This window comes from Capsicum annuum, chromosome 4 (genome assembly GCF_002878395.1).
Source record: "Capsicum annuum cultivar UCD-10X-F1 chromosome 4, UCD10Xv1.1, whole genome shotgun sequence".
NCBI classification, from domain to species: Eukaryota; Viridiplantae; Streptophyta; class Magnoliopsida; order Solanales; family Solanaceae; genus Capsicum; species Capsicum annuum.
In genome coordinates, this window is record NC_061114.1 from 60,156,530 (window position 1) to 60,228,618 (window position 72,089).

Here is a 72,089-nt window from a genome sequence, read left to right on the forward strand (position 1 = left end):
AGTAATTGGCAATTGAAGTGAGAATTGTTGCCAAGAATGTAACTTAATGCATTTAAGAGCTAATGTCTGCCAAATTGTCATGCAAAATAATATTATTAAATAATAATATTAAAATATAACATTAATTTTTTCACTCATTTTAATATTAATATAAGAGAGTTTACTAGCTGAAGGAAGATTATAATGCCTAATGAAAGTGTGCTCTGCATTGAACGTCCACTTAGTAAAACAATATTTTTTACTTCAGAGTTCTAGTGGTCTCAGACTTGAACTATGACTGCTTGAGGGAAATAAAAAGTTACTGCTTACATATAATATTCAAGGTATTGACATGAGCTCTATAGTTAGCACATTACGGGCTTGTGCTATCCTGATTTTAATGAGTGTCTTTTGAGAATGAGCTTAATTCCCATAGAAAGCGGCCTACCTCTATACTTACATAGGTGAAATCCATCGAGAGTGCTCCTATAATTTAACACCCCACTCATACGAGCTATAGATTTTCATTAAGAGTTTTTTAAACTCAACCTCACCATCATTACAGATTAATGCACCCACACCATAGGGAGCAATAAAAAATAGTGCATTTTTCACAACAAGTCATTATGTGATTCGGTTTTTCCATTGAACTTGGTTATAAAATCTCTAGTTCCCAGGTTGGGTTTCCTCACATATGGCTCAAGATTCAATAGGCTTCAATATTATCTCCCTCGATGTGCTTCAAACTATAGCCTTAGTCAATGAATCTGCAAGAATATCACAAGATTTGACATAATCAACATTAATGGCACTGTTTGTCAAATACGATCTCACATTACTGTGTCTTTCTTTATAGGTTTGGATTTACTGTTGTAATGACGGCTTTGAACTCTACCAATTGCAGCAGTGCTATCACAAAGAATTAAAATATGAGGAATTAGCTTTTCAAAATAAGGTATTTGAAATAATAAATCTCTCAATCAATTCGCTTCCTCACTAGCTGAAGCTAAAGCAATTAGTTCGGACTCCATGGTAGAGTTAGCAATTATAGTTTTCTTTTTAAATTTTCAACAAATATCACCACCACCTAAAGTAAAAATATAACCAGTGGTAGATAAGAAATCACCTAATAAAGTATTCCAATCTGTATCACAAAAGCCTTCAAGTACAGTAGGACATTTTTATAGAACAAACCATAAATTTTCGTTCCAGTTAAATATCTCATTACTCTCATTATAGCATGTCAATGTCACTACCTGGCTTGCTAGTAAACCTGCTAAGTACTTCTACTGCATATGCAATATCAGGCCTAGTGTAATCAGTCACATATCTCAAATTTTCTATTATGCTAGCATATTCCTTTTGATTTATAACATTATTTTTACTTTCACTAGGAAACAAATAAACACTAGAATCAAATGGAGTTACAACATGCTTGCAATCAAGGAAATTATATTATTTCAAAATTTTCTCAACATAATGTGACTAGTCGAGAAAAATTCCATCACATGTTCTAGTAATTTTTATTCCTAGAATAAAATTTGCCTCACCAAGATCTTTTATATCAAAATGGTTTCTAAGAATATTTTTAGTTTCTCCAATAACATTCATGTTAGAGCTAAAGATTAACAAATCATCAACATATATAGGCAAATAATAACATGCAAATTATTCCAAGACATATGATATATGCACTTATCACTCTCATTTGTTTTAAATCCATTATCAATCATGCAGGAATCAAAATTTTCATGTCATTATTTTGGTGCCTGTTTCAAGCCATATAGGTATTTATTAAGTTTACACGCTTTGCTTTCTTAGCCAGCCTCAACAGAACACTCGGGTTGTTCCATGTAAATCTCCTTATTTAGGTCTTCATTTAAAAAAGCAGTTTTTACATTCATTTGATGAATTTGTAAATCAAAAATTACTGCAATAGCAACTAAAAGTCTAATGGAAGTAATTCTCATTACCGGAGAAAAAGTATCAAAAAATTCTAGGCCTTCTAGTTGTTTAAAACCTTTAGCCACTAGCCTAGCTTTGCATTGATCAACAGATCCATCCGGTTTTAATTTTTTACGTAAGACCCATTTACATTCAATTATTTTACAACCCGGTGGTAAATCAATTAGCCTCCAAGTTTTATTAGAAATTAGGGATTCCATTTCATCATTACAGCCTCTTTCCGAAAAAAATAGCATCATGTGAAGACAAAGCTTCTTTTAAAGTGAATGGATTATCCCCAACATTAAAAACATAATAATCTGGACCAAAATCTTTTTTTACTCTAACTCGTTTACTTCTTCTTAACTCAAAATCACCATTTTCTTTATTTTTTAAAGTAGAAGTAGAAGAACTAGGTAGTGACAAAATATTTTCTTTAGTCCTTAGACCCCCACTATTTTTTGAATCAAAAGAAAATTTGTTTTCATTGAAAATAACATCACCAGTAATTTTTTACCCAACTTAGAGAGTTTAGGATACATTAACCTTACATAGGCAAAGCAACCACTACAAAAAAAGACAGATTTCCGACCACAAAAAATCGACCACAATAATAATAATTTTTATATTAATTATTATTTTCTTTACAACTACAAAAAAAACCGACCACTTTTGGTCGATTTTATTTTAAAAATGTATATTTAAAAATACTTTTTAATTATATTTTAAAATAAAATCAACCACAAGTGGTCAGTTTTTAATTTTAAAAAAATATTTTTAATAAACTCACCACTTGTGGTCGGTTTTTAATTAAAAAACAATAATTTTAAAAATCGACCACTTGTGATCGATTTTTAATTAAGAAAAGAGGTAAATAATTTTTAGGAAATCGACTACTTATTGTCAGTTTTATTAAAAAGTATTATATATATAATCTAATATATTATTTTTTGAAATTACACTAATCACACATAGTCAATAACCGATATAATAATAATAATAATAAAAATCAATCAATCTTAGATTTTGTGAAAAAATTACACTAAAAAATATATCAAATAAAATAAATAAATTACGTTAAACATAATCTTTATCTTTTACTTATGTTTCAATATATAAAATAAATATTTTTCTTTGTATATACGTTAAATGACGTTAAACATGCATAATCTTTGTATAATGACTATGTGTGTGTGTGTGTGTGTGTGTGTGTGTGTGTGTGTGTATATATATATATATATATATATATATATATATACATAAAATCATACCGTTGGGATAATGATATTATACTACTATTGTAGTCATAATAAATTAATATATAATCGATAATTCATCAGAATATAATAAATGTGTTCTATTATAAGGTAATAACTTGTGGATGTGATGTATATAGTACACATTCAAGAGTTCATATATATAAATATCTTTATATATATATATATTTATATATATATATATATATATATATATATATATATATATATATATATATATATATAGATAGATAGATAGATAGATAGATAGATAGATAGATGTAGTCAAAACCTAGTAGAATCTATCAAAACATATTGAATACCTTGATTTGAAACGACAGAAGTAATAATATATAATGTACGTTGAAGTTATATTAATATAAGCTAATCAAATTAATCGATCACTCATCAGAATATGTATATGATATACATCACATTATATTACTAGTTAATATACTTGTGTACGTATATGATGTATATATACGTATTTAGAACTTGATATAGTCGATTGTGTGTATATGTGTGTATGTGTATAGGTATATATACAGTACGTATATATATATACATATATATATATATATATATATATATATAATATAGTAAAGGTATATTAATGACATAAGATACACTAATTGATAATTCATCTGAATATTATTATGGGGTAGTAAAATCGTGTATGTGATGCTTATAGTACGTATTTAAAAGTTGATAGACAATTGAATATATTTATATATACGTATATCTCGTGTAGTGACGTATGCAGTAATCAAAAGCTAGATAACTACTAAATCTATATATCAAAATATTTTGAATGATAAACGTTGATATATATCATACTATTGAGGAAATAGATATACTATTTTGTGTCAATGTAGACACACATATGTTGTTGAAGTTGTAATAACATAAAACAAGTATTATGAGGTATATATAAGGGGAGGGAAGGAAGAAAGTAGGGGAGGGAGACAAAATTTTGAATCCCAAAACTGGCATATACTTACCATTTACTTTGAATTTCGAATTTTGAATGACCGCCAAATTTTATCCATGAGTTTGAGTTTTTTTGCTTAAAATTTTGTATCTGAGTATATGTGAAATACGTTGTATATTATTATAGGGTAGTAAAATCATGTATGTGAAGTTTTTAGTACGTATTTGATAGCTGATAGACAATTGAATAAATGTATATATACGTACATCTCATGTAGTGACGTATCCAGTAATCGAAAGCTAGATAACTGAATCTATATATCAAAATATTCTGAATGATACGTTGATATATATCATGCTATTGAGAAAATAGATATACTATTTTGTATCTATGTTGACACGCGTATGTTGTTGAAGTTGTAATAACGTAAGACAAGTATTACAAGGGTGTGTGTGTGTGTGTGTATATATATATATATGTATATGTATATATATGTATATGTATATCGTATTTAAAAGGTAATAACCAAAAATTTATCGTAATTTACAAAATTCATTGATATTATTTACGATTGAGGAAATATACTACTCGTGTCAATGTGTTGATAAAATAACCAACTATCTGATTTGTACATATACTCATTGTGTTAATATGATGATAAAATAACTAATTATATGATTTAACTTTTTTATTAAAATTGACCACATGTGATTGCTTTCCAATAATAACTATTTTAAAATTAAATTGAACACTTATATTTTATTTTGTGAATAATTTTATAAAATTTTAATTAATTTCCAGAAAATTGAGTGGTTGGTTTTCTATAAATTAATTAAAAAATCATTTTATAAAATAAAGCCTATCTGACCCCACCCCCCACCCCCCACAAGACCCGACCTGACTGGATTTAACACATACACACATAAGAGACCCCAATCAAACACACACACACACACACACACATTCGACATACATACACAAAAAAAGTCGACAAACCCACACACAAAATCGAACCATTGTCGCCGTTTGCCGCCGACCACAGTGACATCGGCGATCACACTGCCGCATGGTTAGTGCAAAAAACATCAACTCTTTTGAATATATATTCAGGGCAAAATTCTTTGTTTTTCTTGTTAGAAACTAGCAAAAGGGTCAAGATTATTATGCACCTTTGTTTTACAACTTCAATTTGGTACTAAAGCATATGTTCTAGTTATTATGTTTCATTACATAATTTTAGTTAGTTCAAACTAAAAAAAAGTAATGGAAATTGCCTTTTAGATACCTCCACCGCCGCACAAGTATTTCTTTTTTATTCTTTTTAGCTTTTTTTAAGTTCAAAATTATTTTTTTTTGATAAATTTTTTGTGGGATTGTGTTATTTTTCATTAATCTTTTTTACATTGTCATAGTGTGTGTGTTTTGTCACTTGGGGTTTATCAAGATTCATTTTTTTGTCCTATTTTCTCAGTGTGTGTGTGTGCGTTTTGTCAACTAGGAGCTTATCTAGATTATATTTATTTCTTCATTTTGATATTTTGTGCATTTATGTGTGTTTTTGTTCACTTGGGATTTATCAAGATTCCATTTGTTTCTTCACTTTAACACTCTACGTGTGTATTTTGTCAAGTGAAGCTTATCAAAATCCCTCTCTTTGTGTGTCCTTGCAATAAAATTAGGGTTTATTTTTGTTGATACTCCATTATAGTTTTAGTATTTTGGTTGTTTGTTTATGGTAATTTTAAGCTAAGAATATGAGAAAATAAGGATGCCAAGATTTTTGTTATTTTTCCTAATGATCAAGATTTTTCCTACTTTCCTAATGGGTTTCTTGAAATTTGATGTTACTTTTTGACAATATCCGAATTAGAAAAAAGGATTGCTTTGTTATTTTTTCGATGACCGCTTGTCTCTTTCTCTTTAATTTAGGCCAAGCAAAGTTAAGTTGATTTCTCTCTATTTTCTTATAATGAAGTCTTTAAATGCAGTTTAGTTTGGGATTGTTCGCTGTAGAAGGCTTTGAAAGCCGTAGAAATTTTATGATGATTATATGGTGTGAAAGGGACATGCGACGCCTCTACTTATTTTCTTTTTACACTTGTTCAATTGTTTGACTTATTAGACTATAAATGAATATGTTACTTGAAAGCGAATAAGTGTAGTTACTTGAAGTCAACTTTTATTTTGAATTTTGTTGAAGCGTAGGTACTTAAAATGTGAACTTTTTATTGTGAATTTTGCTATACTTGGTAATTTGGGAGGTGACTTAGTGACTTGAAAATGTTGAAGTTTAGATACTTGAAATGAAAATTTTTGTTTTGAATGTAGTTTAGTTTGGTAACTTGTGAGGTGACTTAGTCACTTGAATTGGATTAAGTGTAGGTACTTGAAATGTGAATTTTTGTTTTGAATATGGTTTAGTTTGGTAATATTTGAGGTGACTTAGTCACTTGAAATTGATTAAGTATAGGTACTTGAAAGGTGGATTTTTCTTTTGAATGTGGTTTAGTTTGGTGACTTGGGTTGTGGCTTAGTGACTTAAAATTGATTAAGTGTAGGTAGTTGAAAGGTGAATTTTAGTTTCGAATGTGGTTTAGTTTGAAGACTTGGGTGGTGACTTAGTGAGTTGAAATTGATTAAGTTCTGTTTTTTGAATTACGCGGGCCAGGAACAACACAATTCAAAAATATATAGGGACTAGTCATCAACATTTTAGGAGGAAGATTATACGAGGTGATAAATATAGGCCAACATGAATATGGTGTAGCACCAACTGAAAAAGGAGAGAAGTCATCCGCACGTAATCCCAAACGAATATTTCATGGCTCAGCTACAAAATTTGGATAAGTTTCATCAAAATTCATTCAAGCCTCTCCATCAAATGAATGACAGATAACACCAGTGGACCTTCTATTTTACCTGTGCCATCTCATATTAGGAGATGAGCTATTTGAAGCATACAAGCTCTTCATCCTTGGTATTAGAGGTAAATAATACATCACCTTAATATCAATTTTATTTCCACTACAACCATGCTTATATCGAGGGTGCTGACAAAACTTACAGGACTCTAGGTTAGCATCTTCCTTAAAGTATAACATGTAACTATTTTCACAATAATTAATTCTAACCTAGGAGAGACCTAAATTTGACACCAATCTTTTGGCCTTATAGAAAGAATCAAGAACCTCTAAGCGGGGGTCAACTAACTCTTTAATAAGGTCTATCATTGAGTCCCTTCCTCCTTCAACAATATTCCAATCAGATTTTATACTTTAATCTAACAGCAACAGACAATGAGAATGCGAAGACCCGTCAAATAAAGGATGACTAGTAGCATGCAGTTATTCATAAAAATGGCTCGCTTCTCTATTGGGAACATCTTCAACATTTCCCTAAAGTCATCCCCGTGTTGCATCCCAAAAGCATCTTGCACCATTTTTGTCATCCTAGTTTCTTGATTTTCATTATGCACTGCAGACCTACTACTTTCACCAACAACAAAGTTATTCTGTCCAATATCACCATCAATAGTATGCAATCTTAAAAAGTCCTCGCGAAACCCCTTTCTATAAAGATGTTCCTTCACAACTTCTTCTTTTAAAATATTTGTACCATTACATCTAACACAAAGACAATGAATAGCTCAAAAACGTGACCAAGCATCAAGTGTCTTAGAATGTTCAACAAATCATCTGACACCTTCAACAAATTCCACGCTAAGACCCATTCTATTATCATTATTCTATTGATATATCCAACTATAATCAGGTTTCATCTACACAATCAATCAGATTCAAGTAATTATTTCAAGTTACAAAAGTTCACATTTCAAGTACCTAAATTCAAAATGAAAAAGTACCTAAATTCAAGTTACCAAACTAAACCACATTGAAAATAAAAATTCACATTTCAAGTACCTACACTTAATCAATTTCAAGTAACTTAGTTACCTCCCAAGTCACCAAACTAAACTAGCTTCAAAATGATAAATTCACCTTTCAAGTACCTATACTTAATCAATTTCAACTCACTAAGTCACCATCCAAGTCACCAAACTAAACCACATTCAAAACAAAAATTCACCTTTCAACTACCTACACTTAATCAAATTCAAGTCACTAAGTCACCACTCAACTCACCAAAATAAACCACATTCAAAACAAAAATTCACCTTTCAAGTACCTATACTTAATCAATTTCAGCTCACTAAGTCACCATCCAAGTCACTAAACTAAACAACATTCAAAACAAAAATTCACCTTTCAACTACCTACACTTAATCAAATTCAAGTCAATAAGTCACCACCCAGTTACCAAACTAAACCACATTCAAAATAAAATATCACCTTTCAACTATCTACACTTAATCAATTTCATGTGACTAAGTCACCTCTCATGTTACCAAGTTCCATCACATTCAAAACAAAAATTTTAAATTTAATTACCTTAACTTAATCAATTTCAAGTGACTAAGTCTCCTCCCAAGTCACCAAACTGAACTACTTTCAAAACAAAAATTCACCTTTTAACTATCTACACTTGATCAATTTTAAGTGACTAAGTCACCTTCTAAGTTACCAAACTAAACTGCATTCAAAACAAAAATTTACCTTTCAACTACTTACACTTAATCAATTACAAGTGACTAAATCATCACACATGTTAGTATAATAAACCACTTTCAAAATAAAAAATTATCTTTCAACTATCTACACTTATCAATTTCAAGTGACTAAGTCACCTCCCAAGTTACCAAACTAAACTACATTCAAAATAAAAATCCACCTTTTAACTACTTACACTTAATCTCACATGTTAGTAGAATAAACCACTTTCAAAATAAAAATTCACGAGTTACCAAACTAAACCACATTCAAAACAAAAAATTCACATTTCAACTACTTACACTTGATCAATTTCAAGTGACTAAATCATCTCACATATTAGTAGAATAAACCATATTCAAAACAAAAATTCACCTTTCAAGTGCCTAAATTTAATCAATTTCAAGTGAATGATTCACCTCCCAAGTTACCAAACTAAACCACATTTAAAACAAAAAATTTCCATTTGAAGTATCTAAACTTCAACATTTTTCAAGTCACTAAGTCCCCTCCTAAAACACGAACTAAACTACCTTCAAAATGATAAATTCACATTTGAATTAGCTACACTTAATCAATTTCAAGTGACTAAGTCACCACCCAAGTCACCAAACTAAACTACATTCAAAACAAAAAATTTTATTTCAAGTATCTAAACTTGAACATTTTCAAGTCACTAAGTCACCTCCTAAAACAACAAACTAAACTACCTTTAAAATGATAAATTCACATTTGAAGTACTTACATAGATGTCTACTTGGAACCTTTGATTGATGAACTTCAAATTTTATAGCATGAGGGGATTGAAACTTAGGACATCTCACTTAAATAGAATTTCAATCTGAGTTCATATCTAATATGGATTGTTAATAGAATTTCAATCTGTGTGCATATCTAATATGGATTGTTAATGATTTTTCTACTTATGGAATATTGTCTGGGTGGATGACGGCTGGAAAGTTGGGTCGTCCATATTGCATAGAAAAATAAAATCTTTTAAATTGAGACATGGCAGGAAAAATTGATGGTTTGATTGCCATCATTGGTTTTTGCCACCTGATCACGAATTTAGAAGTCTCAAGAATGCATTTAGAAAGAATAGAAGGGAACATGATAGTCCACCTCCAAGTCTATCTGATCATGACATCTGGGAGATAGTTTAGGATTTGCCTAAAGTTAGCGAGGACCCATTGTATAGGCTTGATGGATATGTCGTTTCGCATAACTAGACTAAGCAAAGTATGTTTTGAGAGTTATAATATTGGCCAGATAATTTACTTAGAAATAATATTGATGTCATGCATATTGAGAAAAACTATTTTGACAACTTGTTCAACAAAGTTATGGATATCACCGGCAAGACAAAGGATAATCCTAAGGCCAGACTTGACTTACCAAAATATTACAAGCACAGAGAATTACACTTATAGGAGTGGCCCAATAGCAATGTTCTTAATCCCAAGGCTAGTTTTACATTTAAGTTGGACCAAAAGCGTTAAATATGTGAGTGGGTCCAAAGTTTGAAGATGCCCAATAGATATGCCTTAAGTTTGGGAAAGAGTGTTTATATGGCTCAAGGAATTTTGCATAGAATGAAAACCCATGATTGTCATGTTTTCATGGAAAAATTACTACCGATTGATTTTATTGATTTACCTGAAAACATATGAAAACCAATAGCAGAGATTAGTTTGTTCTTCAAAGACTTATGTGCCACCACATTAAAAGAAGAAAATCTGGCGCGAATGGAAAGTAATATTGTTGTTATCACCAAGAAGTTGGAGAAGTTTTTTCCCCAAGCATTCTTCGATATGATAGAGTATCTTCCCATTCACCTTGTGCACGAAGCTCGACTAGGCGGTCACATTCAAACTAGGTAGATGTATCCATTCGAATGGTAAGAAATTGCAACATATTTAAATTCATACATATCTTTTTTAATATAGTAAGCATCTAATCTTAAGATTGTGCAGGATAATTGAAAAATTAAAATTTTTTCCCAAAAACAAACATAGGATGAAATACTCTATAGTTGAGGCATATCTTACAAGAGAAACGTCTCAATTCTGTTCATACTACTTTTGTTATGAAGTTCCTTGTTCAAGAAACAGACTGAATCGTCATCAAGACGATGAGAATGGGCCTTATTTGCAACCTATATCAATTTTCAATCAATCTGGTTGTAAGGGTAAAAAGACCATATTTCGCTGGCTCACTCCCACAGAGCACAAATCAGCAACTTTGTATGTCTTGCTAAATTGCCCGAAAGTTGAGCCCTTTCTGAAGTAAGGAGATTAAAAATTTAAAATATCTTATTTATTTACTCATCCCCTTAAGGAAACTAATTGTGTTTTTCATATTGGATCTTCAGTTAATTTAAGACTCAATTCTATGAAAATCAAGTGTATGTATCCTTTGCAACATGATTTACATATGAGGTTTGTAAGTGTATTAATATTTCTACAAATTTTAAACATTTACACATTTCTTAACTAAATTTATATATGTATGTATAATATTTTTAGGTACACCAGTCACCAAATGCAGCCACATACGATCAGTTCTTGAGAGATATTTCTTTGGGACCAATTGAAGCTCATGCAATGCCCCATTACACAGTAAATGAATTTAAATTTTCACCGAAGAACACTCCAAAATAAGGAAAACAAATAATAGTTGTGTTTGGGTTATGGGTAATGATGATGTTGATTACATTGGCATTATACACAAGATCTTAAAACTGGAGTATGTTGGTTTCTCAATAAAAAAAATTATTTTCTTTCTATGTAAGTGGTTTGATCCAACCACAAGAGGCACAAGAGTACATAAGGAACATAAGATTATTGAAGTGAAGCACAATAGGTCGTATCATGTTTACAATCCATTTGTTCTAGCGCAAAATTCTAAACAAGTGTATTATGCTACTTATTCGTTGTGCAGTGACGAGTCTGATTGGTGGGCTGTAATCAAAACAAAGCCTATAGGACAGGTGAAAGTTGAGAATATGTTGGATACTGCGTATTAAAATGAAATGCAGATTGATCACCAGCTAGTGGACATTGACTTAATGGATAGTTTAAATCACCCGTAAAATATATTTGAAGAAGTTAATATTACAGAAGAAGTTGTTGAGTGTGTAGGAGATGAGGGAACTTCCGAAGAGGGAAGATGGTTTAGTGAAGAATCTTCACGAGAGGAGGATTAATTTGTAAAGGTTGTATTTATTATGTATTGATGTCTTTATGCTTTGTACTATATATTTACCTTTATGTTTCTTGTTTAAGATTGCTATGTAATATACTGTGTAAGATTGTTGTTTTCACTTTTCCATAATTTATATAGTAATAAAAATATTCTTGTCTATCTTGTGTTGCTGGAGCAATTTGAAATGTGAATTAGTAATTTGAAATTAGTTACTAGGAATGTTTTCTTATATATTCATTTTGAAGGAACTACCTACTTGTTAACTTTACATAACTTAGATGTCAGGTAGAGGTGACAAAGGTAAGTAAAAAGTTGATCCTACAAAAACAAAAAAGAAAAAACATCCTCTGCCTTATAGACGACCGACATGTATTCATATATCTAAGGGTCGGTTTACTGACGCGCTAGAACAATCCTTATATTCTAGGTTGTCGCAATATTCAGTTCCTGCTCCTATGTATGTGGGGCCACTTCATGAGTCTACACCGACTCATTCTGCTCTTATCACCATGCCACCACTATCACAATACTATTGAACGACTACTGGCATATCTGGACATCTACCATCGTCAGTACCCTCTTGTGGTAGTCACCCACATTCTCACAGTGATTCTACTGGATCTATTGGGTTGTCGGATCTTCATCTTGGGGCACTCCATTCGGTGTTTCAGATCTGCCCATACTAGTGCATCCACCAGCACTTACTCCGTAGCCCGGAGACAGAGATGATTATCGAAGGTGTTATCTTATTCCATATGGAATAGGGTAAGATTTTTAAATATAATAACATTATTCATTTTTCATTTACTATATTATTATTCTCTATGAAATTACTGTTTGATCTTGTGTTGTAGGTTTAAGCCGGATGCTGGAGTTGAAAAAATTACGAGCAAATGCATTTATTGGAACTTCAACGGTACTAGATCAGTTGGCAAAAGGTTCCAAAAAATGACAGATAAAATGTTTAAAGAATTTCAGGTAAGGATTTAACTTATCGACTACTTAACACATTGTTAGAACAAAAGATTGAATACTAGATTTTTATTTTTGTTGTAGAAATATTACTGGTGGGATGAAGAGAATGAATGTGCTATAAGGAAATTTTTTTACAGAAGTGCTAGATCTAGATTTAACGGTTCTTGGATTATGCCAAACCTAACATGGTACAATCAGGGTTTATACTCAAACCCATATGGCAACAGTATATTCACTATTGAAATAGCGAAAAATACCAATTGTTGAAAGACAAAGGAAAGAAAGTCCGAGCATCATCCAAGGGTATCTCTCTACAAACTGTGGGTGCAGTTAGTATGATTGTCGTGGAGGAAAAAATGATATGTAACTTTTACAGTTTTAATTGTTTGTTTCTATTTGAATTTTTAATTATTTGAAGATTAATAATTTTTTCATATGCAGAAAAAACAAAAGGGTAGGAGGGTAACACACGATGATCTATTCAAGGAGATGCATGTGAAGAAGAAACATAACCCAACTGATGAAGCTGTCTGCCCATGTAAGAATCAAATTTTGAATTTATAAATCTTTTTCTCAAAGTTGATATTATTCAAGTACAAGTACTTTAATGTTTTTTAACTATTAATTTTAACTTTACTTTGAATATAGGACAAATTTATGCAGCTCGTTAATGAGTTTCATATTATTCAGCCTCCTGAAAGTAAGGGTGACCCAATACTTGAACATGTAGATGAGGAGTTATGGCAAGAAACTGTGGGTCCTACAGTTAGAGGCTATTACTACGGATACCACAAAAGTTATTTTGGCGAGAATATTAGGTCTTACATCCTATACCTCATCAATTGATAGAGAAATCATTGAATCACTAAAAAATACAATTTCTAAATTCACTGAACAGTTTGCTGCACAAAGAGAGAGGGCGTAGAAGAAGGAGGAAGAAACAACATCACAAATCAGGATGCTGCAGGAGCAATTCAGCTCTTTCATTCAATCTATATAGATTCTTTCTCCATGTCTTGGTGATGCAGTTCGGGCTGCAAAAGATCTAGGCCCACTAGATGATATTAGCATAGATGAGGAATTATATCCTACATGTGTGGCTGAGGATAAGGAAGACGAAGACGATGATAATGAGCGGTTTCTTTTTCACATTTGTATGTGTTGTAGTTTGAATTTGGAGATGAGTTGTAGTTTTTACACTTTTGTATGTTTTTTGACTTGTATTGTATGTTAGTTGTGTGGGAATACACTTGGTATGTTGTTGTTGTATTGTATGTCGGCTTTTCTGAAAATTTAAAAAAAAACGACCATAAGTGGTCGGTTTTTACAAATAAATTAATTAATTTATGATTAATTCATTTTAACATAAAATTGATCACTTGTGGTCAGTTTTATTAAAATTAATTAATTAATTTTAAAATAAAATCGACCACTTGTGGTTTGTTTTTTTTTTTAATTTTTTTACTTTTATAAAAAAATAATATGAATTTTAAAAATATATATATTTTTTCAAAAAAAACCGATCACACGTGGTCGGTTTTTAAAAAGCTACCAGGCTTTTACCGATCACACATTTTGGTCGATTTTGTGGTCGAAAATGCAGAAAAACCAACCACATGTGGTCAGTTTTTGTGGTTGGTTTTCCTATTTTTTTTTAGTAGTGAACCCCAAACTCTAAGATATCTCAAATTTGGATTATGACCTTTCTACAACTCAAAAGATGTTAGTTTGGTTTTTTTATGAGGCACAAAATTCAACAGATAACAAACAGTCAAAAGAGCTTTACCCCAAAAACTTAAAGGTGCGCAAGACTTAATTAACATGACATTAATCAACTAAACCAAAAGTCTACTTTTCCTTTCTGCTACACCGTTAGATGTAGGAGAATAAGGAGGAGTAATTTCATGAATTATACCAATTGATCTAACAAAATAATTGAACTCATATGACTCATATTCACGACCTCTATGACTTTTTATTCTTTTTATTTTTCTATTAAACTGATTTTCAACTTCATGGAGAAAAGTTTTAAAATTCTCAAATGCATCACTTTTATTTTTCTTAAGTAAACATATGTAAACTTAGAAAAATTATCAAAGAAAGTGATAAAATATCTATTTTCTCCACGAGTTAAAACTCCACAAGTTTACAAATATTAGTATGAACTAATTCTAATAAATTAATTTTTCTTTCAACTTAAAAATGAGGTCTTTTTGTGATTTTGGCTTTACTATAAGCCTAACATTTTTCAAAGTTCTTTTTGATCACTGGAATTAATCTTAAACTACTCATAATTTCCATGTAACGATCATTTATATGACACAAATGAGCATGCCAAAAGTTAGTAGAAGAAAGCATATCAACAGAAGTAGATGTTTTATTCATTTCAACATTCAACTTGAACATACCATCACATGAATACCCCTTTCCCACAAAAATATTATTTTTCATAATTATATACTGATCAGATTTAATAATCTGTTTGAATTCTGCTTTATTAAGAAGAAAGCTAGACATCAATTTTTTCTTATGGAAGGAGTATAAAGTACATCTTTTAAAATTAATATCCTTCTAGAAGTAAACCTCAACTCGACATCTCTCATTTCAAGTACTTGAGTTTTGTGTGAATCTCCAAGCACGATAGTTTTGGACTCCTCAAAATTAGCATATTTTTTAAACCAGTCTTTGTCATAACAGACATGATGGTTTGCACTAAAGTCAGCTCACCATCCATCAATATTATCCACCATGTTTATGTCTGTTATCACTGCCACAAATAGTTCTTCAATAACGTTTGCCTGAGGTTTTGGCCCACGTTTCTGAAATTTGCAAAATCTAGAAATATGCCCACTCTTGCCATAGACAAAGCACGGTTCTTTTTCTTGTATATGTTAATTTTTTTCTTTGTTGTTTCCGTTATTATTGTCCTTGGAATGTCTACCATCATTTTTCTTGAATTTTTTCTTCTTAGGCTTCAAAGTAGTATTTTTGTTAGTTTCAGGGGTAACTTTATTTGAAGTAGTTAAATTTACCTTGGTGTGATGTTGTTCTCTTCTGTTTACAAAAGTGGATCTTGGACCCTTGCTTCTTCTTTCATGCAGATTCTCATTTTTAAAGTCTCAAGAGAAGTTTTATTTGGCTTGTGGCGCATAATTTTTTGAAATTCCTTCCACGAAGGTGGAAGTTTATCAATTACCCCACAAACAATAAGGTTATCTCCAATTTTAACTTCCTCGGACTTAAGCTCTCCAACAATCATTATGAAGTCCTGAGCTTGGTCTAGCATTAATTTGTCGTCCACCATTTAAAAACAAAAAAACCTGCTAGCGACATACTTTTTCGCTCCAGCCTCCTCAGTGTCATACCTACTCTGTAATGATTTTCAAATTCTCTTTGCACTAGAGTAAGTTCTATCATAGTAATCATAAAAGTTATCAGATAGACAATCAAGTAAAAAGTACCGACACTTGTAGGAGTCACCATCGTATTTTTCAACTTTCTCTTGAAGAGAAATGAGTTCTTCATCAGTCATGAAGAGATATCTACTTTGTTTGGATTTTTCTCAGTTAACACATAAGAAACATTGAGAAGACATAAGTAGAAAAGCACTTTACCCTTCCACTCCTTGAAGTAAGCATTGTTGAACCAGAATGACTTGTTAAGATCTCCCATATTGACATCCGCAAATTTTTCAGTTATTGCCATTGAATAGGAAGATAAATGTGGTAGATGAATGGCATAGAAGTTACAAGAGTTATAAAGGTTACAAGACATAAAGAGTAGGATAATGGAGGAATAAAGAATGAAAGTTACAAGAGTTACATGAAACTTATGTCCACATTCTACCACCACTAACTAATGAGATTAATGACTCATAACACAAATGAAATGGGAGTTAGAAAGTCGCAAATTGCAGCCATGCAACGTCAGGGGCGGACCCACGTGTGATTTTGGGGTGCTCCGGCACCTACTAAACTCGACGTAGATTAGGTGTAATTATATAAGAAATACAAAATAAATGGTATAATTTATTAAAAAACACCCAGAGAACAAACATATGGTTGGGTGCATTGGCTTGATGATGTGACTCCCATGTCTAGCTTTTCAGGTTCGAAACAGTTACATACTATTTTTTATAAATTTTTTTGAGCACTCACAACCTTAAATTTTTGGGTCCGCCACTGTACAACGTGTGTGGCGGAATGTAACTTAACGCATTTGAGAGCTAATATCCCTAACTGCCAAACTGTCATGCAAAATAATAATATTAAAATGCACATCAGCTACCATTGTCCCAATATTATATAAAAGCATTTCCATTTGGAAATATCCAAAATATTTGACAATTTCATCTATAAAGTTAATAACGAATTTAAGAACTTGAAAGATTTCTCATATTGTTTTTTCTATTACTATGTGCTAACCAAAAGTTTGTCATATAAAATTGTGGATATGATCTAGTGAGCATGACAGTTTGTTTATATCAAATTTAATTTAAAGTTGCAGCGATCAAAAAATTAAATAAAGTTTCTTCAATGAGGTATTTACATTTCGGTTTTAAGAACTTTCAGTTTTCTGTTTGTGTGGATATTTTTCCTATATTGTGTTTCACATGTTTCTATTGTAGATTCGAACATTTTACAGTATTAATTAGTTTTCAAAATAAAGATACTAGTGTATGGTTATCTCTTTATACTGATCACATGATTTAATTTCTCGGTTTTTGGATAAGGTCATGTGCGGAAAGATCTTAAATTCTATTCAGATATTTTGTGAATTGGAAGTTTATTTTATATATTCATAACTCATTGAAATGATATGATAAAACATGTTAAGATATGAATAGAATTTAAAATGTTTTATAATATATTTCCTCCCCCTTCCACATCCCCCCCCCCCCCCCCAAAAAAAAAAAAAAACGGAAATGGTATGACAAAATTACCCATATTGACGACTTCATCCTCCAAAATGAAATACTTCTCCACCTAGAAAAAGAAAAAAAGGATAATACTCACAAAAATACCTAAAGTTTAACCAAATTTTCGGTGAAGCATATTAATTTTTGCGGGGGTCCTATTACCCCCTATACTTCTTTAGTTGAAATTAATTCCCCCTCCCCCCCCTCCGAATTTTTTTAAAGTGGAATTAATCCCCCAAAAAACGTTATACCCAATTTTTACGGTGGGAAGTGTGGTACACGCGCTGTTTCTTCTCCATTTTATCGCCTTCCAACATTTTTTTCACCATTACAACCATATTAAATATTCCAAATGTTTTCATTGAGTCAATTTCAAATTTCAAGTCCATTCTTATCACTTCAAAAGTTTTCAAATTCAATTTCCAGTTTCAAACTTTGAATTTCATTGAGTTTATGAAGAAATTTTTTTCAAATAATTGAATGAAATCTTCTATTAATTTTCCATTGAAACTCGAAAGATTCAATTAGCGAGTTCTATTAATGGAAGATTCAATGAAAATCGCTAATTGAATGGAACTCACTAATTGAAAACTCAATGGAAGATTCAATTTTCATTAATGGAACTCGAAAGATTCGAAAAATTTAATTTCATGTATGAAGACAAAAATACAAACTGTACATGTATGAAGCTATTCAATCTACCCTTAATGTAACTCGAAAGATTCAATTAGCGAGTTTCCGAGTTTGAATTTTTCGAATCTTCTATTGAGTTAATTAGCGAGTTTCATTAATCTTCCAGAATTAAAATTGAAACGAAATCTGCAAGAATTTAATTTCAATTCAACAATGGAGCAACCATTGTTGAAGAAAAGAAAGAAAGAAGAAAGAAGAAAGAAGAAAGAAGAAAGAAGAAAGAAGAAAGAAGAAAAAGAATGAATAAATAAATAAAAAAAATAAAACTTTAAATAATTATAAAATTAAGGGTCTGTTTGGCAAAAAAAAAAAGGTTTATAACATTTTTAACACTTTTCACGCGCTCAATACGCGTGACTAACATGCAATGGGCCAAGTGACAGATATATGCCATTAAAATACGAAAAAAAAGTATGGGGGGATAATAGGACCCCTGCAAAGTTTAGTATGCTCAACTGGTAATTCGGTCAAACTTCAAGTATTTTTGTGAGTATTCTCCAAAAAAGAAAATTATTTTGACATGATAAAGAGTTTAAAAAAAAATGAATGTTGTAGTCCTAAGTTAAAGTTATGTCAAATGTATCAAAATATTTTTTAATATTATGATATTAAATATGTCATATAAAAAGTTGAAATTAAATTATTGTCATAAAAAAAGTTATTTAAAAAAAAACTAAAATAAAAACATTTCTTTTTAAACGGAGAAATATCTTTTATTGAGGAAATTCATATAGTTGCAAAAATTAAACTGAATAAAAGAAAAGGAGACCAGAAAGATAGGCTAAGCAGAATATTTCTCCTTATTTTGGAAAAGCTGATGGCTTCCTGCCATGCTTAACAGGGTCACAGTTCAATATTTCGTTCAAGCCACAAACTTTGAAAGTTGTTGCCCCCGCTCCTAAATTCCCGATTCCACGAATTTCGCTAGGAATATTTTAGAGAAGCTAATTCTTGAAATTTATTTAGATCATATACATCAGACATAATCTTAGTTTTGTCAGACCTTTCAGGAAAAAATCTTAGTAACCAACCTAAAAACATCTGTGAAAGGGAACTGTACTTTTAGGTATTCTTGTGCCTAATTTATGTCATTCATCTATCATTTTGGATTTGGATACGTATATTTTCGGACCCTTTCTTTTAATTTTTTTGATTTTGGTGATGAGAGAAGCTAGAATATTCCGATAGAACTAAATGTCAGCGCATCATATGATAGATGCTACATGACAACTATAATTTTCTAGAGAAAAGACATCAAATCACCCCTGAACTGGTCACCAAATTTTACTTTAAATCCTAAATTATAGAGGTAATTATATACCCCCTAAATAACTTTTAAGTAAATTTTTATCACTCTAACTGCTGACGTGGCAAATTTTTAATAAGTTAGCGCATTGTAAAAAAAAGATGAAAAAGGTGGGGCCCACCTTTTTAATTCTACAAATTCTCTTTTCTTATATATATATATATATATATATATATATATATATAAAGTAACCATCTTCTTCATCTTCTTCCTAATCCCCTCGCACCCTCCCCAGTTCCCATCACCATCACCCCACCCCTCAATACTGTTTCTTTAATTTTTTTCGTAACCCCCCACCCCTACGCACCCCGTTTCTTCATCTGATGCAAAACCATGAAAACTTTCGTAAAAGGTGAAATTAAATATTTTGAGAAGTTTGTGAACTGGAGATTTTATGTTTTTAAGTTAAAAGTTTATGGAATTTATGGTACTTGATAGGAAATTTGTGTCAAAATTATCTAAAAGTTGACAACTTTGCTGTTTTAGTAATTTTGTTTTGCCTTTGGAACCCAAAATTTGATTATGAAAAATGAAGCAGAAGGGTGGTTGATGATGCTCTTCAAGTTGATCGTTTCTGGAATGATGAAATCGTTTGTCCAAAAGATGTTATGTGTGAGTAAATAAATTTTGGAATGTTGATATGTCCAAAAGATCATCGTTTCATGAATGATGATATGTGTGAATAAATTCTGGAATGCTATCTTGATTAAAAGATATAGAATTTATAAATTCTTGATTAAAAAAGTTATTTTGGAATGATGAAATCATTTCTGGAATGATGAAATCTTTTTCAAAAAAGTTATTTATTCACACATAACATCCTTGTTAATTTTGAATGTTAAAAACGTTAAGGAAGTTAGAATTGAAAGTTGAAATAATGTTTTAATGGAGGAACAACCTTAAATTGATGTCTTTATGGTTGTTCTCTTGGTGGTGTTAATGGAAAAAATGAAGAAAAAAAATTGAAGGAGAAGGCATTTCATAGAAGGGGTGGGGGTTGGAAGGGGAGAAAGAGAGGGGGTGGGTGGCATGGACTGAGAAGAAGAAAAAAAAATGGGTGGGGAAGGGCTGAAAGAGCGGGGCGGAGGGAATCTGAAGAAGAAGGAGGGGTGGGGGTGTGAAGAATAAAGGGATTTATTTTATTTCTATTATATATATGTGTGTGTGTGACAATATTTTTTAAATAAATATTTACGTAGTAGTGATGTGGCAGTGACGTGGGCGCGTGTGTAGTGCATCTCCCTTTGTGAGAGTGGTAATATATTTTTAGGGGGGTATTTAATTCACTTAAAAGTTAATAAGGAGGTATATAATTGCCCGGTTAGTTTAGGGTCTAAAATAAATTTTGGCAACAAGTTTAGGGGTGATTTGATGTCTTTTCTCTTTAATCTAAAATAAAAAGGATAAAGGGTCTTTATCTAACAAAAATGAAAATATGCATAGACTAATTAAAATACTACATATACATAAATGAAATATGTCTTCTACACCTCCTCTGTACTTCTTTGAATAGAATAAATTGATCTTTTAAAAATTTCATATATTCTGCTAGTGAGCAAATTGATGTTAAATATATATACATACTAGTTTAGGTGTACGCGCCTCGCGCGTGTACCTCACTTTATTGAAATCAAACGTTACACTAAATAGAATATTTGTTTAAATCATAAAGATGAATATAATAATTAATGTCAACATATTTTGGAGAATTTAATTAATTAAACCTAACTCTTACCAAAAAAATTTATAAAAGTTGATCGACATTCATCTACAACCAGTAAACTGCAACGAAATAATACGATGATAGAGACATCAAAACAATATAATTAAATCTAATCTTTACACAAAAAAATTCTCTAAGTCATCTGACACTCATTTATCATCTGTAAACTATAACCAAATAATACGATAATAGATATATTAAAATAATACAACTAAACTTTACATTTAAACAACAAAAAATCTCAAAACAGAGATACAAAAACAATACAATTAAACCTTATCTTTACCTAAAAAATTCTTTAAAGTCAACCAACTTTCATCTACCAGTACCACCTGTAAATTCATCTATGATCTGTAAACTACAATAAAATAATACAATAGTGATCACAAAACTTTAGTTTTGATGAAAAAAATTCTTGTCTAAGCAAACATTTTGACCCTAAAGAATGATTTGAATGAAAACAAAGAAGACATATACACACATGTTGAATTCTATTATGTTGACAAAAATAGTGAAAAAGTTGATGATTAGAAAATTAAGGATCCACCAATCTAGACATGCAATCGAATCAAGTTAGATTAGTATCAATCATATTTTCACAATAAGTAAATCGATTTCTTCTCTAGTTTAACGTGCATCTCAATATTTATAGAATTATTTCCTTAATAGAGTCCTATTTTAGGAGTATTTTTCTATCCTATTTTAGGAGTATTTTTCTAATTGATCAGTACAAAGAAAAATATTAATTAATTTTTCTTCTATATATTTTAGGAGTCTGGTTAATATAATATAAATAATTAAATAATAAATTGAATAAAAATAGTGAAAAGACAGTTTTGTCTAAAGAAAGGACTTTTAATGAAGGACAAAAATATACACAATGAAATAATATATATATATATATATATATATATATATATATATATATATATATAAATATTAAAAGTGTGAAGACCTTTAGAAAAGTGATTTGAACTTTTTGCCCTTCATTAAAAGACTCTTTAATATATATATATATATATACACACACATGTTGAATTCTATTATGCTGACAAAAACTGTGAAGAAGTTGAGGGTTAGAAAATCAAGCATCCAACAATCTAGACATGCGATCGAATAAAGTTAGATGAACATCAATCATATTCTCCCAGTAGGCAAACCGGTTTGTTCTCTAGTTTAACATACATCTCAATATTTATAGAAGTATTTTCTTAATAAAGTCCTATTTTCGGAGTATTTTTCTAATTGAATAGTTAAAAAAAATATTAATTAATTCTCTCACCATATATTTTAGAAGTCCTATACATTTTAGGAGTCCTATATATTTTAGGAAGTCTAGTAGAAAGAAAAATATTAATTAATTCTCCTACCATATATTTTAGGAGCCCCATATATTTTAGTAAGTCTAGTTAATATAATAAAAAAATAATTAAATAATAAATTAAAAAAATAGTGAAAAGATAGTTTTATCTAAGGAAGAGTCTTTTAATGAAGGACAAAAATTTTAAATCATTTTTCTAAAGGTCTTCACACTTTTAATATATTATTATTATTATTATATAGATATAGATTATTATTGTTATTATTATTGTTGTTGTTGTTGTTGTTGTTGTTGTTGTTGAACTACTCAAAACCCCAAACCAAATTAAAGACACAATGTTAATATACTATTTACGTTAAGAATAATTCTGAACATAAACAAATCGTGGGAAGCTATACTTTACTCCTTAAATAGTTTTATTTTCTCTTTACCATATATTTTACTCAAATAGTTTTATGAAAAAAGTTTTAGTTATCATTGGAAAGGTTTTACCATAAATATATTTAATTAATTTTCAATTCTTAAATATTAAATATTAGAAAAAACAGTGAAAAGACAATTTTATCTAAAACAAAGACTTTTAATGAAGGACAAAAAGTTCAAATCACATTTTTAAGGGCCTTCACACTTTTAATATATACTTGTTTAGGTGTACGCGCTTTGCGCGTGTATCTCACTTTAATGAATTCAAATATACACTAAATATGATATTTATTTAAATTGATAAAGAAGAGTACAATAATTAAATTCAACATCTTTTGAATATGTAAAGATGGAGAATTTATTTAATTAAACCTAGCTTTTACTAAAAAAAAAATATAAAAAACGATCGACATTGTAAACTACAACAAAATAACACGATGATAGAGATATAAAAATAATATAATTAAATCTAACCTTTACACAAAAAATTTCTCAAAACCGACAGACATTCATATGTCACCTGTAAACTACAACAAAATAATATGATAATAGAGATATCAAAACAATACATTTAAACCTAACCTTTATACAAAAAAAATTCTCAAATTAGAGTTATTAAAAAAATTACAATTAAATATAATTTTTACCTTAAATTTTTTTTCAAAACCAACCGACATTTATCTACCACCTGTAAACTATAATAAAATAATACGATAAAAGAGTTATCAAAATAATACAATTAAACCTAACCTATACACAAAAAAATTTCAAAGTTGATCAACATTCATCTACGACCTGTAAACTATCATCTACGACCTATAAACTATCACAAAATAATACACTAATAGAGATATTAAAACAATATAGTTAAACCTAACCTTTACCTAAAAAAATTCTTCAAAGTCTATCGACATTCATCTACTACCTGTAAATTAAAATAAAATAATACGACAATAAGGATATCAAAATAATGCAATTGAAACTAACCTTTTAATTTTCACCTGAAAGGAAATTTTAACCCTAAAGAACGACTTGAATGAAAATAAAATAAGAAAATATAGTAAAAGTAGAAAAAATTATATATATTTATATACACATATATACACACACGTTGAATTCAAGTCTAAAACAATTTGTACATATTTTTAGATATTTTTTCCCCAAAAATAAAGCAACTGTCCAAAAATAGGACAAATTTGTTATTTTAGTGTATATGTTGAATTCTATTTCAAATAAGTTCTAGACTTTTCGCTGCACGTGATTTCAATTGATTATAAAATTAAAACATGATTCATAAAAAGAAATTAACATTCTACTTTAATCCGTGACCTTCATACTCTTCTATCTAATGCATCTATCTAAAGAAAGAATCAGAAATTTTTAAAAATAAATATACTACAGGTAGTGGCGGAGCCAAGATTTTCACCAAGGGGTTTCACAAGTGAATATACGAACTAACTAAAGGGGTTCGACATTTACTAAATATACATAAAAATAAATGTAACTACGTATATATAGTATAATTTTTCGTCAATGGAAGTTCGGATGAACCCCCTATCCTAAGTGTAGCTCCGTCCCTGACTACAGGCATGCAACAATATTAAAACTAAATTGCACATAAAAGTTATGAAATTACAAAAAATATGATTCATAAATCAAAAACCTTCTATCAATTATGGCCTCCATATCTTTCTATTTAATGGAAATATATAAAATAACAACCACAAATTTATTAAAATAAATATATTGCGGGCATGCAATGACATTACAATTAAATTGCACATAAAATTAAAGCTACGATATCACAAGAAACATATTCAAATACATAAATAAAAAAGAATTTAACCTTCTATTATAATTTGCAACATCCATACTCTTTTATAATAAAAAGAAACATTCGCAATTTATAAAAGTTTAAAATATTTTTCTCCAAGAAAGATTTACAGAAATACGATTTTCTTATTCCATATATTATTCACCATATTAGAATAATATTAGTTTCGAGTAAAATAAATACAAAAATATGATTGCTAAATATTAAGAATTTCGCACCAATAATTTCCTACTCGTTTTTGTATTAAATCTCTTTTTTCCTTCTTGGTTTAACCAAAGCTAATAATAGTACTTTTTATCCTTTTTTTCCATATTGGTAGCTTTCAAACAAACAAACAAAAAGCCTTGTACTTTTTATCTTTTTTTCTGCGTTTTAAACTTTTAACCAAAAAAAAGAAGAAACCTATACCCGAAATTTCCTGATAATTTCATAATAAATATAAATATTTCAATCAAACGTGAGTTTTTTAAGTCTCCTTAAGTGATTTGGTTTTATTTTTATCTTATGGAGACAAAAAAAACCTATCAAAAATCTATCAATATATTTTTTTCTTACCATATATTGTAGAGTTTTTCTCTTACCATATATTTTAGGACTCCTTTTCAAGATAATAAATAATTAAATAATAATTTTAAAAATAGTAAAAAGACGATTTTGTCTAAAACAGAGTGTTTTAATGAAAGGTAAAAAGTTCGGATCACTTTTTTAAGGGATTTCACACTTTTAATATATTATAGATATATATTATAGATATAGATTATAAATATATATCCACACATAATTGTAACACAATTTCTAAATAAATATAACTTTTGAGAAATGAAACGTGAAATATATTAAAATAAATGGGCCTAAAAGAATACCCAAAAATTGCTATAGTGAACATATCCGCTAAAACACTGGTCCACCTATTCACACTCTTTTAAAATTCAATTTCTTTTTCTATTTTTTATCTCTTTCGAGAAGCTTCCACCGATTTTGCTATCTCAATAACTCGAAACCACAACCTTCGAACTGAAAATAATGAATATTTTTTATATGAGCAACTTCTCCTTGTCAGGTCACCTATTCACATGATAATTAATTCAATTTCTTTTGGGGAAATGTCCATTTCGATAGCCCGACGGACAACGTCATATCCACTTCTCTTTTTAGCTTATTAAAAGGAACTATAGCAAAATTAAATTGCTCTCTTATTTTTGAATCTATTCACGCTTCACGCGCTTTTATTAGATTTTCGGCATTAATTTTCTTTTAATTCTCTTAGTTTTCAAGTATTTCATATTTTAACTAATTATATTATTCACTCAATTATATACATTTTTTTTCTATGAATTTTCGTTACTTAATTATTTTCATCTCCTATAATACTTGAATTTTATAAAATATATTGAAAGAAATTTATTTTTCATAAAAGAAAATAGAGAAAGAAAAAGTTCAATAAAACTTTATTCTTTTCCGGCATATTCTTATCAAATTTTAAAACTTGATTATTTATGTAATATATTTAATATAAATCTAATTATATAAATCTCATATGTGGTCTTTATCTAATTTTTTCTTTCCTTTTCTTTTTAAATTATTTATCTTTAATGTTTTCCTTTTTTTCCTGATTTTTTTTCTTTCATACTATTTACGAGTTCAGTTTCTTTTTAAAATATCAAATCTCATTTTTCTTCTTCTAACTACTTAATAATAAAGATAAATAATGAAAAAAATAGTTACAAATATCTCTCTCTCTATCTATATATATATAATCTCTAATATTTAATCTCTAATCTCAAAGCGTGAATACCGTTATAAAAGTGATTTGAACTTTTTGCTCTTGACTAAAACTTTTCGTAATAAAAAAAATTATTTTTTAACTTATTTCCTCCAATTATTATATATTATATTAACATATAAAGATAAAGAGTCCTAAAATATATGGTTAAAGAAAAATATATTTTGAAAATTTTTCCTTATAAATCACAAAAAATCACAACTTCCCTGGAGTTCCACAAAAATCAAAATATGTTATTTTAAAATTTTGAGTAAAAAAAAATTATTCCATAAAGTTCCCCAAAAAATACCCAAAACTATCCTAAAGTAATTCTTAAAAAAACCGTTTTTTAAAAAAATAATTAAAATTGAGTTTGTTTGGCTTTGAATCACTTTACAATTAGGATTACTTAAAGTTTTTTTTTCATTAAATTTGTACTTTTATTGATAATCAAAATTATTTTGTATTGAATGGGTTGATATCCTTATACACTGTCCAACAAAATAACACAAAAAGGCCCAATCCGATAGACAAATTCGGGCCAAAAAAAGGAAATAAAAACAAATATAAATTGAGTAGGGTTTCTAAAAAGGGATCATCAGCTCCTTCTCTTTGTTGCCTTCCGCCTCCTTTTCTATGGCCTCTTTCATGCTCAATTCACCATGTTTCTTCTTTGGATCATAAACACCTTGCCATTGGTTCTCAGCTTCAGCTTCTTTTCCAGCTTGCAAGAGTAAGTTCAACTTCTCCTTGTTTGTATTTATTCTGAACTTGAGCTTACCTGTTAATACAATCTCCATTTCTTCGTTAGTTGTGATCTCCAGTGATGATGTATGAGATGGATATTAGTGCTAAACCGACGGGTCTAGTCCACTGAGGTTGGTATTCAAACTTGGTAAGTACCCTTTCCCTTTGTGTTTTCTTCGTCTTTCTGTTATGTATGTAAAACACTCTTCTTTGTACAATTGAAGAAGGGAGAGAGATTATATGAAGCTCGGATCCACTGTTAACCTGATGGTATCAACATTCTCAGCTGCTCTAAATGCAAATTTGATCTCTGGACTCCCTAATCTACTAAGAGTCCTTTTATTATTGGTTAGTGTAATTAGGCTAAGTAGCTTTCCTACTTTTGTGTGCCCTATAAAATTGTAAATATGATGTATGTGCATAACTTTGCTGTAGCCTTCTAGTCTGTCTGTCATTTTGCTACTGCTAGCCTTAGGTATGAACCTTGGTATTTATCACTATTTATGATCTTCGTATCCCTGCTTGGTAGCTGCTGAAAAGTTGTATATGTAAACGACTCTTCTTTTAATGCTAAATTTGCCAAGTAGTCTGCTAGTTGATTACCTTCTCTGTATATTTGCACTATGTGAATCTGTTTAGTATCTAGTAACTGCCATATCTGTTTGATTATGTCTTCTAGATTCCGTGGTATTTCCCATTCCCTTATTAACAACTTCTACATCAACAATGAATCAGTTTGTATGATTTTGCTGTGTTGGATTACAGTGTTTTGCTGCCTGTAGAATAGCTATGGCCTCTGATTCCATGCTATTAGTACCCTTTATTGAAGTTCTTTCTGCATGTAGTAAATCTCCTTAAGCATTCCTTAAGAAAAAGGCCCAATAATACCTCCTTGAACTACCTTTAGAAACCCCATCAGTATCATACTTGACCGAACCATTGTTAGGTGGTTCCCATACTACTGGAATTGCTTTAACTTTAGGCTTCAATTGACCAAGCTGCTTTAAAATTAGAGGCCATTCACATGAGAATTCTAATTTTGGTTTTCTAACCTTCAATAGCATTCTCAAGTGTCTGGTGACATTAAAAATCAGCTTGTGCACTAATATTCCTTTTCCTTTATGTTACAAAGCATTTCTTCTTCTCCACAACTCCCACATAATCATCCCTGGAATGGTTCTGAAATATATTCCCTTCCTTGGTTTAACCTATGTATTCCACTAAGCATATATAATGTTCCTCAGGCTCAATCCTTGAATGTTTATACCTACAAAAGAAGAGAAATAGGACCATTCTTGTTAGAATAATCCGACCTTAACAACACATGAGACACAATCTCTTGTGCGGAATTCTGACAACACTAATATTTGGAATGTCCCTCCATACCCCATCTTCTAATAGTAGCATCCACTGAGACCTTTCCTCTCCACATTATCCACATAAAAAAGTTCATCTTAAAAGGTAAACCTTTTATCCATAACTGTTTGTAAAATTCATTAGTGTCTTCTCTACGCCTGACATAATTCCATGCTGATTTGACACTAAACTTCCCTCTAGTTTCCAAAGACCACATTGGCATGCCTTCCTGAATAGTTTGTTGTGGTGAAGATACCTTCTCCAAGATATGATCTACCATTTCGTCCTAAAAAAGTTCCTTTAATACTTCCACATTCCACTGTCCATTATGCTCCAAATCCTTAACTCTTTGGTATTTCCCATCCCATTCTTTACTATTTTCCATCATTGAAAAGAAATCCCTAATCCACTCCAATTATCAAACCAAATATGAGCATTTTCTTTCTTCACTTTTCATACAATAAGATGATCAATGAGATCTTTTACTTGCAACATTTTCTTCCATACCTGAGATCCACCCCTACCTTTCATATGACTTCATTTGGATAGAGTTTTCTGCAATATTTGTTTAACATGAATGTGCTCTATACTGAAGTTTTAGTTCTGATATTCCACCATAATTTACATAAAAGAGCTGAGAAAATATCCTGAATCAACCTAAAACCTATTCCACCCTCTTCTTCTGGAAAACACATATTAGTCCAAGATATCCAATGTCTATCCTTCCTTTCTACAGTATTACTTCAGAGAAATCTAGCAAAATATTTCTGAATAACAGACAGGACATTTTTAGGAGGATTCATAACTGACAAATAATGAATTGGGATACTTTGAAGAACATTTTTAATTAACACAACCCTTCCTCCAAATGATATAAGCTTACCTTTCCATGACTGCAATTTATTGTTGATTCTGTTAATAAGGAGCTGATAATAGAGCTTCTTCTTCCTCTTGTAAAAAATTGGACAACCAAGATAAGTAAAAGGAAAATCATGCCTCAATATTCCTGTAGCTATTTTTGGCATAACCACATCTCCATTGGATGCATTACTGTGTAGATACAATGGACTCTTATCCTTATTAATTTTCTGACCTGACACCCTTTCATATCTTTCTAAAGTTGAGGTCACTAATTGTATAGTTCCCAATTCAACTTTACAAAGAGTGATCATATCATCTACAAAATAAAGATGATTAAGCCTTGGACTACCCCTAGGCATACCAAATATCTTGAATTCCTTTCTTAACAATAACTTCTTTATTCCTATGGATAACACCTCTGCTGCAATGATGAATAATGTAGGAGATAAAGGATTCCCTTGCTTCACCCCTCTTGATGATTGAAAGAACCCCTTAGGTTGTCTATTTAATAACACAAAATACCAATTATTAGACAACAACCTGAATATCATATCAATGATTTGCTCATAAAATCCAATCCTCTTTAACACTTTAGTCAGAAAAAGCCACTCCACTCTATCACATTCCTTCATCATGTCAAATTCATGACCATATTAGGAGCTTTTTCCCTTTTTTCTAATTTTTGATACTATCTCCTGCACTACCAGTATATTCTCAGCAATACTTCTTCCTTGTACAAATTCTGCTTATTCTTCATACACTATATTATGTAACAGACACTTAAATCTTTCATGAATAATTCTTGAGAATATTTTATTCACAAAATTGCTAAGAGAAATAAGCCTTAAATTTGAAAAAGTATTTACCACTATATTCTTTGGTAATAATACCAAATTGGGGTGAGTAATGAATCCTGGAAGTTCATATACACAGAAAAAAGGCTATTACCATTTAATGAAGGTATGTAGCAATGATATCCCAAGCATCCTAAAAGAAAGTCCATGTCATCCCATTAGGTCCTATCTCTATTCATTCCCATGATTGTTTCTCTTTTTTCTTCAATTGTTGGAATCCTCTGTAGTTCTACATTTTGTGTTTTAACTACCACTTTTGGTAACACCTCCAACATTGTAAAGTCTTCTGCATCCTCTTGTTTCAGAAATTAATTTTGATAGAATCTAATAGCAGCTTCAGATATATCTTCTTGATTCTCTAACCACACTCCTTCATCATTCTAAATTTTCCTTATGCCTAGCCTTGCCCTTCTTCCTCTCACTACTGTATGGAAAATTTTTGCATTCCTTTCCCCATCCTTGAACCACTCAAATTCCTCCTCCAGAATTCCTCCTCCATTTTCAATTTTAATGCCAATTCAGCTTGTGCCTTGAACAAATTAGCTCTATTATCAGTTGTAGGTGCCTGTTCAAACTGTTTCTCCCTAACTTTGACCACTTCTTCCAAAGTAGCAATCTCTTGGAAAATGTTTCCAAAGAATTGCTTACTCCACCGTGTTAGAGCAATTTTAGTCCTCTTAAGTTTCTGATAAAAGATAATAAAAGGATTTCCTTCAATTTCTACCTTCTAATTCTGTGTTCTTACCTCTAAAGAAACACCTTCTTTTAGCCAAAAGCTCAGAAACTTAAAAGGTTTAACCAGATGAACCTGCTGAGTATTACACTTTACATCATAGATGCATGATCAAATCCATTTCTCACTAGATTCTCCACCTCCATAACATGAAAAATTTCCAGTTACTTATTATTAGACAAAACCCTATCTAACCTTTTGAAAATACAATCCCCATCAGTTCTTCCACTCCACCAAGTGAATACTGCCCTTGAAATGAATCTCATATAAATTACAAGTACTAATACAATGATTAAAATCTTGAGTCTACTCAAAATTTACTGGTAAGCTTCTTGATTTCTCCTTTACATTTCTTAATACATTAAAGTCCTCTTCTACCAACCATGCTTCATTTGTAGAATCATTCAAAGAACCCAAAGAATCCCACAACTAGATTCTTTCACTTTGAGTGCATTTTGTGTAAACTAAAGTAATAATCACCATTATTTTCACATTCTGATTTTCCACTCTAAGAGTAAGCTGTTGTTCCTCATCAATAGTACAATATATTCTACAGAAGATTCCAGAAATGCCCAATTCTTGCTTGACATATTAACTATTGCATGTTGCATTCCAAGCTATTTTTTTATACTCATCTATATATAGACCTTCCTGAAATGGTTCCATAAGACCTATGAAAGCAAAATGATATCTTTTATGAATTGTAATCAGCCTAGTAAATGCCTTCTGTGTGTTCACAGACCTGATGTTCCAAATTAAAGCATTCAGTTTGAAGCTAATTTTGATGTAAAACTCCTTGTTTTGTTTGGATTTGTTGCTATAGGTTTATTCCTCTTGGCTTGTTTACCATGCTTAGTTTTTAACGTCTTAATCTATTTTGGTGATAAATCTCTACCTGCTGCTGCATCTGTAATATTATCCACTAAATCTTCTGTGTCCAAATCCTCTTTTTTGCTATTTATAATATCCATCATATCTCCTACCTCAATTGCCTAAGGTACAACATCCTCCATAATTTATTAAGCATTGTCTGTAGCATCTTTCTCTCTCAATATCAATTCCCTTTATTCATTTAGAGTTACAATATCCACATTTGAATGTGCTTGTTCCTTTTGCTTATCCTGAGTTTGTTCTTCTCTTTCTTCTTCTGTATCACCTTGTTGATGTTCCTTATTGCTTTCATTACCACCCATACCTGCTTCTGTGATTGTGGATTCTTTTGAACTAAAATGTTTAGTGATTTCCTTCTCTTCTATGATATTGGGATGATTATCCTCTACCCTTTCTTGATTTAAAACATCAAATGTATTTGATGTTTCAATTTCAACTTTGTTCTCTGTTACTTCTCCATAAATATGACCATATTGATCTTTCCTATACTTGTTCCTTCTCAACATTCATTGGTTTTTGTTGTTCTCCATTCTAGCTTGCTGCCTTTTAGTTTTATGCTCCTTCTTTCCCTCCTTGACTTTGTCCTCTTATGGCTTTTGACTTTGTGCTTGCTCCAATAATTCTGGGTGAAGAATCCAACAAGATTCCTCATTATGGCCTATAAACAACATTCTTTGCAATACTTTGGTTTGTGATCATACTGAATTTAGATCTATTTAGATTTAATCTCTCCACTTACTTTATCCTCTTCATTAATCTTCACTCTATGTGGTAGTTTAGCTACCGAATCCACCTCCACATTTACACGTGCACAACTTGACCTTCTATGATTTTTAGTATCCATATTACCATCAAAGGCTTTCCTACTGCTGAGGCAATAGAAAATATTGCTTCTTTTGCAAAAAACTTTGGCGGTAGATCTGGGAAGGAGATCCATGCTACTCCTATTGTTGTTTCTACCTCCGGTTCAAACCATAGATCCCATTTAAGGGTTCTCATTTGCCACGACATATCCTTATCCATAATATAATAAGCACTTGTTGAAAGCATTTGGACATAATCCTCCAGCTGATTTAGTCGAATCAGTATGTGCCTTGTGTCAAGGATACCAATCGAACAATCACCCTTAATCCCACATTACATAGGGATTACTTTTCTTAGTTTATTGACATCCGGTCCGCCATACGATAATTTGTCAATGATTGCATATTGGAAATTCTCTTGAATAATTAACTTTTTAATTTCAGATGATTTCCAAGTAACTGAGGGTTCACCATGCATCATAATAACAAGTTTAAACATAACCTTAGTATTTTCATGAATATGAGATTTACTTTTTAATAAATTAGCATATTTTGGACCTGATGACTTTTTTGGACTATCTCCCACTGTATTCTGCTGCTGTAACTTATCCGATGGGGTATTCCCACCAGATGTTGTTGCCATAATGATCAGAAAACTAGTTAAAAATAGAAAGTTTTGCATGCGCCGTTATTATGGTTTAGAGACCTCAACAAGGCAAACCCTAACATTCATCATCCCTAGGATTCCTTAAAGTAATAAAATAATGATAGATATCTTTCATTATTTAGGTTTAGATTTTTCTTCCAAAACTTTACTTAGGGACAAAACAAGTTTAAGTATAAAATTTTCTTACCAATGAAATCTTGATAGTATCTATGATTAAAGAGATAAATTTGCCTGTAAATTTGAGGCAAGTTAACTATTGATTTATCGTGTCTATTGTTAGAAACTATTTGCTTAATATATGTAATAGATGACTGCTCGGTCAAACTTTGAGAAATTCTCATGTAAAGGTTAGATTTAACCGTATTGTTATGTTATATTTTTTTGTTTAGTGGCTTAGATATTCTTATTACTACTTTTTCGATGAGCTTTGAAGGTGTCGTCTATAATCACAAAAGGTTGGGTTTAATCATATTATTCTAATATTTGGTCGTACTTTGAGGAATTTTTAAGCAAATGTTAGATTTAACCATATTATTTTGTTATAGTTTCTGATCTATTACTCTGTCACATCCTAAAATCTAAGAGTCATGATGGTATTTATCGCGGCCAGCCTTGACAAGTAAGCCAATCACTCAAATTGATATGGAAAGAGAAACAACACCAAAATCCCAGGACAAGACTTCTAGAACAAAGTTGAACCACACATATACAATAATAGTGGAAAGATATATAGAAATAATACCATAAATCACCCCAAAACCTAGTGTCACAGTATAAGAACAATCTACATACAACTCGAAGCCTGAAAATACAACTAGTAATTCCTAAAGGAACATAAGTCTATCTCTGACTAAGACATAAACTAGATAAGATGGGTAGAGGATCGACTCTAGAACCATAGAGTGATCACTACCTTGAAAGTATCCAATCACCATCTGAAAATCAATTACCATGTGGCACACTGGTATCTGAATCTGTACCAAAGAGGCACAGTAGGGATGAGTACGGTCCACTTGTACTCAGCAGGTATCATAGGCCGACTGAGAAAAATAGAAAATAAAATATATAAAATACACACTATGGGAACGTCACTTGCAATCAGAAAATGTCCCAAATGGTAGACCACACCGTCTTCACTAGCAGTTCTAAATATCAGCACATATATCAAGTATAAGTATAGAAAAGAAACACCAAAAGATAGATATTAAATAAAAAATGAAAGTACAACACAGAGGGTGCATAAAGTATGAAATGCAATGCAAATGATGATGTGATAAATTTGAGGTTGTCACACAAACTCCATATACACTTACCAAGAATTTCTCCTGAGGTAGGACCCATAGGGGATTACACAACCCATATACAATCCAATAACCAATATGAATACTAATTTAATATCCATAACTCCTCTGATATGAAGATTTAATGCTCACATCCTAATTAGAATCAAAATTTCAAAAATCAACCAATACACAAGCATGTGAACCAAAAATTCACCCAATAAGCCAACCATTCATGATCCTATATAGTCACTGTACTAGTAGAGTAAGATATGCAATACTATGTCATTAATACCACATAAATTCCAACCTAGGCAATTTCTGCCAAGAATAAAACAATCAAATATATAAATATCTGGCCAACAACATCATATAAGACCCTACAAAGTCATACGTAGCAAATAATGTCTCAAACCATCAATAAAAACATCATAAGCCCCCACACAGGCACACAACAGGAATAACACCAATTTTATGATTAATACCCATGTCCATAACATAATTTTATATCAGTATTAACTATCCAACCCAGTCTAAAGAAAGTTAAACCATAATCTACCTCGAATATAGAAAACTCAATCCAAAAAGTCCTCAACATAGAGTCTTTCCTTCCCGAACAACATTGAAACCAATTAAAACATACAAATATAGAATCTATACATTAAAAAAAACCCAACGATACCCATACCTATTTTTGAGTGGGGGTCAAAATGAACCCCCGAAATGGACATTTGAAAAAGAAGGGTAAAATTAAAGCTTCTGTTCATAAATACATTACCCATGATTCAACGAAGGAATAGAAGAAAACCCAAGTAAAATTGGATTTAAAACGAGGTTTAAAGTTGAAAAAATTATTTTAGACCTTTCAAGCTAAAATACCCAAATTTAACCTTTGAAATCGTGTTTTAACAAGATTTAGATGACAAAAATCAAAGTAAAATAATTGAAATAGGGATTTGGAGCTTAGGCAAGCTTGAATATGGAAGAAATTGTCCAAAGCCTGTAACACTTGAAACTCAAAGTCTTGAAAATGATGGAAAATTGAGAAAATTGGTTTTTATATAGATGCCCAACTGTGATCGCTTAAGCGACTAAATGATTGCTTTTCTTAAGCGACCAGGTCATCATGTAAGTGGCAGGGGACATATGAGTTGGTCTCTGAAGTGACCAACAACTGTCGCTTAAGCGATCGTAGGATCAGTTAAGCGACTACATCAGTTGATGCTGTACCAGTTGAAAACTTGAAAAAATTCTAAGTCTCCACCGACCCCTCGAGCTTCGTTCGTAATCCTGAGAACTTAAAAGAACTATGCTACCCTATTAAATTTGATGCTTCAGACTCGATGGCGGAATCCAATTTTTTAAAAGAGGTTGTTTTCATAGAAATGATCCCCGAAACTCAATATTATCATTTTTTGAACCAAAGATAAAAAATGAGATATAAAAACTATAAAATCATACCAACCATTATACCAATCTAAAACCAACATTCCAATCTGCTGCACAGTCCATTTTTTCATTCGATGGACAGAATAAAAAATATTGATGAAGTCAACTATAAAGCCTTTTTAACTTCCAAAAATTACAAACTCACGCAAATCACACTGAAATGCATTGAAATTGTGACTATCATTTTCACACCTTAAAAATATCATGTAGCAACCATAGAGAGGGGTAAAATAGTTAAATCACATAAAAATACACAACTCACAAAAATCAAGTCGTTACATACTATCTATTATTTTTGTTATTATCCGTTATGTGATAGTTCACATCGTAGGAGACAATCAAGATATTGATACTTCACGCATGCATAGATGTATAAAGCTACTTATCTTTGGTCTTTAAAGATAATTTCTATTTTTCAATAAATTATTTTTCTTTTATATATTTTATATCGATTAATGACTTGACATGAAGCATAGTGCAATGCTTGTGAATTAACTTTTCTCCTAGAATAGATGTATAATTTAAACTATTTTTATGAATTTATAACCTTTTGTCCCTGAATGTGATACTTGCACACGAGATACAAAATTACATAGAATATTTTATATCCTATTTATGAAAACACGTTGAATGTATTTTTAAATTTACAGCGTACAAAGTGTAGAATATTCTTATGTAACTCATGAGATTGATTTCTCAACCTATAAAAACATGTCTGAATATTGTTTTTACTTATATTATACATAACACAAAATACTTGAATTATTTATCTGAGCTCTCCCCCTTCCTTTCCCACTATGCGCGAAATTCGAAAAAGAATCCTAACCCAACTAATGTGTTAGAACCTGAGGAAGGAGATGCTATCAGAAGCAAAGACCAAAAAATACATGAATCAATCTAGTAGAATGTTGAGGGTGTAAAGAAGCACTTCTATGATTGGATCCATCCCACTCAGAACAGGCCTATGAAGTGACCCATTGCAGAAGAGTATCAAATAGTCACTTGTGATCTTCATGAGTACCTAAATTTTGAAAGGAGGTTTAATGAATATGAGCTAGAAGTCTTTAGCAAGCCCAAGGGTCATATTATCAAAACTTGGTATGGTAATTCTTTGCTAATTACTTGGGACTGTTAGATAAGGACTGTCCCAAAGGCACCTGACTTATAGATATAAGGAATAGAACACAGGTTCCTATGACAGAGGTGATAGTTGATATTTCTGACTACACAATCAACATGATGTTATTTGGTCCAAACTATCTAGCACCATCCATCACACCAGAGTTGGAGCATCATATGACTACAACATCTAGCCAAAGGACTTTATTGGCTCGGGTTCTCACAGATGATGGTAATCCATCATGGCTTCAGGGCAAATAATGAATTGCAAATCATCCCTATATTTTAGGGCAAAATTTTGGTGGGTCATAGTTATATTATGGATGATGCCTACCAGAGGAGATGCTAACCTAGATAATCAAAGATCAGTATTGGTGGCTAGTATGATTGAGGGGTTTAAGATTGACTTTGGACACATAATTCCATATGAGATGTTTAATCATGCACTTAAGACGGCAAGTGCATTAGCATTGCTGTGCCTGATCACAAAATTATGTATGCAAGTGAATGTTCCTATAATTCGAGGAGTGGATAATAAAGTTTAGGCATTTAGAAGACAAGATATTAAACAAATAAAAAATGATTACAAGTTTGAGATGCAGGTCCATAAACGACTAGCATATGAGGCACAGACTGCACCAACTCCAGAGACTTCAGAGGTGTCTTCAGGTATGTCATTGCCTACAGTTACTTATGTCCCACTAGGTACTTCTTCAAGTTTAGAGTCTGTACCTCTAGTGGGAGAGATATCAGACACTTTTTCTATATCTTTGAGATACTCGGAGTACAGGTTGACTCAGGAGAATTTTGCAATTTGGTGAAATCTTAAAAAATATTTGAGCGACAACTGTGTACTTGGGCAAAAGAATTCAAGCCTTTTATGGACAAAATTATAGTTGAAGTTGTTAAACCATATGAAAACTTTTATGCTAGAATGGATAATATAGAGGAGCGAGTGAACAAAAGGCTGAGAAATCTATCCATTCTAGATTTTGTAAAGTTCATAGCTGAATTCAAGCAAGCACAGGCTGATATTGCTGAATTGAAGAAGCAACCATCACCAAGTGAATTTGATATCGCATTGGTGGTGAGTGATGTATAAAAAGGTATTGCAGATCTCATGGGTAGGCCACGTAAGGATAAAGGTAAGAAGATTGATTAAAGTGGTGATACAAGATCGGAGAAGAAGAAAATCCATAGATATAAAACATTGGAGCAAAGAAATCTGTGAAAAGCATTAAAAATATCAAAGAGTGATGAAGATAAGAGAAGGAAGAAAGCCGCTAATAAAGCAGCTGGGGAGTCCACTATTTCAACCCAAAAAAGTGGCATATGTCAGAGCCGATACCTATTCTGATTCCTGTCACCTAGGAGGAAGCTGCGTTGAGCACACTAGTCACTGAGGGGGTTGTTGCTGCTGTATCCGAGGATAAAGTAGCCTCGCCTGACTCGATGCCTAACTTAACAAATTCCTAGGGCTAAATAATTTTTAAGTATTTTGTTCCCTTATACTTAATTTATGATGCATTAAGGAAACATTTTTATTTAGTGGGGGGGGGGGGGGGTACTTGTTATGTGGAATAGGTCACCACTGAGGTTTTTGTTGCCTCATGTGCTATCTAGTAGAAACGGCATGTCTAGGATGTTTATTTTTATGTTTATTTTTATTTTGTGAAATTTTGTGATTATAAATATGTTGTTCTTTTATTTAATATTTAATGTGTAAATACCTTTCATATGCGTGGATAATAGTGATTTGGTAGAAAGCTGTGGACTGAGATTTATGAAAATGGTAATTTGTATTACTTATTATACATACTGTGTGGTGATCAATAATTGTGGATCTGTAAATAGAATTAGAAGTGTTGAATTAGAGTAAGCATAATCATGTGGTGCAAGACCAAGAGTCTATAGTATGAGTATTAGTTCATTGCTAGTATGTGTAAAGATTTGATACGGTTCTTACATTGTGTGTGCAGCTAGAACTTGCCCAGTTCATTTGTGTAGTATTGTGGTTGATTAAATAGGATAGGATAGCAGGACTCCTTTAAATGTTAGTCCACTTAGCCTTAAAAGCCCTACCAAAAAGATGTAATTTTTCCTTTGAGCCTTTGTTTTTATTCTTTTCCCTACAATTCTTAGTCACTTTCTTTTGATTATTGACATATGATTTTGTCCCTGGTCCCTCCTTGGACATTGTGTACCTCAACTCAGGAAAAATACGTAAGTTGAGGGTGGCTACTGTTAGGAAGTAAATAATTTAAAGCAAGTAGTTTGAATTATGTAAATGAGTCTCATCTGTCCCTGATCTATTTAGATAATATATACCTAAACTAATAGCATCAACATAAGTTGAGGGTGGCTAATGTAGACTTATATGAAAAAGGTGTTTTGAGACTATAGGAGAAATAGTACAGATTGGGAAAGAAAATGAAAAGAAGTAGTCATGGTGAGTAGCATTAAAGACAAGGAGGGTGAAATATTACCTGAAGTCACCATCCTAGAAACATTCCCTACCTGTCACCAAACCCTCATACAAGATGTAAAAAATCTTGATTGATCCTTGCTAATCAACCATAGGTTGTAAAGATGATAAGGGAAAGCTTATGGGTGTATGTTCTTTGTTTGAAACTTTTCTTGTCGGAGTGAGAGTCCTAGTTGTTATTCCACAAGTTAAATGAGCAAGTGTGGGGGATTTCTTTGAATGTGAGGGCAAATGAAACTGTGTTTGTTATTACCAATTCTTTGAGATCTTGTGTCTATGAGTATGCATATTTTGAATTATATAGTAATGCCAAATATGGATTCTTATGTGTTGAGATTTCATGAGTAAGGTGCCAGTTAAGTGGTTGCTTAATATGTAGTTCAATAGCTAAGTACCAGTCATTGTTTTGGTTGTACACGTGATATGGTGTTGAGTTTTTTGAGGACAAACAATTATCTTTAAGTTAAGGGTTTTGATGTTCCGACATTTGACGAAATATTTTACACCTTTTACAAGGGATAATTTTTTATTTTTAACCAACTATTGAGGTATTTAATGTTGGGTTTACTTCTTCTAGGGGAAATGAATCAATAAATGGAATAACTTGGAAAAAAAATAACTGATTACATGTGAAAGGATTATTGATGGACCGTCACTCTATAGACGGTCCGCCATTGTGGCTGTCAGGCTTAAACACAATGGAAGTCAATACATGGTCCCAGTGATGGATCATGTGATGGGCCGTCAGTCTTCCGATGGACCGTCACTAAGATCGTCGGCCATAAATAGAAACAACAGAGTCCAGGGTTCAAGGGATGGATGTGGTGATAGGTCGTCAATCTTGTGAAAAAATGTTGATGTGCCTATAAACTTTAAACAGAAAGTAAGGAAATCAGAGTTCCAGCAATGGACAAAGTGGCAGGCCGTCAGGCTTGCGATGGACCATCACTTTGGCTGTCAACTGATGATGCATCAGCTTTTATTTTAATTTTGAATTCCCACTTTTCGAGAGCCTATAAATACTCAGCTTAGGATTAGATTAGGAAGTTTTGTCTACTGGAAACAAAATTATAACGTAGAATTCTTTGAGAAACAAGTTTATACTTTGGGATTTCATTTTATTCTATATCAATTGAAGATTTGGAACAACTCTTGTATCTTTGTATGTTTTTCTAAATTATTTATGAAACATACAATGAAATTCCTTTCTTTAACTATGTGTGGCTAAAACTCCCATAACTAGGGTTATGGGAGCCTTGGTGTGATTCATTGTTATGGTTGTGAGAATAATCAAATCCTTCAGATTGATCCAATTGCATAACATTCTCTTCAATTTAATTATTCTTCTTAGTTGCAAACTTGAAGGATGTTCCTATAGACACCACTTGTTTGAGTAGAAGAGTTGGAGTTAGTAAAAGAGAAGAGTTACATGGAAAACATAGAAGTTAACCTTTGATTTTATGGTTGATGCCTTAACAATATCAAGCTCTGGAGGATTTAATTGATTAATCAAATTTTCTCTAAGTTTGAAAGAATTAAAGTGTACCATCTTTTAGGGTTGAGAAACAATTAGATAGACATTTTTGCACAATTAGCCTTGTAATTGGATTTGTTAAATATGGCTTTGAGATGACCCACAACCCTTATTATTAAAACCCTTGGTGATCATAATCCTGGTTTACTATCTCTCATTGATTTTCAACTTTACAAACTCATCACTAGCTCATACACTGAGTAAACTCTAAACAATATTTGTTAACAATAAAAACCCCCTTTATTTCCAAAAACTTTTGATTAACAGTTAATTAATAATCATAAGACCTAGTTAACACCATATTTCCTGTGGGATTTGACCCCAACCTAGTTGGGTTATATATTTGTCAACGGCCGCTTACACTCTTTTAGGAGAGTTGTAATTTGGGCATATCAGCAATCAAATTAAATTTTGCAATTCAGATCTTGGAACAAGTGTCCATGTCCCTTTTTGTTTCAAGGCAGTATTTTTCTCATTTATAACAGATTTACAGTCTGGGTCTTTAAGAGTTTGGTTAATATTTTTTGTTCAGGTTTGTGGGAAGAAGTAGATGTATGAGATGGAGAAAGAAGGTGAAAGAGGTTGAGATTTAGTAACTTGGCTTGTGATAATGGTACTTTGATTACTTGAAGAAGCATTTGAAGATGCGGTTTGCAATTAACTTACAGTTTGGATAGTATCATGTGATGGAATAGATACGATGGGAGGTGCACTAATAGTATTTTGGATACTAACAGCTGAGAGAGTAGAGAATACTAGAGGTAAACTAATGGTTCTTGAATTTGTAAAACTAGGTGAGGACCCATGTCTTGATGAGATTCCCATTAATTCATTTGATGAATGACCATCGCAAGGCGACGTCAAGCAGCAAGGAGAAAGTTAATCAATAAAGTGAGTGACCATTAAAGGGGTTGGTTTTGTTGAAGAATAGGAAACAATAGGTACAACAAAATGAGGAGCCCATATCAAAAGTGTTTCTTCTGTAGGGCAAGAAGTTGTAAAAGCTAGAGTAGATAAAGAAATCTCATGCTCTACAAAGTTGACATGTTGAGAGATTAGTATCTTAGATGTGGAGAGATCAAAGAACTCGTAGTCACTTTGATATGTAGAGTATCCAACAAAGATACAAGGTGTCAAACGAGGCTCTAATTTATTTTTAGAATAAGGACATAACCAACTTTAACATAGAAAATCAAAGACTCAGAACTTTCGATAATTTGGAGTACTACCAAATATATGAAAATATGGAGACTCATTATGTAGAAAAGAAGTCAGAATCTGACTGATAAGACAAATAATGGTTTTGAAGGCAAAGAACCAAAAATATAAAGGAAGTTTGACAACATGAAGAAGGGTAATACTTGTTTCCATAATGCATCGATGGCGATGTTCAGAAGTACCATTATGTTCAGGTATGTGAGGAGGATTTAAGAAATGAGAAATCCCATTGAAAGTAAAGAATTCTTATAGATGAATAAACTCACCTTTGTTATCTTAGTAAAAGAAAACAATGGTTCTATTGAAAAAAATTCAACCATGAGCTTGAATTTTGGAGAAATTTGGGAAACTTCTGATTTCTTTTTCATGGGGAATAACCAAACATACTTTGTAAAGTGATCAACAAAAATGAGACAGTAATGAAAACCATCGATATATGGGATTGGAGCAAGACCCCCCACATCATAATATATCATCTTTAATGGAGAAGAAAATTTTATTGGGGAAACTTAAAATGGAGTTTTATGAATTTTATTACACTTGCACGAATTACAAAAAAAATATAGGAAATAGACTTGCCAGGAATGTCTAAGTAACTAAATACTCAACATAAAATAGGAGTAGGTGGATGATGAAGACGACAATGACAAGTTGAGACTAATAAGAGATGAACAGAATATGCTGAGTGTGATAAAGTGGTAGATGCCAAGGACTTGGATTTGATAGGCCACTTATAAGCTCCATCTTTAAGTTACCCTGCTACCAGTAATGCCACTATGCGATAGTTCCTCGCAGCAAATGAAGAGGGTGAGAATTTAACAAAAACATCATTCTGATAACACCATTGTATGTCATACTCAAAGAATTATCATCACCAATCATTACATCAGTACCATCATAATCAGAGTTCAGTAATAGATTTTGAAGGTCACTAGTAACATGATGAGATGCGCCCAAACCAACCAACCAATCAACAGATCCAATGAAAAATCAGAGATAGTTGGTGACAGCGCCCACACGCAAGTGTACGTGGTCTTATCAAGTAGTAAAGTGGCCTTTTAAAAGCCAAGTATTGATCCCACAAAGACTTGATTCAACAACAATTCTATTTTAGTTCACAATTTAGATTCAGTTGATTTGAGCATAAACATAAAGAGAGTTTGGAAGTTGTAAATTGTAGAAAAGTAAACAATACGTAAATAAATATCTTGAAACAATCAATAAGAGAAAACCCAGGGTTAAAGAACTTTGAACAATCATACTATGTATTGAAATTTATTCGTTAACTTGCTTATCTTAGTTGTTGATTCGTAGGGTTAGTAACATGATTATGGTTTCCCAACCTCTAACCTTTACCTAAGTTGAACCTTACAACTACGTTCTTGAGCGGGGATGTAATAGTCCACTTAAGTTCTTTAAGCTATCATCCTATGTTTGAATCAAGTTCGTCTCCTAAGTAAATCCCTGTCCTAGGTGCTAAGCTCAATTCTTTATTTCATAAAAGAATAAAAACCCAAACTTTGTTTATTCCCATGTTCTATCTTCCTATTTCCTCTCCGAGTTTACAAGGTTGACAATAGATTTATTTCAAGTGTCACGAATCCTTAAAATAGTTATAACAAGAATAAACAAACAGCTAATAATGATAAAAAATCAAATGAACTTAATTCAAACTAATAATACTCATGTTCTTGGCTTAAACCCCGGAAAAAAGTGTTTAGCCATGCAGTCATAATCATAATCACAAGGTGGTAATTAACGACTAAAAACACGTATGAACTATGTAAAAATAATAAAAATCTAATGAAGAATTTGAAGCATCGCCTTAATCTCCAAAGATATGAAAAAACGTGATATAACATGTATTTATTGTATAGGAGTAAGCCAAGTCCGTATTGGAGTTGGAAACCGTCAGTTATTGAGCTCGGGAATAGGTGGGGCGTCGCCCTGGCTATAGCCCTTCTCTAGGTGAGGATAAGCCATGGATAGAGCACCTCTCCAGTCAAGGTTTCTCCCTACCCATAGCCCTGCTCCAGGTGGGGCGGCGCCTCAATATCGCCCTGAGCCTCTGAAAGTTGCTCTCCGAATTTTGGTTAAGTGTTGAGTCTCCCCTCTTAGTACCTTGTCTTGAGGTGTTGTTCCCATGGGTTTCCAGCCTTATTAACATCACCAAAGCATCCTACAAACTCACACCACACGAATTAAGATACAAACACAACACACTACTCATAACGATGAATCAAAACAAGAGCTAAACTAGGCTAGTTTGCATTGATCTTTCACTTATTGCTCCCGTTGTACACTCAATAAATTGAAATTTTCTTGCTACCAAAAATTTATTCCATTCATAATTACATTAAAATCATTTGAAACACATTAAACACAATAGAATCCAACGGAATCAACTAGACAGGCGCCTAGCTCAAGCTAGTAACGCTAGTTTTTTGGGTTGAACTTCTACATGAATCTTTTAGGTACAAACTTGTTTGGAATTCACTTTAAACATTGTAAACACATGATTTATCACTTTGATACACATTTATATAATTATCAACCCATATAGCATATGAATCATCCTCAAAATAAGGCTAAAAAGGATAGAGTAGTGATGCTAGATGCATAAATAACACCAACATCAGTTGGCGTGTGGTTTGGAGTCGCTTGTTGAATTTGAATTTCCAGAAGATCCCATAGATGGAGTGAACCATGGAAAATTTCCTGGAATTTTTAGCATTGCTTAACAATATGTCCAGGTTTGTCAAAGTATTGACATATCACGCAAGTACCTTTTTTATTGTTCTGATTGTTGTTGTTTTGATAGTTGTTACTCTGATTATTGTGGTTATTGAAAATATTTTGGTTCTAAGAGGTGGACTTCCAATTATTTTTGTTGTTGCGAGAGTTGTTTGAGTTACTCTGGGTAATAAAGTTGGTTGTAATTGGCATTGAAGAGGTAGTACTCTGCGAAGGAAATATGCCTCATAGTCGCATAATTTCTCATGAAGTTCATCAAAAGTGATAAGTGAATCACAAATACGGAGAGAATTAGAGATTCCTTGATATTTAGATGCAAAACATGGATCATGTGAAGAGTTATATAATCTATGCTAAAAGCCGCTCCAGCAGAATTAAGTCTAGTAACCAATTGCTTGATATTTTGAAGATATGATGACATGGATTGTGCACCTTTCCTGACTTGAGCAAGACATTTCTTTAGTCCTAAGAGTCTTACACTAGAAGGGCTTACATAAGTGTTATGCATGGTGGTCCACACATCATAAGAGGTGTCCGATGAAAGAACCAACAGAACTATTTGAGAGGATAAAGACGCGACTAAGGCACTACGGATCAATTGATTCTATCTATTCCAAAATTTAGAGGCTATTTGTTGCATCATAGAGGGATTAACAACATAGATTGTGAAGCCATATCCTATCAATAGTGAGCACCACTAAGGTGTACCAAAATTGATACTTTGATGGTGTAAGTTTGATAGGGGCTAAAGCTGATGCATTTATTGATAAAAGTTGTGGCTCTTGAGTGAGATTAGATGAAGAAGAAAGTGAAAAGGAATGTGTAGTTATTGTGGATGTATTTGGTATTTGTGATGTAATTATAGAAATAGAGTAGGTTGTCTTAACAATGGGTTGCACGGGAGGAAACACTAAATTTGGGTAGGCTTAGGATGTTGTTAATGATGGAATGGTGAAGCTATTATTGATTTGTAATGACGGAATAGTGGAAACAATTGATTCAGTAGTAATGGGAAGGGAGGCACTGGTGGTGGTGTTTGCCATGACAAGCCCCCCAAAAAGAAAAAATAAAGATCATTTGAATGCAAAAAAAAATTACTCCCTCCGTTTAAGAAAAGAATGACATACTTTTCTTTTTAGTCTATTTAAAAAGAATGACCCCTTTCCCTTTTTGACAATCCTTTAATTTCAACTTTCCTCATGGCATGTTTAGGACCACAAGATTAAAGAATATTTTGGTACATTTGATACAACTTTGATTTAAGGCCACAAGATTAAAAAAACTTCTTTATTTTCTTAAAATTTGTGCCAAGTCAAAGTAAGTCATTCTTTTTGAAGTACTACCTTGTGATTGTGGCTCTTGATACTATGAAAGATTTATCTTGTAAAACTTTTCATTCTCTACTGATGTACAAATGTCTCTAATTTATACATGGAAGAGGACACTGGCATGAAAACAAATAAAGGATTAGTAAAGAAAATATCCACACTTAAGAAAACTATTAATATACATTAAGAGGGAGATATGGCTGTGCACCATATAAGAAAACAATATTGAAGATGAGGATTTTCAAAATAGGAATATGGAATATTCCTAATATTGAGCATATCTCAAACTTCCTACAGCTTGATTTTCCGTAATCATGATAAACGACGTGGGAAAATAAAATTCTTAATGTTCAAGGCCACAGAATTGAGAGGTGATTTAATTCCCTTTTCAATTTTTTTTTATATTTTATTTTTCATTGAAGAAAATGGGGCAGGGGGGGGAGGGGGAGGCATTCAATAAAACCTACTTCTTTTCCTGCATATTGTTGACAAATTTTAAATTATTTGTCTTTAATGTTTTTCTTTTTCGTTTTTTTTTTCTTTCTTAATATTTACTTGTTCAGTTTCTTTTAAAATATCAAATATCATTTTTTTTTCTTCTAACTACCTAATAATAAAGATAAATAATGAAAAAAATATTTATGAATCTTAATATAAATTGTATCTCTCTCTATATATCTATATATATATATAACTATTTTTATGAATTTATAACCTTTTGTCCCTACATTAGATATTTGCATACGCGATACAAAATTACATGAAATTTTTGACATCCTATTTATGAAAACATGCTGAATATATTTTTGAATTCACAGCATATTAAGTGTAGAAGATTCATATGTAGCTCATGAGATCGATTTCACAACCTCTAGCATGTCTGAACAGTGTTTTCACTTACAGTATATGTAGCACAAAATACTTAAATGATTTCTCTGACCCCCCCTCCCCCCCCCACCCTCTTTATATATATAGAGAGAGAAAGACACTACAACATAATGTATCTATTGTTATGAAATCTAAGCTATAAATTTTAAAATCGTGGCTATCTACTATTACCTAATAATACCCATTAAAATTTCAATTCCATATCTATTTACATATTTGTAAAATTTCTTAGCAACGAAAATTAAACTGACAAAGATAATTTTTTATTTTTACTACAATTACTATCAATTGTGGTAATAATTACTTAAATAGCTACAACTTTATTGCTACAATAAAATTTGGTAGATGATCATAAGTACGATAAAAATTATTGTAGCAATAGTGGCCTTTTTTTGCCATAATAACTATTTGAAACAAGATATTGTAGCTAAATATTTTATATTTTTTTGCTTCAAGTGATAAAAATTATGGCAATAGTTAAATGATATAGTTACATATTTTTTGCATTAAAAAATTTGTAGTTAGTTATTAATTTTTACCAAGAGTTAAAACTTATGCAGTAATAATAATCTTTTAGCCATTATAAATTATTTAAATATAATTTTGGGGATTTTTTTTCATTTCTTGTTAGTAAAGATTGTTGCAATAGTTAAATGATATAGCTATAGTTTTTTTTTTTTTGCTATCGTAAAATTTTGTAGTGAATATTTATTATTTGACACGTGCTGAAACTTGTTGTAGCAATAGAGACCTTTTATCCATAAAAAGGTTATTTAAAATAAATTATTGAAGTTATAAATATTTTTTGTTGGAGTACTAAAATTCATGACAATAGTTGACTTAATAATAGTTAATTATTTTTCAGGACGAAATAATTAAGCCACAAATTTATTATTGTGATTAAATTATAACTAATAATTATTTTTTATCACGAGCTAAAATTTATTGTATACTACTAATGTAGAGTAACTGGGGGCATTTAGCTAAAAATGAAAAAAAAGTTTGAAAATGAGGTGTAGGTGACTCAAGTCTTAATAATTGAGTGGAGGTGACAATTACTTTATTATGGATTAAGAAAGTTGAAAAAGTTTGAAAATAACCCACAAGTTTTTAAATTTATACTTTGATCCAATGTTAGTTAATATAACAAGAAACAGAGGGGAAAAGGCGTATTTCTATCTCTTCTCATCCGTTGTTGTTTTCTCTCTCTCTTCACAATTTTGGTTGTTCATTGTTGTTGCTGCTTTATTCATTATCTTCTCTTATATTATCATCAACTTCTATGTAATACTCCGTATTTCCCTAGCCTGAATTAACTCTTAGTCCATGAGTTATCTAATATAAAATTTTCAAATACGAAGTATTTTTCAGTTTAGAGCCTGCCATTACGTAGGAGATTGAATTAGGTTTCCAACTATATAAAATTTACCTAAATTCGATAATCGGGTAGGAAGTTATAGCTATTTTAAATTTCAGTCGTTAAACATCGTCATTCAGACCAGTAGCGCATCGCGGAGTATGCCATAATGAAAATTTTTAGTTTCCAGTGAGGTATCGCGATATTGGCACATCGCGCCAAGGACGCAGTTCACATTTGGCAATTTCTAGTGAAGCTCCGCGATACCACCGCGTTGCGCCACCAACCAAAATCCCAATTATCCTTTTCCAGTGTCCCATTGCAATAATAGCACATCGCGCCAAGGGTGAATTTTAGAATAAAGAAGGCACCGTGATTCCTTTGCGTCGTGCCAGGTACCTATTTCAAAAAATTTCAACGGAAATCAAAAGCTTCTTCCAAGGTTAAATTGGTCTATTCCCATAATTTTAACACATCCAGGTATGAGATTTAATCCCTAAAAACATTTTAAAGGTCATTCTTAATCAATTTTTCCCCTAAATTAAAATCATTCTCTCTCAAGAAAATAAACCCTAGCTCTAAGAAATACAGGTCAATCTCAAGAATTTCTCCAAAAACCTTCACGAACAAATATTTCAAGGTATGTTAGGTGCTCATCTATGTGTTTCTTTCACCCATAGAGTCCACAAATCCATTTTCAAACTACAAGATTGTTGAATTATGAACTTTTATGTTTGAATTGAATTGAATTCATGTTCATGTTATTGTTGGGTCTTAGTCCACGATTAAATTACAAGCTTTCATGCAATTAATCATTATATGTGTTGAATTACATGATCTTCATGATAAAACATTCAATTTGCAAGTTGATTGATGTAACCATGATAACTATATGTGTTGATTATTGTATAACTAAAGCGTGCTCCCAATGTTTTTGATAAAATGCCTAGGTGAATGAAATAGTGGCATTATAATATGATAGCATGTATTCCCCATTCACGTATAAGTAGATGCCTTATAAGTGTTTGATAAAATGCCTCTATGGATGAATTATGAACAAGTGAGCAATGTTATGTTATTCAAGATTACGCTATGCTTTACTTTTCAAGTTATTGAGTCCTGGGGGTATTTAATATCTGATAATTTAGCTGTTTATCTAGAGCCAGTGTCAGTTACAGAATAGTCTCAGTTATGTCACGATCAGTACTACTCTCAGTCAGTTACAAAACTCAGTAGAACTCAGTCAGTTATAGAACTCAAAAAAAATCAATAATCTCAGTATCAGTGTAGTTCAGTTTAGTATAATTAGTTTAGTGTTTTTCAGTTGAGAGTAGGATCCAGCACCGAGTGAACCCAAGGATAGGGTCTCACCTGTCAGTACAGGGTGCGATCCTTAGAAGCAATCCTTGTATTTCAGAACTACATAACCAGCATAGGTTGAGACATCAGACCTGCCAGTCGAGGGTTGATGAGGTATTTTAACCTACCAGTTGAGGGTTCCACCATTATCTTTAGAGTACCTGCCAGATGAGGGTATATCTTCAGTTGTCCTTACCTATGGCATGGTATTGACACCCTTTCAATTGGGGTTACAGATTGGACCCCAACTCAGTTATCTTATCTTATTTAGGGCATGTGGGTTAGATGATTACCTCCCACAGTTTTAGTCCCAATCTTCAGAATAGAACTCAGTTCAGTTCTACAGAATCAGGACTGTCAGATACAGTCAATCAGTATCAGTAACTTAGATATCAATAATTTATATTATCAATTACTCAGTATCAGAACTCAGTACTTAGCTTTAGAAAATCTTAGAGATAGTATATATATATATATATATATATATATATATATATATATGCACAAATTGAATACTCAATATTTACAACAGTTTTAGTTATTCATGTACTCTCATATTTAGTTACTCTATATTATTCAGTCAGTTATTGTTCATGCATCTGAATCCATGCATTCAACTTAACTCATTTAGTATACCAGTACATTTCACGTATTGACACATACTTTCTCTTACGCTATGATGTCTCATTTCATAGGTTCAGATGCTCAGGTTCCCGACCGCGCATAGAAAAATTTAGATTCAGCCAACATATCAGATTTAGTTATGAGTCCTCATCTATCGAGGATATTCTTTTATTTTATTATTTTAGTAAATTCAGTATTTTAGTAGATGGAGTTAGTTGGGGGATTGTCCCATCAACTCCACTTTCAAACAGTTCAGTAGAGGCTTTTCAGACTAGTTTTAGATAGTATCTAGTTTTATAGATTTATATTTCAGTTAATACACTTATTCAGATATTTTGAACCTTATGGTATTTCAGCCTATTTTTCTGCATTTATTTTAGTATATTATTTAGTGCTCACAGCAGATATCAGTCATGGGTTAGCTTGTGGTCCTTTGGGGTAGTTAGCACCGTGTAGCATCCAGGGTACAAACTCGGGGCATTACAAACTAGGTATCAGAGCCTAAGGTTCAACAGAGTCCTAGGAAGTCTGAAATCCACATCGTATAGAGTCTTGTGCATGGGTGTGTAGCGTATCACACTTATGGACAAGAGGCTATGAGATGTTTTAGGAATAGTTTCCCTTCTTTCAGTATTCATGTCGTACGAGTGAGCATGATCTCAAGTTAAACTTTCAGTCTAATCCATTTTTTCCTTTTATTTACAGAACATGCCTCCCAAAAAGACTAACAAAAAAAAGAACCAAAAATCAGTCAGCACCCCAGTCCGTTCAGGTAGATCCCCTGGACGAACATGTTTCCCATACAGAATTCAAAGATGCATTTACTACTCTAGCTAATTCATTAGCAGCTCAAAATGAATGACCAGTTTCTATTCCGGCTAACAAAGTGGCCAATACTTTTGTAGCTAGGATTCGGGACTTCACCTAAATGAATCCTCCCCTATTCCCAGGATCTAAGTCAGAAGAGGATCTATAAGAGTTTCTTAATCAGGTTTAAAAAGCCAAAGACATCACGGGAGTGACTTCTAGTAAGAGTTATGAGTTAGCCACTTATCAACTATAAGATATGGCTCGTATGTGGTTTAAGCAGTGGGAGGTAGATAGGGGAACATATGCAGAGCCCTTAGTGTGGGAAGAGTTTGCTACTACCTTCCTAGATAAATTCTTTCTCTTAGAATTAAGAGAAGCCAAAGTATTGGAGTTCATAAATGTCCGGTAGGGCAGTATAAGTGTGAAGGAGTATTACCTCAAGTTTACTCAGTTAGCTGCGTATGCTCCACATGTAGTGGCAGACAGTAGGTCCAGAATAAGCAAGTTCATATCTGAGGTGTCAGATAATGTGGTTAAGGAGTGTAGAACAACAATGTTAATTAAAGAGATGGACATATCTAGGATCATAGTCCATGCTCAATAGATAGATGAAGCTAAGAATAGAGAGAGAGAGAGGCATAACAAGAGAGCTGGAATAGGTAGCTTCAATTTCTATCAGCCCAAGTCAGGGGGCGGTAACTATTCCTAATTTCATCCAAAGTCTTCAGTTCCAGCCCCGTCCTCAGTCAGTGCTCCAGTCCTTAAGTTTAGAAATAGTAACAAAGATAGGGCACTAGGCTCTAAGTCTCAGAGAAGTGTCAACAGTACTTAAACAAATCCTTTTTCTTCTACTTGTGGCAAGAACCATCAGAGTGTCTGCAGAGCTGGCAGTGATATTTATTTCGGATGTGGCAAGCTAGGCCATAGAGTCAGAGATTATCCTCAGTTGGGTTCCCAGGGTCAGTATAATCATCCCCCAGGTTAGTCCAGTCGCTCGAATCAGCAGGGTGCTGCTTCCAATGACACTAGTAGGCAACGCCCAAACAGGGTAGGTAAGATCACGAAAGTTCCCCTAATGTGGTCACTAGTACGTTACAGATCTTTTATTTACACGTTTATGCCTTATTAGATTTAGGAGCTTCTCTGTCTTTTGTAACTCCTTAAATAACAGTCGACTTTAAAGTCAATCCATAAATCTTAACAGAACTATTCTCAGTCTCTACCCCAGTGGGTCAATTTATTATAGCCAAAAGTGTATACAGGAACTGTCCGGTTATGATATCTCAGGAATTCACTTCAGCAGACTTAATAGAAGTAGAGATGACAGATTTTGATGTTATTATTGGCATGGATTGGTTTTATTCATGCTTTGCCTCAGTTGACTGTAGAAACAAAATCATTTATTTTCAATTTCCAAATAAACCAATTCTTGAATGGAGGGGTAGTACTATAGAGCTTAAGGGTCAGTTAATTTCATACCTTAGAGTGATAAAAATGATATCCAAGGAATATATCTATCATCTTGTGCAAGTCAAGGACTCTAGTTTAGAAACTCCCGTTTTTGAGTCAGTTCTAGTAGTAAATGAATTCTAAGGTGTATTTCCTAAAGATTTTTCTAGAGTTCCTCCTAAAAGGAAAATTGACTTCAGAATAGACCTTCTTCTATATAATCAGCCCATATCTATTCTGCCAAACAAAATGGCACCAGCAGAACTAAAAAGTTAAAAAATAGTTAAAGAATCTCCTAGATAAGGGGTTCATCAGACCTAGCATCTCCCCATGGGATGCACCAGCCTTATTCATGAGTAAGAAAGATAGTTCTCTCAGAATATGTATAGACTACCAATAGTTAAATAAAGTCACAGTCAAGAATAAGTACCCACTTCCCAGAATCGATGAATTGTTTGACCAACTTCAGGGTGCTAGTTACTTTTGTAAGATAGACCTCAGATCAGGCTATCATCAGCTTAGAGTCAGAGAATGTGACATTCCAAAATAGCTTTTCAAACTCGGTATGGTCACTTTGAGTTTCTAGTTATGTCCTTTGGTCTTACAAATTCCCCAGCAAGCTTCATAGACCTAATGAACCGCGTGTTCAAACAGTACCTGGAGATGTTCATTATAGTCTTCATCGATGACATTCTTGTCTATTTTTGTAGTGAAAATGATCACACAGATCACCTCAGAATCATACTTCAGACTCTCAGAACCCATCAGTTATTCGCCAAATTCAATAAGTGCAAATTTTTGCTAAGGTCAGTAGTATTCCTTGGTTATATTTTTTCCAATGATGGAATTAGAGTTGATCCTCAAAAGACTGAGGTGGTGAGAAACTGGCCTAGACCTATCTTTCCATCAGATATCAGGAGTTTCTTGGGTTTAGCTAGATATTACCGTCGGTTTATTAAAGGGTTTTCGTCTATTGCATCCCCCATGTTCAGATTGACTTAGAAGAAAGTCCAGTTTTAGTGGTTAGATTCCTGCGAGAAGAGTTTTCAGGAATTGAAAACTCGACTCACCTCAGCCCCAGTTTTGACTCTACTAGATGGTTTAGATGGGTTTGTTCTGTACTGTGATGCATCCATATAAGGTTTGGTTTGTGTCCTTATTTAGAGAGGTAAGGTTATAGCCTACGCCTCTAGACAGCTTAAACCCCATAAAAAGAAATACCCTACCCATGATCTGGAGTATCCGTTGTAGTATTTGCCTTAAAGATTTGGATACATTACTTGTATGGGGTGCATGTTGATGTGTTCATAAATCACAAAAGCCTTTAGTATGTCTTTTCTTAGAAAGATTTGAATTTTCCTCTGAGAAGGTAGTTAGAGTTATTGAAAGACTATGACATGAGTGTTCTGTATCATCTGGGCAAGGCCAATGTAATGGCTGATACTCTCACTAGACTGTCTATGGGTAGTGTTGCTCTTGTTGAGGATGTTAAGAGAAATTTAGCTCAAGAGGTTCATCTGCTTGTACGACTAGGTGTCCTCTTAGTTAATTCAGCAGAAGGTCGTGTGTGGGTTTAGAACAGTTCAGAATCATCTCTAGTTTCCAAGGTAAAGGAAAAATAGGATAGAGATCCCAGTCTGGTAAAGTTAAAAGAGTCAGTCTACGATTAGAAAGTAGAGGTTTTCTCCCAAGAGAGATATGTTGTGTTATGTTGCCAGGGTCGCCTATGTGTGCCAAGAGTAGATGACTTGAGGCAATGAATTCTTACAGAAGTGCATGGTGCGTTACTCTATTCATCCAGGGGACACTAAGATATACCGCGACTTGCGGGAGATCTATTGGTGGAGTGGGATAAAAATAGATATTGCAAAGCTTATAGCTAAGTGCTCTATATGTCAGCAAGTTAAGATTGAGAACCAGAAGCCTACTGGGTCCATGCAAGAGTTCAGTATTCCCACCTAAAAATGGGAAAAAGTGAACATGGACTTTGTGATAGGTTTGCCTTATACTCATTATCAGCATCATTATATATGGGTTATTGTAGACAGGATGACCAAATTATCTTATTTCTTTCCAGTTCATACTTCCTATTCAGCCGAGGACTATGCTTAACTCTATATCAGAAATTTGGTTAAGTTACACGGAGTCCCAGTTCTATCATCTCAAATAGAGGTACCTAGTTTACCTCTTATTTCTGGAAAGCATTCTAAAAGGGTCTTGGTACCTAAGTTCATCTCAGTACAACCTTCCACCCTTAGACAAATGGTCAAGTAGAAAGGGTCATTCAAACTCTAGAAGTTATTCTGAGAGCATGCATTATTGATTTTAAGGGTAGTTGAGATGACCACTTTCCTTTGATCGAGTTTGCATACAATAACAACTATCATTTTAGTATTCAGATTGCTCTATTTAAAGCTCTCTATGGTAGAAATGCAGATCTCCAATCAGTTGGTTTTGGGTAGGTGAGGCTGTAGTAGTAGGGCCTAACTTAGTGTTTGATGCCTTAGAGAAGGTTCAGTTGATCAGAGAAAGGCTTAAGGCAGCCCTAAGCTGACAGAAATCTTATACAGATGTAAGGAGAAAAGATATCGAGTTTGAGATCGGTGAGTTTGTGTTCTTGAAAATCTCTCCCATGAAGGGGGTGAAGAGGTTCGGCAAAAAGAGAAAGCTTAGTCCCCGATATGTCGATCCTTATAGAATTCTCAGTCATTTTGAAAGGGTAGCCTATGAGCTCGAGTTGCCTTCAGATCTAGCTTCAGTACATCCAGTATTCCATTTCTTCTTACTAAAGAAATGCATTGGTGACCTAGGAGTCATAGTTCCTTTTAAGGACATAAATATTCAGAACGATATTTCTTTCGAAGAGGTTCCAGTCCATATCCTCGATCATCAGATTCACAGACTGAGGAATAAAAAAGTTCCCTTTGTCAAAGTTTTTTAGCGAACTCAGTCCGTTGAGAGAGCTACTTGGGAAGCAGAAGCAGATATGCAGGCCAAGTATCCTTACCTTTTCTCCACAAATCCAAATCCATCTTAAGGTAACAGTCTTTCTTAGCTTTACTCAGTTTCACATTCAGTTACAATTATAAAATTGGTATCCATTACCATTGTATATTTGGTCATGTATTCATGAATCAGTTTATTCATGTACTCATGCATCAGATATGCATGTTCAGTATGAAAACTTAGCTTATCAGTACTTCAATCATGTAGTCATGCATCATATATGAGTGTTCAGTATGTCAACTCAGTCTATCAGTATTTCTCAGCTTAATCAGTCTCATTCGAGAATAAATGTTCCCAAGGGGAAATATTGTAATACCCCATATTTCTCTAGCCAAAATTAACTCTCAGTCCATGATTTATCTAATATAAATTTTTGAAATACTCAGAATTTTTTAGTTTAGAGCCTTCCATTGCGTAGGAAATTGAATTAGCTTTCTAATGATATAAAATTTGCCTAAATCTGATAACCGGGTAAGAAGTTATGGCTATTTTAAGTTTAGCTCATTAAAAACCGTCATTCAGGCCAATAGTGCATCGCGGAGTATGAAAAAATGACAATTGTCAGTTTCCAGTGAGGTATCGCGATATTGGCGCGTCGCGCTAAGGACCTAGTTCACATTTGGCAATTTCCAGTGAAGCTCCGTGATACCACCGCGTTGCGCTACCAGCCAAAATCCTAATTGTCCTTTTGCAGTATTCCATCGTGATAATAGTGCATCGTGCCAACGGTTAATTTAAGAATCAAAGAGGCTCCATGATTCCTACGTAGCGCCAGGTGCCTATTTCAAAAATTTTGACATCAATTAAAAGCTTCGTTCAGGGTTAAATTGGTCTTTTCCCATGATTTTAACACATCCAGGTATGGGATTTAATCCTTAAAAACATTTTAAAGGTCATTCTTAATCAATTTTCCCCCCAAATTAAAAGAATCCTCTCTCAAGAAAACAAACCCTAGCTCCAAGAAATCAAGGTCAATCTCAAAAATTTCTCCAAGAACTTTCAAGAACAAATATTCCAAGGTATGTTAGGTGTTCGTCTATGTGTTCCTTTCACCCATAGAGTCCACAAATCCATTTTCAAACTACAAGATTATTGTATTATGAACTTTCATGTTTGAATTGAATTGAATTCATGTTCATGTTATTTTTGGGTCTTAGTCCATGATTAAATTACAAGCTTTCATGCAATTAATCATTATATATGTTGAATTACAGGATGTTCATGATAAACCCTTTAATTTACAAGTTGATTGATGTAGCCGTGATAACTCTATGTGTTATTATCATATAACTCAAGCATGCTCCCCATGTTTTTGATAAAATGCCTAGGTGAATGGAATAGTGGCATTATAATATGATAGCTTGTATTCCCCATTCATGTATAAGTAGATGCCTTACAAGTGTTTGATAAAATGTCTCTATGGATGAATTATGAACAAGTAAGCAATGTTATGTTATTCAAGATTATGCTATGCTTTACTTTTCATGCTATCGAGTCCTGGGGGTATTTAATACCCAATAATTTAGCTGTTTACCTAGAGCCAGTGTAAGTTATAGAATAGTTTCAGTCATGTCATGATCAGTACTACTCTCAGTCAGTTACATAACTTAGGAAAAATTAGTAATCTCAGTATCAGTCTAGTTCAGTTCAGTATAATCATTTCAGTATTTTTTAATTGGGAATAGGATCCAGCACCGAGTGAACCCAAGGATGGGGGCTCACCTGCCAGTAGAGGGTGCCATCCTTAGAAGCAATCTTTGAGTTCTATAACTACGTAGCCAACATAGGTTGACACATCAAACCTTTCAGTCAACGGTTGATGAGGTGTTTTAACTTGCCAGTTGAGGGTTTCACTGTTCTTATTAGTGTACCTACTAATGAGAGTACCTCTTCAGTTGTCCTTACCCGTGACACGGTATTGACACCCTTCCAATTGGGGTTACAAATTGGACCCCAACTCAGTTATCTTATCTTATTTGGGGCATGTCGGTTAGATGATTACCTCCCACAATTTCAGTCTCAGTCTTCAGAATAGAACTCAATTTAGTTCTATAGAATTAGGAATGTCAGATACAGTTAATCAGTATTAGTAACTTAGTTATTAGTAACTTAGATTATCATTTAATCAGTATCATAACTCAGTACTTAGCTTCAGAAAAGCTCAGTTATAGTATATATATATATGCACAGATTGCATATTTAATATTTACAACAGTTTTATTTTTTTATGTACTCTCATGTTCAGTTACTCTATATCATTCAGTCAGTTATTGTTCATGTATATGGAACCTTCCATTCAGCCTTACCTCATCTAGTATATCGATACATTCACGTACTGACACATACTTTCTCTTGCGCTATGATGTCTCATATCATAGGTTTGGACGCTTAGGTTCCCAACTATGCACATACAGATTCAGATTCAACCAATATATCAGATTTAGTAGTGAGTCCTCATCTATCGATGATATTCTTTTATTTCACTATTTTAGTAGATTCAGTATTTCAGTAGATGGATTTAGTTGGGGGATTGTCCTATCAACTCCATTTTCTGATAGTTCAGTAGAGGCTTTTCTGACTAGTTTTAGACAGTATCCAATTTTACAGATTTATATTTTAGTTGATACACTTATTCAGTATTTTAGATGTTTTGAACCTTATAATATTTCAGCCTATTTTTCCATATTTATTACAGTATATTATTCAGTACTCACAGCAGATATCAGTCATGAGTTAGCTTATGGTCTTTTAGGGTCGTAAGCAACGTGTAGCGTCTGGGGTATAGACTCGAGGCATTACATTCTATTTCATTATCATCTTCATCTTCTCTTTGTCGACCATTGTTGTTGTTTTTACCGCTACTGCAGCTACTTGAATAATTTTTTAGGTCAAATTTTATTTCGTTCATTACTTTAGCATTACTTCATAGGTGACTTTTGTAAGTAACATTATGATTTTTAGTTGAAATTATCATGTGGGTACACTGCTACTGCTATTTTTTCAACAATGGATAGAACCCGTTCATGAATCCAACATAAGAGCTATCTTTTTAAATAGATCACTCATCTGTTGCGATAGATGAGTCATCTGTTGCAACGGAAGACTCATGTGTTAGATTTATGTTTATGGTTCTATATAGTGCCCGTAAATGAATCAAATAGATGGTTCATCTATTGCAATAGATGGGTAATCTATTTCAATAGACGAGTTATCTGTTGCAATAGACTAGTTATCTATTACATTAGACTAGTTATCTATTGCAACAGACGTGTTATATGTTGCAACATAGGAGTAATCTGTTGTAACAAATGAGTAATCTGTTTGGAACAACACAAAACAACTCCTACCACAAACTCAACAGATAACCAATATGTTTCAACAGATGGTCCATCTGTTGAAAAACCTCAAAACTCTTGTTATTGCTATTAGATTACAAATTATTCCTTATATCCAATTGTCGACATGTTTGTTGCGAAGAAGAAATAGAAAGAAATATAATTTTTTCATTAAATAAAAACAAAATATATTTATATAAATAAAAATAAAAATACATATGCTAAAAGAAAAAACACAACCTAATTATTATTATTATTATTATAATCATTGTTATTATTATTATTATTATTATTATTATTATCACCCGGCCAATCGTTAATCGGCAGCAGCAAGGCCCTCCTCAACCTGCAAATCTCTCAGAGCATCCTTGCTCTCATGGAACTTAACTCCCACTGCAAGTTATTAACCTGCCTCTGAAGTTCCCATGCAGTGTCGCGTGAAATAGTAATGTCCCAAACAGGATCAATCATATCAAGAACACGCATGAATTGACAAAAAACATAAAATCAAAAGTAAAGAAAAGAGTTTGAATGTAATACAATGTATACTACCAATTGGGTAGATTTATATAAAAAGGAATAAAAACTTACTTGAGTCGGGGAGAAGGTATCTGATCTTTGAAGAGAAAGTGGTTGAAGATGTAATATGAAAGACAAGCTGCAAGAAATAAATAGTGTAGTAGAATGAACGAGTAAAGAGGGACCTATTTAGAGAGGATTAAATTTGAATGATTTTGGCAACAAGGTGCAACAGTTCACCTCCATTTTATTAATTACATTCAAACTGGTGACTATTTGATTACTGTGAAAAGTTATGATTTAATTAACTCAAGCTGCTGACTTTTTGATTCTTGTGACAAGTCATGACTTTTCAGCTTATTATTATTATTATTATTATTATTAATTAGTTATTAAATATAAATAACTTTTTTCTCAATTAAATAATCAAAGACTTCTCACCTTTTCAATAGCCGTTTCTTTTAATAATAACTATTTTATTGAGTTGTGGCAACAAATTGTATATCTGTTGCATTAGATAGCCTACCTATGGCAACAAATATACCATCTGTTGCAACAATTCGACCACCTATTGCAACAGATAATCTATCTGTTTCAATATATAATCTATCTGCTGCAGCATATAATCTATCCTTTTTAATAATCATCATATACAACTATAACAACAACATACCCAGTGTATTCCCACATATTGGACTCTAGGGAGGGTAGAGTGTACGCAAACCATACCACTAGCTCATGTGAAGTAGAGAGGCTATTTTCGATAGACCCTCGGCTCAGGACCTACAATAGTATAACAAACACAAAATGTATATGCATATAAACTCGTACAATATACAAATTTAAACTAACACAGCTTGCCACAGGATAATACAAAAAAATTATCTATCCTAAACCAAAGACAACACCCAACACCACGAATAAGAAACATCAGAAACAAATTTATCAAGGATCCTCTACCCTTTACCCTAAACTGCCCCTAACCCTCTACCCTAGTCTGCGTCCTCCACACTTTCCTATCAAGGTTCATGTCCTTCGTAAGCTTTAACTGTTCAATATCATGTCCAATCACCTTCCTCAAATATTTCTTTTCCTATCTCTACCCCTCCTAAAACTATCCATAGTTAGTGTCTCTCACCTTCACACTGGAGCATCAGAGCCCCTCCTCATCACATGACCGAACCATCGTAACCTCACTTATTGCATCTTGTTCTCCACCCAATCCACTCTTACCTTCTCCCAAATAATCTCATTCCTTACTCTATCTTTCCTGGTATGTCCACATATCCATCGCAACATCTTTATCTCTGCCACTTTCAACTTTTGGATATGGGTGTTCTTAACAGGCCAACACTCCAGTCCACACAACATAGATGGACAAACTACCACTCTATAGAACTTACCTTTAAGATTTAGGGGTACCTTCTTATCACACAAAACTCTCGAAGCGAGCCTCCATTTCAATGACCCTACCCCAATACAATATGTGACATCCTCATCAATCTCACCATTTTCCTGAATCATAGACCCTAAATACTTGAAACTCTCCCGCTTCTAAATGGCCTGAGAGTCCAGCTTCACAACCACGCTAGCCTCCTGCGACACATCACTAAACTTACTCTCCAAGTACTCTGATTTGGTCCTACGCAACCGAAATCTTTTACACTCCAAAGTCTATCTCCAAATATCCAACTTATCATTGACTCCTCCCCGAGTCTCATCCATCAGAACCACATCATTAACAAATAACATACACTAAGGCACCCCCTCTTGAATATGCCGCATCAAAACATCCATCACCAAGGCAAATTAAAGACTTCTCACCTTTGTAATAACCATTTCTTTTAAAAAAATAATAACCATTTTTATTGAGTCGTGAAATTAAATTGTATATATGTTGCATCTGATAACCCATCTGTGGCAAAAAATATATCATCTGTTGCAACAAATTGACCATCTGTTGAAGGAGCTTTTTTGATTTCTTCTAATAGTTGATTCATCAGTCGCAACAGATGGGGTAGTTGATTCATCTGGTATTTTGAATGTGTTAGACAAAAAGTCATGACTATTCATCTCTTTTTAACAATCATCATATACCTTAATTAATCCAAAGTGGTGACTTTTTTAGTATATAATAAATAAATTAAAAACAGATTTAAAAACAAAAATAATGAAAAGTCACGACTTGTCACCTATTTAATATTAACATCAGTTATCAAAATTAAATTACCATTTTTTACGGTTTTAAATTGTGTTTATCATTTATTTTCTTATTATTTATTTATGAACCATTTTTCATATTAAATAATCAAAAACTCATGACCCTTCACCCCTCAATAATAATAACCCTTTTTTTTAAATTAAAAACTGTCTGTTGCAACATATGGTCCATTAGTTGCCACAAATGCTCAATCCCTACCTCCAACCATCGACATATTGAGAATAAGGAATAGACAGAATGAAAATTAAATATTAAATAAGAATTAAAAATCCAGAGTCAACCAAACATAGTTTTTTGAATCCATTATATAAAAATATACAATAAAAAATAAAACATACATTAGGTTCCTCCTTTAGGTAGATCCGATATAATAAAAGAAAATACATACACTAAGAGAAAAAACATAACTAAATTATTACTATTATTATTATTATTATTATTATTAATGTCAACCATCCAATCGTCATTCAGCAGCTGCAGGCCCTCCTCCGTCTTGCTCTCATGTCGTCCAACTCCCACCAGAATTCATGAATCTTCCTTTCAAGTTCTCCCAAAGAGTTGCGCAAAATTACCTTGTCCAAATCCGGATTAGACATATCTTGAAGTAGAGTAGACTGAATGAGTAAGGAGGGACCTTTTTATAAATGATTGAATTTGAATGGGTTAGTCAAAGAGCTACAACTGTTCTCCTCTTTTTTAATAATTACATCCCTTAATTAAATAAAACTGGTAACTTTTCAAATATGTAAATTAAAAAAAAAAGATCTAAATACAACATTTTTTATTTATTGTATTTTGGAAAGAAAAAATTGCTTTAAAATAAATCTAACAGATGGGTAATCTGTTGCAAAATATATTATACTAGTATGATAATTTATAACATAGTGATAATCTGTTGCAACAAACGTATATATCTGTTTGATTATTTCCAACATATACATCATATGTTGCAACAGATTGATCATCTTGATTTATCCCATTATCCAGAATCAATAATGTAAACTCAAGTATGAATTAAGATATCAGGAATTATTGACCAACTTTGACGAGGACAGGAAAAATCTAGATAACTTGATTAAATCAGAAAAATGTTGAAGCCAGAGTATGCAAAAAGGGATGAACAAGCTAGAGTGTAAACATTGGTTATTTCCATGCTTAGCTGCTAATATGTCAAAAGCACTGGTGCAATTTACATTTCCATCATTTGATAATTTTTAAGATCTTTGGCAACTGCACGGGATTCACATACTATAAAAAGTATCTGATCTTTCCCAAGACATGTTGAAAGAATGCTAAGGCATGAAAACACAATCAATTACATCCATATTGCTAAGGAAGTAATTATACTCAATCTGCCTTTCAATCTTGTTTTTGATTATGATCAGGTCAATAGTAGTGGACCTGATCGAAATCACAAAAAATAAGGCATGGGATGCAATTAAAAATTCAGAAATTGTCGCCTTCGCTTGCTTTCTTATTTTAACTTTTGTCATTGTTCGCACAAGTTTTCTTAACTTACTGTACATTATTTCAACCCTCAGTGCCCGCAAAGCTGCTTTCTTGGTGTTCTATTATTTTCTAGGTAGGAGATTATTCCAACCGCACTAACTGGTTGCAGCTCCCTAGCAAAGTGTCCAGCTATAATAGTTTTCTTATAGAGATACGACAGATGGATTTTCATTCTTGGATACACTTTCATATTTGCACTTTTTTCAGATTTAAGTCAATTTCATTATCCAGATTTAGTGCAAATTCCTTGGTACCTTGTGTTTCTTCTTTAATAAGGTTTAAGATGATAAAATCTTCATCAACTCCCCTTTTCCATTGTAGGTATTCTCTACCGCACCTTCTGGCTTGTAATTATCACCCTAAGCAACCCAACTATATAAATTTAGGCTAGGAGAATAACCATATCAATTTTCATTCTTGGTTGCAGCAGTGTGAGGCTTCAGAGGCCTTTCAAAAGTCTGTTCAATCCTTAAAATCAGTCCAATCATGATTGAATCTTTTTATAATGACACCAAACATTGATCCATTCACTAAACTTAACATAGAAACATGAGCAACAACCGTCATTATATCGTAATAGGGTATCGAAACCATCTTCATGGTCCCTCAGCCTTATCAGTTTGAAGCTATCAAACTTAACTATAAAATTATAGATATCTTATTTGAATGATCAATGCTTTATTGGTAAGAAACTTCATTCAAAAAATTAGTGTACTCTATGTGTGTTTTCACCATAATATGATCAGTAATACATACCTCCCACATATGAAGTGGTTCCATCTACAAGCAGTTTATTCCTCTGAACCCATTTTTATTTTTACTCTATCCTTTTATGTTGGTCGGGGAAAAGTTAATAAACTTTCACTTCCTTATATCTACAAATAAGAGAAAAAATAATTGATGTTAAACAAGAGAAGAAAAAAAGAACATTACAATTGATGTCTGCATAATTTATAAAAAAAAGTAACACAAAATTAAATAAATACAACACATTTCAACATCTGTTCAACAACTGACCTATATGTTCCAACATTTGTTACAATAAATTGCCTATTTATTGCTACATATTACCCATCTATTACAGCAGATTCCTCATTTAGTCAAAAGATGGTTAATCTATTGTAACATGCTAAAGATATATTACAATAAATGGAGGACATGTTGCAACATATGGGTCATCTGTTGGAATAAATAAAACCAGCCTTGCTAGTGGTTTGATTTGTTCCAACAGTTGCTCCATCTGTTGTAACATAAATAACAAAGAAACGACACCATTTATTCTAACACCAAAACCACACGTTCCAACAAGACCAACCCCACACCAACACCAATAACAACATCAACAACAAAGAAACAAATAAAATACATTAAAAATGACACTGCCAACAAGGCTTCTAAAGTTCTCCCAATAGATGACTTTTTTGCATATTTTATAAAAACAACGATTCGTTCATTTAAGAGTTAAAAGTCACATTTTCTTTAATTTTCTCAATAAATAGGATATAGGTAATGGGTAATTAAATAAAAAAAATATGTAAACAACAAATTTAAATAACTTGCAAATAAGGACGAGAATAAAAGAGCAATAGTGAACCATACCTGCAATGTTAAAAGCAAGGGGATCAAAATAATAATTTCAGTCGAGAAAAGATATAGATTGGTTGAGATCTGAAAGGATCCTCATGAGAAAGAGAAGATAAAATAGAGAAAAGAGAGAAACAAGGAGACAGTTATGATAAACCTAAAGAGGAGAGGAAGAAAAAAAAGAGAGATGAATTAATTTATGGCTGAAGAAGAGATAATTCTAGAGATGATTTTAAATGTTCATTAATAACTTTAAGGGGCACGAGGAGATAGGTAACATTGAAAAGACAATATATGACAAATCGAGGAGTAGATTTTTGAGCGCCTTAGTATTATTTTTTTTATTTTAGATAAAAAATTTCTTTAAAATAAAAAAAGATCTTTAAATAGATATGTCATCTGTTGTAACAGATAACAATATCTGTTTGAAAATTTCCAATAACTATATAATTTTTTACATCATATGCAAATGTCTATTTAATAATTTACAACAGATGCGTAATCTATTGCAACAAATATAAATATTTGTTGGAAAATTTCCAACATCTCAGTTATCTGTTGCAACATATTCAAATGTCTATTTGATAATTTACAACAGATAAGTAATCTATCGTAACAAATTTCTTTACAATTGATTTATCTAGAACTAGGGATGAGTTCGTAGGGTCAACTATAATTTCAATTGAGTCTTAGCAATTGCATGATATTGGTATTGCGTTCCTCCAAACCTGGGTCACCAATCGATCAATCTTAGTTGAAATGATTTGTATTAACTTATTACTGAGCTAATACCTAAATTTATTTAGCTAGAACTAGGGATGAGTTCATAGGGTCAACTATAATTTCAATTGAGTCTTTGACATTGCATGATGTTGGTATTGCATTTCTCCCAACTTGAGTCGACAATTGAACAATCTGAGTTGAAATAATTCATATTAACTTATTATTGAGCTAATACCTAAATTGATTTATCTATAACTAGGGATGAGTTCATAGGTTTAACTACAGTTTCAATTGAGTCTTTGCAATCGCATGATGTTAGTATTGCATTTCTCTCGACTTGAGTTATTGATTGATCAATCTGAGTCAAAATAATTCATATTAACTTATTACTGAGCTAATACCTAATTTGATTTATCTAAAACTAGGGATGAGTTCATAGGGTCAACTACAATTTCAATTAAGTCTTTGCAATTACATGATGTTGGTATTGCGTTACACCCAGTATGAGTTGCCAATCAATCAATTTGAGTCAAAATAATTCATATTAACTTATTACTGAGCTAATACCTAAACTGATTTATCTAGAACTAGGTATGAGTTCATAGGGTCAACTAATACTTCAATTGAGTCTTTGCAAATTACATGATGTTGGTATTGTATTCCTCCCGACCTGAGTCGCCAATCGATAAATCTAAGTCAAAATAATTTGTATTAACTTATACTGAGTTAATACATAAATTTATTTAGATAGAACCAAGGATGATTTCATAGGTTCAACTATAATTTCAATTAAGTGTTTGCAATTGCATGATGTTTGTATCGTTTCTTCTGACCTAAATAGCCAATCGATCAATATGAGTTGAAATAATTTTTACTAAGTTATTACTGATCTAATGCCTAAATTCATTTAGATAAAACTATGGATGACTTCATAGGGTCAACACCAATTTCAATTGAGTCTTTGCAATTGCATGATATTAGTATTGTGTTTCTCCCGACCTGAGTCGCCAACCGATCAATCTGAGTTGAAATAATTTGTATTAACATATTACTTATCTAACACATAAATTGATTTAGCTAGAACTAGGGATGAGTTTATAGGGTCATCTTCAATTTCAATTGAGTCTTTGAAATTACATGATGTTGGTATTGCGTTCCTCCTAACTTGAGTCGACAGTCGATCAATCTGAGTTGAAATGACTCATATTAACTTATTATTGAGCTAATACCTAAATTAATTTAGCTATAACTAGGGATGAGTTCATAGGGTTAACTATAATTTCAATTGAATCTTTAAAATTACATGATGTTGGTATTGCATTTCTCCCGACTTGAGTCGCTGATCGATCAATTTGAGTCAAAATGATTTTTATTAACTTATTACTAAGCTAATTCCTAAATTGATTTATCCAAAAAAAGGGATGAGTTCTTAGGGTCAACTACAAATTCAATTGAGTTTTTGCAATTACATGATATTGGTATTGTGTTATGCCCGACCTAAGTCGCCAATTAATTAATCTGAGTCAAAATGATTTGTATTAACTTATTACTGAGCTACTACCTAAATTCATTTAGCTAGAACTAGGGATGAGTTCATATGGTCAGCTACAATTTCAATTGAGTCTTTGCAATTACATGATATTGGTATTGTGTTCCTTCCGACTTAAGTCGTTAATAGATCAATCTAAGTCAAAATGATTTGTATTAACTTATTACTAAGCTAGTACCTAAATTCATTTAGCTAGAACTAGGGATCATTTCATAGGGTCAACTACGATTTTAATTGAGTCTTTGCAATTGCATGATGTTGGTATTGCGTTCCTATCGACCTAAGTCAATAATCGATCAATCTATGAATGATTCATATTAACTTAATATTGAGATAATACCTAAATTCCTTTAGCTATAACTAAGGTTGAGTTCATAGGGGGAACTACAATTTCAATTGAGTCCTTGTAATTGCATGGTGTTGGTATTACGTTCCTCCTAACATGAGTCATCAATCGATCAATCTGAGTTGAAATAATTCATATTAACTTATTATTAAGCTAATACCTAACTTCATCAGTGTTCTAGTTAAACTTAATACTATTTATTATGATGAAATGGTTAAAAATTATCTATTTTAAAAAAATAATTAAGATCAATTCGGACTAAATTAACAATTTCAAAATTTGTCATTCTTTTCCAAAATACAAATCAACCCATAAAAATCACCCATTTGCGGGAAAAACATTTTGTAATTTCAAAATTTGAGTTCTCACTCTTTTCTTTCTCTCCCAACAATACAGCAACAACTACTCAACATATTTCTTAACCCTCCAAAATAGATTAATTTTCTTCACATTTTTGTCCACATAATTGTTATTTTTGACTTTATTTTTGCTTGTATCCATCATTTTATCTGTCTTTGTAGGTAACAGAGTTTGACAGATAGATCATCCATTTCATAAGTTATCTGTGTTAATATGTAACCCAACTAATTATTATATGATTTAAATGTATCTGTCTTTTTTATAGGTTGTGAATCCATGGATCGTGCCTACAAAGAAGGAGTTAGGGATGACTTCTTTTATTACTCTAGGTCTTTTTGATACAATAGTAAACCCAATGGTAGAGTTAATAAAGAAGGAATTGACTGGAGCAACATCCATACGAAGAACAGTTAGGCGAGGTTAGCCTAATGTTGAGGCTCTTCATGACCAACCTACTACAATAGATCCGGGTGCTTCTTCTGGGGTATTACTGGTGGAGTTGTTGATATTGATGGCAGCCATGATGATGCTAATGCTAATGCCAGTCATGATGATGAGCATGTTGATGCTCAGTAAAAATTAAATATGTTTGAAATCACTCCTTATACAGGTCCCTCTCACCCTTACATCGGTCCCTCTTACCCTTACAGTGGTCCCTCCCACCTTTACAGTGGTCTCACTCGCCTTTCTTCACCCCCATGTTCTTACTGCAAATTCAAAGATTAAAATGACAGATAGGATAAACTCTTTGAAAAATTAGAGGCTATCACTAAAGTTGTCGAGGAATTGAAATCCAAGTGGGGTGTTATACCATCTAAGAAAGTGAGAGAGCCATACACTTCTACATTGGTGGTCAGGAGGAAGAAAAGATAAACTATCCAAATACTCTCCAATCTGAAACCAAAAAAAATTACAACTCCTACCTCTCAAAAAGTTGTTAAAGTTCAGGGTCCATTGGAGAAGGTGGACATATACGCGTAACTTGGTGCTAAAGAGAATATGAATCTACAAAGTACCATGAATACCAAACAACCTGCACAAGATTACACCACGTATTCCTTTTCTACCCAAGACTTTAAGAATATGACAAATATGCATAAGTGGTACGTGGACAAGGTAAGTTTACTTTTCCTAACCTAGCCTTCTAATATACTCCATGAAGAAGAAACTACATAATAGATGTGTCATCTGTTGCAATGGATTACCTATCTGTTGCATAAGCTGTATTAGCTGGGTAATTTGTGAACAGATTCAGAGAAACCTCTGAAACAGATGGACCATCCTTTGCATCTTTCCACTATGTTTTCCTTTTTTTACAATTACTAACCTATTTAATAATTTTCTTCTTATATCATAGTATATTGATGAAATTCTCTACCTCATGAGGGGCCAGCAATTAGCATACCCGATTATTTATGATGCTGCTGATAGGATAATAGACTTCAACTTCTATAATAAATTTAAGAATAGGTATGATCTCATTAAGTAGCGTCAACTCTAGGTGGCCTGAAATTTGATTCGTTAGTTTCTAGATTCCAATGGGATAAAGATATGATTAGCTATTTTAGAGGAAAGAGGCCATATCCATACGATAAGAGCTAGACAAGGTGAAGAGAATTCTTGCAGTCATTAATGTGGACGTCAAACATTTTCTAGCTATTGAGATACTACTCGAGGAGGTAAATATTAAGGTTTATGACTGCAACTTACCCATCTTTGACGAATATGTTTTTTACCCATATGCAGCCACTATTGGAGTTGTTTCCCAACTTGTTGAGGCAGAGTAAATTGATGAATCATTTATCAGCAAAAGTGTTGATGAAAAAACATGGGATTTTGAAGGACAAAACAAGGGCATGTACCTTCCAAAAATAAAAGTGTTGTGCCGTACAGGTCATACATACTTACACACATTGAATATTTGCTGACCGGCACAGAAATGGCTGAGCCAACAATTTCTCTATGTGAAAATTTCATGTCAATCATGCATGAGGTCTGGGCTTATGGGTTACTAAATGGATGCTTGGAGCCTGTGTATAAAGAAGATGTACAAACGCAAACACCATAATATTTTTTTATTTCAAGCCACTTCACTATATATGTAGTGAAAATTTTTTATGTTTGATGAAAGTTGAATTTTTTATAATGCAACAGATTATTTAGCTGTTTAACATATAGTCTATCTATTCTGATAGATTGATTATCTATTATAATAGGTTGGCCATCTGTTGCATTTTGTATATATTTCTAAGTCTATATGTCGGAACAAATATACAATTTGTTGCAACATATAGTCTATCTATTGTAACTGATAGGTAATCTATTGGAACAAATAAAAAAAGTAGGAAGACAGTAGGAAGACCTATTTGATAATTTCTAATAGATATTTTGCATGTTGCAACAGTTGAATTATCTGTTGCAACAGATGGATTATCTATTGCGATATTTGAATCTAGGATTCCATTTTAATTAATAAGTTCAAATCTAAGGATTAAATTAAATTCATAGACAATATAAAATAAATCAAAGCTTTCAGAAATTACATGAAATAACTCAACAAATAAATATAATGTAAAAAAAATTATTATGGGTACAAATGATCTACTCAATATGGGCAAGTTGTTCTGCATCTGGTGCCATGGAATTCAGTTTTGGTTATCGTGGATCTTTAATGTCGCTTGTGTATGCTTTCTAAGATTTTGCTTTTCCATGTTTCCATAAAAGAGTAGTATTTCTTTTGCGGAGTAATCCGGCATCAAGTCTATCATTTGGTACTTGTAATCTATCATTCAAATACTTGATGTAAGAAGTAACAAAGAGACCCAAATTCCTGCATTTGTAAAAATCAGATAATGCATATCTTGCAATTAATGTAAGAGTTGTGAAATTTATGAAATAAAACTAAATCATGATACTTACAGTCTACCAATTGGTTGTTGTAATACCCCGAGAAATTTTTCGTTGAAATTTTGTGCGTAAACGTGTTGGGTTCTATCTTCTAGAATGAATTATAAATTTTCCGTGCGGAATGTCTCAGATTATGACCCACCATTACGTAGAGTATCAAATAATATTTTCAATGATATGTGGATCATCCAAAACGGACACCCGAGCGACGAGTTATGAACATTTTGATCGAACCATGAATAGTAGTGAATAGTAAAACATGCAGGAAAAAGTACTGAGGCCTGATGTATTTTTGCTTCAATTTCAAACAATCATAACTTTTTGTACATAATGATCTGGGTGATATACTATATATCAACAAAATTATCTTCGAGTCCTCTTTCCAATGAAATTGGTTTCATCCAATTTATCTATCGGAGCAAAAAGTTATGGTCGATCTACTTTAGCCTATCAAAGTGCATTTTTGGGTCAATTTCAAATGATCATAACTCCTAGTACACAATGATTTGGGTGAGAAACAATATACCAACGGAAGGATATGAGAGTCCTCTTTCTAATGAAATTAGTTTCATCCAATTTGGATATCGG

At 32.3% G+C, this 72,089-nt stretch overlaps 1 long non-coding RNA gene across 1 annotated transcript; it reads left to right on the top strand.

The window, feature by feature from the left end:
- The first annotated feature begins 27,426 nt into the window (after nt 1–27,426).
- LOC107869730 lies at nt 27,427–51,307 on the top strand. Its single transcript, XR_001673924.1, has 3 exons — nt 27,427–27,609; nt 27,688–27,771; nt 51,255–51,307. It is a non-coding gene; the product is annotated as an uncharacterized LOC107869730 (long non-coding RNA).
- The last annotated feature ends 20,782 nt before the right edge of the window (nt 51,308–72,089 follow it).